Below are 72,089 nucleotides of genomic sequence, written 5' to 3'. Positions count from 1 at the left end.
TTGCTTCAGGTACAGCGGATGACCGCGGGAAGACGAAGGCGTGACCGTACACATCCTCACATTTTATGATTTGGATTTTTGGGATACTCTGATATGGAACTATTTTGGGAACCTTTCTGTAATAACTAATGGATTTAATTGGTTGAAAAAGTTTTAAATTGGCTTGATTTTTTATGGGTGTTACAAATTAACTACAACTACGAGAATCGAGTGGAATAGAGTGGGGTTATCATGAGAAACTTACAATCAAATTGAGCTCCAAATTGGATCAACAAATAGAGAGAATACAGGATAGCGAGAGATTGTGAATCAATTAGGAGAATCTTCAACAGAAGCTTCGACACAATAACTTTATTACTTTTGAAATCAATCTTCACCATTCTATTAAGAATCTAAATCGTTTCAACATCAACCATGGCTACCCTTCTTCTCTCCTCTGCAGCCTCTATGCATCCGCCACCGTCTACCCCTCTGATCAAACCTCAAACTCATTTAAATTCGTTTCTATTCCCTTGATCAACAACATTAGGATATGCGGCTCCTGATTCACATTAAGCGGGTTTAATCATTGTGACAGAGAAGATGATATGATCGCCACAATTGATTGGATTCGATGCTTGGGATGATGTTTACTCGATGTTGCCGAATAACATACGATCTTCATTAAGGAGATGAGTGAAAGGGATTGTGTTTACATCAAAACTTCATTACGCAGACGAGAGAGAGAGGTAGAGAGGGGGGGAGGAGGGAGAGAGAGAGAGAGAGAGAGAGAGAGAGAGAGAGAGAAAGATATATATATATATATATATATATATATATATATATATATATATATATATATATATATATATATATAGAGAGAGAGAGAGAGAGAGTGTGTGTGTGGCATTTTTTCTTTGTATTTAAAACAATAGAAAACCTTCATAAATGGTCCTTGGGTATTGAAATGACAAAAATGCCCCTCACTTAACGGTAGAAAGCTGACGGAGTTAGGCGGAAGGACTAAAAATTAAAAGTTATGAAACCACAAGGACCATTCGTGAGGTTTTTTAAAATTAAGGACAAACTTCATATTTCATGAAACCACAGGGACCATTTTTGAAGTTTTGTCAATTATAAATTATGTAAGGGAAGAGTAAGTGTAACTCACTTACAGATTATGGATGAGAATGTTAGGACGGAAAACGAGATGACGAGTGCGGAATCTGAAGAACAATCATGAATCAATCACCATAAAGTTGCAAGTAATCTGTCACAGTTTTTGTATATCATTGATTTGGAAATTGGACGTACAAAGAACTTTATGTGGAAGAAGCTTACATAACAAGATAAGCAAATGACTATATATAGGGAAAATAAAACATTTACCAAAAATACAAAACCCTAAATAGTCTTCAATATTTAACAAAAATGTCAAATCAGTTTCAATATCTCAAATACTCAACAAACTCCCCCTAGATGTTGAAACTGATGAAGATCACAATTTCCAATCTTCTTGGCATTGCTCCCCCTAAATTGTGACATTCATCAGAACATAGGGTCTTCAAAGAGAGAGAAACAAATATCATCTTCCAAATGTGAACTCCCAATTGAATAATCAACACTCCCCCTGAATCTTCAGCAAATGTCATGGGGAGAATCCGGAAAGTTAAAAAGAATCACCAACAACCTACTTTATCACAAAGAGCAGGTCCGCTTATAACCTACTCTGTCACAAAGAGAAAGTTCACTAAAATGGATCATCAAAACCCATCATATTTAAACAACTAATGAAATAAATTCTTTTTGGATTTTCGAGGTTTAGACAAAAAGAGAAGAATAAGAAACAAATATTTGAAGGGTTTGGAAAGAATTAGACAAAAAAAAATGAAAGTATTTTGGGTAGAAAGGGTAAAAATGGTTAAAAACCCAAGAAATTGAAAGAAATTAAGATCTGGGGTTAAATATGCCAAGTTGTATAAACTCTAGGGACTGAAATTGGAAACTTAGCCATATTCTTCATTTGATCGGAACAAAAGACGTTTCTTTGACTTTGAAGAAGTCAAAATCAGATGTGATGTTGAAATAAATTCCGATCCAGAAAAGCTTGTAAAACGAAACCAATTTTCAATGCATTTGGTTCCGATCTCCATTGATCATAGCGAAGAGATATGAAGACCAGAAAACTCGTGATTCAATTCTGAAATCATCAAATCAAAATTAATTCCGATTGAAACTTCCGATTTCGGTTTCTGAATATGACGATTTACAAATTCTAGAAATCAAACTCTTCCGATTGCAATGACATTACTTTTCTGATTGCGAGATCACTTCTGATTCCGATGAATTCCGATTCTTGGAGATGAACAGTAGAAACTTGAATTCCGATTGCAGATTTCTGTTCCGTTCGAGAGCTCAACATCGTTTTTGAAATTAACATTCCAATGCGCTGAATTGATCTTCCAAATTGAGATATCTGTGTCGAGTTCGGTTTTGATTTGTTATGTTGAATATCAGACTTTGAAATTGCATATCACAGCGAAAATAATTTCGATTTCAAAACTTTGTAATTCCCGATTTCAATGACTTTTGATTTGATCACATGTCATCCAATTCTGATTTCGGTATTTGGATTACGGAAACGAACAATTGCAGATTTCTGTTCCGAAGGCCTGTATCGATCCTACACAAAATTCCGATTTTAATTTTCAATTCCGAAATCAAAGACTGGTTCCGATTCCAAGATCCAAAAACTCCGATTTTGACCGCCTTTTTGAAAAGTTTGACAAATGACAGCTTGCATCCCTCTATTTGCATTAATGTGTCAGCGTTATCCCCCATTTACCACTTTATGGCAGCCTTTATACAATTCAAACATGACAACAACTTTTTGTACTAGTCAATTCCAATCACTTAAAAATCAATAAAAATTGATTTCTTCAAAAAGAACACCACATTCTCTGTTTTTTTTAATTAAAGCTTTTGGAATCCATTTGAGATTTTGAATTGAAGAAGCTTTCTTGCAAATCCATAATCTTAATTAAACAATGATGCGAAACAATCAATTAGATGTATCAAGAACACGCTTCAATAAATTGAATGCACACAATTCTATTGAATAATTGTCAAGTACACTCCATCACACTTCAGTCGTGAATCATAAGTATTCACCAAAAACGCATTAACCTAGAATGACTATACATAGACCATATATATACTAAACCAATAACCTAAAGCCCAAACATAATAAGCCCACCGAGAAAACACTAAGCCCACCGAAATCATTAGATGATTTCGGTCCAAAACCGAGAACAACATTTTACATTCAAAAAAAGCATAAACCACTAATTATAGCCCAACAATCTCCCCCTTGGTTTATTGCTTTCTGTTATCTTCAAGGTTTCTCTACAAGATGAACATCTGCTTGGTCAAATGCCCCTGCCCATGTGGCATCCCCATTTTCACGGCCAAAAAAGACCGATTTTTGTTTATGCTTTATAAAAATCAGAGTACCCTTTTTAATAAAAATGTTGTGGAATTTGTTCCCAGAAAAAAAACATGATAAATACGTTATCAAAGAATTTCCGAAGAAATGTATTTTATTTATTTTAAAACATTGGGATGTCATCGTCAATACAGAAACATAAGCATAAACAGAACTTACATTCATTATCACTAGTGATTTATATCTCCTTAATCTCTCAGTGTAATGTAACTTCATATCGACACCTGTGATTCAAATAAACTGAGTGGGTTAGGTTGGGAAACCTGGTGAGTACATAGGGTTTTCAACCCACAATAATATAATTATTATGTTTAAACATCAAACAATCAACCCAGTTACCCATCCCCATTATCTTCTTTACTCTTAAGTATCTACCCTAAGAATCAGCTATTCCTCATTCATTCATTCCTAAGGATCATCCTAAGGAATCGGCACGAAGTCCATCGTTGCCACGGTTTACACAACGGGCACTAAGTCTGCATAGTCGTCAGGGTTAAGTAGGGATGAGAGTGGATCCAAACCCGGACCGGTAGACCCGTACCCAGAAAACCCGGGAACCGGTTAACGAGATTTTTTAGGACCGGAAACCGGACCGGTATATAGGAACCGGTTCCGGTTCGGTTCCGGGTAAGGTACCGGGTAAAGTGGGTCTAGAACCGGAAAACCCGGAAATATCAAAGTGGGTCGAATGGAACCGGGTAAAGTGGGTCTAAAACCGAAAAACCCGGGGAACCGGGTAAAGTGGGTCGAATGCATGTTTTAAAATTTCACAAAATACAAAAATAAAGCTGAGAAAAAAAAATCGCAGCTTTGATATCCTAACTTTGGGAGACTATAAATCAATGAATATGAAACCAAAAATAACAAAATTATAGTCTAAAAACATGTACAAACTCTATACTACACTTTGGAAAAAACCACATGCTATTCCGACTTCAAACGAATTAAATATGCATGTTTTAAATCTATCACGAAATACAAAGAAAGTTGAAAAACATAAAATTTTCAGCTTTGATATCCGGACTTTGAGAGACTATAAGTCAATGAATAAACACCCAAAAATAACAAAATTATAGTCTAAAATCATGTACAAACTATAAACTACACTCTGGAAAAAACCTCATGCCAATCCGACTTCAAACGAATGAGATATGCATGTTTTAAAACTATCACAGAATATAAAAAAAGCTGAAAAACATAAAATTTCTAGCTTTGATATCCCAAGTTTGAGAGACTATAAGTCAATGAATATAAATCCAAAAATGACAAAATTATAGTCTAAAATCATGTACAAACTATAAACTATACTATGGAAAAAACCTCATACCAATCCGACTTTAAACGAATGAGATATGCATGTTTTAAAACTATCACATAGTACAAAAAAAAGCTGAAAAACATAAAATTTCCAGCTTTGATATCCCGACTTTGAGAGACTATAAGTCAATGAATATAAACCCAAAAATGACACAATTATAGTCTAAAATCATCTAAAAACTATAAACTATACTATGGAAAAAACCTCATGCCAATCCGACTTCAAACGAATGAGATATGAATGTTTTAAACTTTCCATAAAAACCGGTTCCGGCCCCTAAAATCGGTTCCGGTTCCTAACACAGTTCCGGTTCTTAAACTCGGTTTACCCGGACCCGAAGGACTCGAAACCCGGATTACCTGGAACCCGGATAGAGCCATTCTTTAAACCCGGGACCCAGACCGGTTTTACATATTCCGGTTCTAACGCTTCCGGTTCCGGTCCGGTTTTCCGGTTCTAAATATCATCCCTAGGGTTAAGGCACCCAGTCTGCATGGCCGTCAGGGTTTAGGCACCAAGTCTGCATGGTCGCCAAGGTTTAGGCACCAACTCTTCATGGTCGCCAGGGTTTAGGCACCAACTCTGCATGGTCGCCAGGGTTTAGGCACCAAGTCCGCATGGTCGCCAAGGTTTAGGCACCAAGTCTGCATGGTCGCCAGGGTTTAAGCACCAAGTCCGCATGATCGCCAAGGTTTAGGCACCAAGTCTGCATGATCGTCGGGGTTTAGAGTACACCGGGTGAACACATCGTTCACAACACCTATAGGTTGCGAGCCTGCTAGTGTTCAACTGGACTGTCTAGAATAGTACATGGTTGTCATCCATACTCTGCTAGATGACAGGGCCACGCTTGGGTAAAAGGCTTCTCTCATTGTTCACCTCTCACCCTTATCTCATGGTCTATATCACCTCTTATCTCAACATTCAATTCATATTTCATCTACCCATGTTTTACCCAACATATTTTGTAAATATAAAATACATATACAGTTTAAATCATTTAAAACATGTATAAAATCTTTCATTCAGCATAGACAACAAGTATTCAGACAATATGCACACATAGCATGTAATTTATATAAAATACTTCATATCTATGTGTAAGATGAAAGTAACTATGCACTCACCTGATAAGGTGGTGACTCGGTACTCGGACACCACTTCGTTTACTTCAAACACATCCTTTGACAGAACCTAGTATCATTACCACTAGAGTTTAGTCTAATATTCGCCGAGACTAATTAATAGTCTAGCTATTATTACTATTATATAAGCGTTAAACAATACTCTCCACCTACTATGTACAGACAGGGGCCAGACATAAAACACCGGAGGGCAGGACCATTTTGGCATATAGCACTTCTGAAATCCAACAACCCTATGCGGCCCTTTAAACTAGATTCCCCGTACCGCGAGTAGTTAAAAAGATATTATAACGATACTTATATAACCCATAATAATATCCCAAATACTCATTATAAGGTCCTAATAACATTACTATATTTAAACATAATCTATACTTAAGGTAGGGTAAGCATATCTCACTTACCAGGGATTTGGCTAGGAGCCGGGCTATACAGGGGCAAAACTTCCGAGCCGAAAGCTCTTCTTCTCGGAGCCTTCCGGCGTTCCGGGACTCGCCTCTAACACCTAGGAGGTGCTAGGGAAGGGGGAAGAGGGTTTGGGGGTAATGGGAGAGAAAGAGTATGTAAGGTGTGTGTTTTGGGGGTGATTTACGCCTCTATTTATAGGATGTATGGGCCAATTCATGTTGTGAGAAAGGGTGCTCACGTCGTGAGCCTTGCGTAGGCTCCAAGGCGAAGTCTGGTGCTGACACGTGGCGCCGGACGTAGGTAAAACAGAAAATCTTAAAAAATTCATAACTTTCGCATACGAACTCCGTTTTTGACGTTCTTTATATCCACGTGCAGGTAAAGCCATGATCTACAACTTTCCTTTTGACTCCATCGGCTAGTTCTCGACCGATTTTAAATTTAATAGTATGAGAAGATTACACTGTTAAATGTCCGCGTAAAATTCATAACTTCTACATACGGACTTCGTTTTGGTCTGTCTTTTTAACGTTGAGTTCCTATTAATGAGATCTTCAACTCTCATTTAGGTCGCGTAGGCCAAAAGCCGCTCGATCTAAAATTCGAGTTTCAGGTCGTGCACTGCTATGCCAAATCTTAGAAAAATCATAACTTCCTCATACGAAGTCAGATTTGGGCGTTCTTTTTTTGTATGTTCTCGGTTTAACGTATGCTACAACTTTTGTTTAGATTTCTAAGGCTAAAAATTCCTCCATCGTAAATTTACTATTTACGTCTCCCGGTGCCATGCCGGTTTTGCCGAAAAACTTCGACGGGCCATAACTTCTTCGTTATAACTCGGATTTCGGCGTTCTTTATATGTACAGAACCCTTGTAACATATACTACCACTTGGAAAAGATTAATCCTTCTAAATAATCTTCCATCAAAAACTCATTTTTGATGCTTATTGTCTCTAAATTTACTAGCCCGGATCTGCGGGCGTTACAATTATCTCCCCCTTAGGATGATTACGTCCCAGAATCATCAACGAAACAGGGCAGTATAATGACTCCATATGTTATCTCTTCATCCTAGGTAATAATCGTAACTTCTTTGTTCCTTCGAATGAGTATCTAACTCTTGGACTCCTTGACTGCAGACAATGCTCGATCTTGCACTTGCTCCCTAACTCACGTTAGACTCCAAATTATGACCTTCAAGTCACAATCTTGATCCTCACTGGATACGAACTTAAGATAAGTTCTTTTATTACTACAATGGAACGATGTATCATATTCTAATGACCTATCATCGTATGTTGCAACGCTTAGACTCAGGTCTCTTAGAGTCTTCCAGAACAGACTATACTTTCCTTCATGTTCTAATCTCATCTTAAAAGGTAGCATTTCTAGCTACAAGCATCCGTCGCGATACCTCTATTGATCGCTTTGATTAATTCTTCCGGCTTAAGTCAGGTGCTACATCGAACTTGGTTCTCGGAACCACGTAACATACTCGTCGTAGTCGGACTCAATTTGGTATGACCACTAGGGTTGGAATAACAATCATCTTCTTAATCTTTACCGAAACAATGGTAATGACATACTTGAATAAAACGAAATCAATTACTAGCTCCTTGGTAACCTTGTGACTTTCCCTGGTCCAAGTGTGAGTCCTGTGCTTCCGGTAGTATAGGCCTCGACTACCATTCACACCTACTCATACTCGTCCCAAGTATTGTCTCACAGTTCTCCAAGTTATTATCACAAAAACAATTTTAACACATACAAATGTGTCCAAACAATCATATAATTTTTCCTAGACTCTACTAGGACTTCTTCCATGCGTATCTTCAATCATCAATTCTGCTTCAACTCGGTTGGTGATGGAAATGTCAGAAGATGGGATAACTTCATGGATTATACCAAAAATCTTTCTTTCTGCTAATCGAAAGTGTACTTTTCCCGTACTAGACGTATTATATATTAGACGCATTCTAAAGGCAAGATATCACTCTTATGATATCTTCCGATAGGTACCATTCAGTATCGTAAGCCTTCTCATTTCCTGCATTTACTCAATTCACTATGAGTCTTCACCGTGATGTTCTTCACACCAAAGCAGTCGTTTGGTTTATCAAGACGAGAATATAGATAGAGGAAGGTTTAGACGCGTATTCCTCCTTATTACTTCGAAAAATTATATGCCAGTTCTAATATCGTAATTAAATGTTTAGAAATCTGAACATATAAAATTTCCAGATCCGGTCGGCAACAGACCATAGATCTGATAAAACGATAGCATAAAGCATCACAAATCATTTAGCACATAAAAGCATTTTAGACATCTTCCTTAATTAAGCTAGTGCTTGTGTCTATTCAGGTGTACTACCTAAAATATATTAGATACACTCCTCACGATCATCGCTTAGCATTCTAAGTTTAAGTCTAGAAATAAATCCATATTCCTAGTTCGCTTAAACTAATGCTCTGATACCAACTGTGACATCCCCATTTTCACGGCCAGAAAAGACCGATTTTTGTTTATGCTTTATAAAAATCAGAGTACCCTTTTTAATAAAAATGTTGCGGAATTTGTTCCCAGAAAAAAAATGATAAATACGTTATCAAAGAATTTCCGAAGAAATGTATTTTATTTATTTTAAAACATTGGGATGTCATCGTCAATACAGAAACATAAGCATAAACAGAACTTACATTCATTATCACTAGTGATTTATATCTCCTTAATCTCTCAGTGTAATGTAACTTCATATCGACACCTGTGATTCAAATAAACTGAGTGGGTTAGGTTGGGAAACCTGGTGAGTACATAGGGTTTTCAACCCATAATAATATAATTATTATGTTTAAACATCAAACAATCAACCCAATTACCCATCCCCATTATCTTCTTTACTCTTAAGGATCTACCCTAAGAATCAGCTATTCATCGTTCATTCATTCCTAAGGATCATCCTAAGGAATCGGCACGAAGTCCATCGTTGCCACGGTTTACACAACGGGCACTAAGTCTGCATAGTCGTCAGGGTTAAGGCACCAAGTTTGCATGGTCGCCAGGTTTTAGGCATCAAGTCTGCATGATCGCCAAGGTTTAGGCACCAAGTCTGCATGGTCGCCAGGGTTTAGGCACCAAGTCTGCATGGTCGCCAGGGTTTAGGCACCAAGTCCGCATGATCGCCAAGATTTAGGCTCCAAGTCTGCATGGTCGCCAAGGTACAGTTTACTGTACCTGTATAAAATGATATGACCCATATATGTTTCCCCTATGATTACTTAGTGTAAACAAGTTATATATGATCAAGATCGAATAGGCCTTCGAATAAGTGATACTACTCTATATCCACATCCAAACAAGGAAAAGGAAATAAAGCGAAACCACCAATTCTAAGTCTATAGAATCTTCATTATATATGACCTTAATGTATACCCGAAGTAATCATAGAGTTAACAATAATGGCCCTTTTATGTCTTACTAGTTTGTGAAGTCCTCTAATGTAGTTTTATTATTTAAACAAAACTATGTGAAGTTGTTTGTGTATTCGTACACTAATCGTATTGTAAATACCAAATTGTGAGTTATTACAACCATGCTAAAATTACGAACGGCCTGATACGACGTTCTTCAGACGTCGGAATCGTTTATGACATTTGTCACCCCAGAACTTCCGTTCCAACTGTAGCTAACAATCAGGGCGCGGGATTGTCATTCCCGTATAGATTTAAATACAAATTCGTGCTCTCCCTCCAGGAGACTCTGGTTTTAAATTCAGGACTTTCGTTGGCACCTAGATAAGTACTTAAAGCGTGTCTCACAAAGCTATATTGATGGTTACGTGTAGAATAATGAAAAATCCTTTTTATAATGATAAATCGTGTGTATTATCCTTTTCATAGTTAAAACCTAGTGTGTTTGATTCATAACTATACCTATTATAGTTTTCTATGTTTGTTCCTGTATTTTTATCTGACTTAGTAAAATAGTATGTGAAGTTTGTAGTATGAAAGACCCATGAACTATACCTATTATAGTTTATCACCAATGTTTTGTAGCGATGAGAAACCCTTATATGTGTGATTATTACCTTTTCATGGAAGTAAAATAACATGAAATATAATCAATATGCATTTCTATAATATTACACACTTTGCTCAACATGTTACAAAGTGTTAATGAACCATAAAACATTTTGACAGTTTTACCCTTTTCTGTCCTCGTTTTTAGAAAAATTATAGAAAAATCATCGTAAGTCGAAATCTAAATCTGTAAACTCTAAGAGTTTAGAAAATGAGTCTACTTTGTCCATAATTTTTATTATGGACTTTGGTATAATCTAACCAGTGTGAAAATGTCCATTTTCACTGACTGGTCCGAAATACATTTTGAAATGATAGACAGTTTTGTAAAAATCGCCATAAATTGTAGAAAAATCGTATGAACGCGTGAGAGTAGTCTTTAGAAAGTTATAAGCCTGAACTATTTACATATTTAACAGTTTTGAAAAATATTAAGTTTAAGATAGTCAAAACAGTCCATGAACAGGACTCAACGTTTATGTGATAGGCTGTCTTTTAAGTTTAAGTTATGTTTAGTGTTGTAACTTCTATTCCCCCCCCCCCCAACCCCTTAAAACTTGAAGAAAACATGAAAATGAAGGGGTATGAACTCACCTTAAGTGATTTCTTATAGAGTAGAAAGTTGATGATGAAGAGTTTCAAGCCAAGAACTCTTGAAGAACAATTGAAGAACACTTGAAGATTTTTGATGATCCTAAGGACGATAACGTGTGAATATGTGTGTAGATGATTCGAGATTGTGATGGAAATATGTAAGGGTATAAGAGTTTAGGGGGAGTACTTACCAAAAAGTGAAGAAAAAGCTCAAGAACACTTCAAAAATGTGGCAGGAAATTGAGAGGAAATGGGAGCTCCTTTGGTGGGAATGAAAGTGAATTGTGAAGAAGTATGGAATGGTGCAAATGACCTTGAATCCCCAGGGGATTTCTTTTGTATGTAAAGAGGGAAGGGCTGGTGCAAGTGGGCTGGTTGAGAAGTGTGATGAAGTGACTATGGCAAGTGAGAAGTGACACAAAGGTGCAAGTGGATCCACTTGACTCTTTGTGTAATAAAATATCTTCTTGACTTTTCTTAATATCAAATATTGTTTTATAATCAGTAAATCCTCTAAATGTGGATACAATATGAGTTTAGGGAGTCTAAAATGTGAAAAATATGAGTTTGGTGAAAATCCCACGTCAAAAACTCATGAAAATGATGTAAAGTTCGAAACTGTGAAATATCCGGACTGAAAAGCGAAGGTCCGGGGCTGAGGCTCGCGAAGGTCGAAGGTGCGAGGTCGCGAAGGTCGAAGGTGCGAAGTTTCGAAGATCTGCTGGCGAAGGTCTACTATGTGAAGGTCCTCGGATTTCGAAGGTTTGGCCTGCGAAGGTCGAAGGCCGAAGGTTGTCCTGGATTTCGAAGGTTTACTAGCGAAGATCGAAGGTCCTAAGAGGCTTCACATCCCATTTTCCGGTTCCCATTTTCGTTTCCCGTATCGAGTGGTTTTCAATAATTTGGAGGGTTGGGATGGCCCGGGTGTTTATAGAAATGTTGGAAATGAGATTTTTATACCAAGAGAGATTTGGGAGAGGGAGAGAGAGATAGAGTGATAGAGTTTTAGAGAGATTTTATTTATAGCCTTTGCTAGGGTTTTGCCCCGTAGTGTTAAGATTGAAAACTCCACTACGCCATGTTATGAGTGTTATAAATCCCCTAAGGGTACGTAATAGAGTTTTATCGAGTTGTTACATCACTCACCCTACTTAGGGTTTAGATTTTTCTGAATACATGAAACTTCTGAGTGATACTTTGTATTAAAATGGCGAGTTGTACATTAGTAAACATAGAGTAAGCCCTATCATACAAGCACTAGTTGAGTTGACCGGTTTGACTCGTTTACTTTGTTTGATTTTGACTTGACCAGGAATTGAAGATTGTCACACTATTGGTGGCCAGACATGAAGGCAGAAATCGCTACCCATGTGAGCAAGTGCCTGACTTGCGCCAAGCTCAAGGTAGAATACCAGAAGCTCTCGGGTTTGCTACAACAACCGGATATACCCGAGTGGAAGTGGGAGCGGATAACCATGGATTTCATAACCAAGTTGCCCAAGACGACGGGTGGACTTGACACCATCTGGGTGATCGTCGACAGGTTAACCAAGTCCACGCATTTCCTACCCATAAAGGAGACCGACAATATGGAGAAGCTAACAAGGACGTACATCAAGGAGATTGTACGATTACATGGTGTGCCAGTATCCATTATCTCTGACAGAGATAGCAGATTTACCTCACGGTTTTGGCAACCCCTACAAAAGTCCTTGGGAACTAGACTCGACATGAGTACAGCTTATCACCCACAAACTGATGGGCAAAGCGAGAGATCCATTCAGACGTTGGAAGACATGCTGAGAGCTTGTGTGATAGAATTCGGTAAAGCCTGGGATACCTATTTACCACCCATCGAATTTTCATACAATAATAGCTATCACACTAGCATTAAGGTTGCGCCATTTGAAGCCCTCTATGGGCGCAAGTGCAAATCACCCTTGAGATGGGCCGAGGTGGGTGACACGCAGCTAGCAAAAGGGCAAGTAGCTAACAACACTATCACCGGACCTGAGATAATAAGAGAGACAACGGAGAAGATTGGCCAAATTCGGGAACGACTAAAAGCATCTCAGGACTGACAAAAGAGTTATGCATATAAACGACGAAAACCCTTGGAATTTCAGGTTGGTGACCGTGTACTATTGAAGGTCTCACACTGGAAGGGAATGATATGTTTTGGAAAATGAGGGAAACTGAATCCAAGGTATAACGGGTCATTCGAGATCCTTGCCACGATCGGCCCGGTAGCTTACAAACTTCAACTACCGCAGGAACTCAGTAACATACACCCCACCTTCCACGTGTCCAGCCTGAAGAAGTGCCTGTCCGGCGAGACTCTCGTCATTCCACTTGATGAAATCGAAGTAAACGAGAGTCTCCACTTCGTCGAAGAACCTGTAGAAATCATGGACAGAGAGGTCAAAAAGAATAAGCAAAGCCGCATACCCATAGTAAAGGTCCGTTGGAACGCCAAGCGAGGGACTGAATTTACTTGGGAACGGAAGGACCAAAGGAAACAAAAATACCCACATCTTTTCCCCAACCCTTGAGGACCCACTCGGAATGCTAATTCCGGGATGAAATTCCTTCTAACCGGAGGATGATGTGACAACTGGCAATTCTGGATCAAACAAAGTCAACCAAGTCAACACAACGAGTATTAGGAGTTTAGGATAAGCGCTATGTTTCCCTAATATTTCTAATGTACAACTTACAAGTATTAATACAAAGTACCTCGCTTTTCATCAATTATTGAATAAAAATCCTATTTAGGATTAACAAACGTGAAATTCGATAATTCAAGTATATATTATTTTGGTATAAATAATATTCATAACACAATGTGCTAATACCTTTGACGATATTGAGACTTTTATAATAATTCGAATTTTCAGGATTTAAATTTATTAATAATACATTATTTTTACCACACTTTTTATAAAAAGATATCATTCTTTTTATAAAACCTACCACGCTTTTATAAACTACCTAGATTTTTATAAAAAAAAAAATAAGAAGAGTTGACTTAGGGGACAAGATGGTTGCATCTTTTCCCAACAAGACTCTTACCCAACAAATAACTAAGGTGCTGTTTGTTTTTTGGAAAAAACCTCTTCAGACCTCTTATTGCTGCGCGGTGCAACACACGCACATCACTTTTCATCTCGTAGTTGTTTGTTTTTCAGAAGTCTTCGGATTAAAAAACATTTGCGCGTGTTCTTCTTGGCGCAGCACTTGTTTTGCCTCTTCCTACCTCTTCCAACCTCTTTTTTTTTCTTGCTAAAATATTGATTATATATTGCTGAAATCTTATTTCACATTTTTTTTGTTTTTTTTTGTTTATTCTTGTTGATTTTTTTTATATTGAATAATAATAATTTGTTGATGAAATATCATTATTTTATGCTAAAATATCTTTATTTTTTGTTAAAATATAATTATTTTTTGTTGAAATATCATAAATTCTTGCCGAAATGTCATACGTTATTAAATTTTCGATATTAAAAAACTATTTTCGGATTATAAAATCAGTTTATTTTAACTTTTTAATATCTGCAGTAGCATGTTGATGTTAAAAAAACAAACACGCTTCTTATTACAGTCTGCAGCCGTTTGGTCCACCTCTTCTACTGCAGAGGGTTGCAGAGGTGGTCCGCAAACTTTATGGATTTTTGCTTCAAAAAAACAAACAGCACCTAAGCTATTACACAACATACATCCATGCATGCCACCCCGCCACCCCCTTAAGAGTCCCCCCCCCCCCCCACCCTTCACCACTTCATCTTCTTCAACACTTTTTCCTCCATAATCCTCTCAAGAAACTCTTCAATCCTCTCAAGATTTCTCATCCATAAGTTGGTTCTTAAGTATTTGGTAAGCTTTTTCTCATAAATCTAGTGATTCTACACACAAATATTCTAGTTTTATTACAATTACACATATTAATATGTGTTAATATCCATAGGATAATACCATCTTCAAGTGTTATTCAAGCATCTTCAAGTGTTCTAAGCTTGAAAACCTTCATCTTCATCTCTTTATCCAACCACAAACACACTCAAGGTGAGTTCATACCCCTCATTTTCGATTTTTTTCAAGTTTTAGGGGGAGGGGGGGGGGGGGAAATACAAGTAAACATGTATAATAACACAAGTTGTTATGCATGCATCTTCTTCATGTTGTGTAAAAGTATTATTTGCATGAATTAATGGTATTACCTAGTTACTTGAACATTTATACGTGGTTTGTTGTTTAAAAATGTAAACTATGAAAAATAAGTATATATATGCCATATAAAGAGGGTCATAAAAATAAAACTACAAAAACTATGGTTTTTAAGAACACTATGTGGGTTTTCTAGCAAAAATGGTCATGCCTAGGTTATGACACCATTTTTGTGAGATTTGACCTAAAATATGTTATTTTAAACATATAAGGTTAGTTTGACTTAATATCCACAAAAAGGTAAGAATAAATTTACAAGGTTTAAAACCAAATTTTTTACCGGTTATTATCGTTAAAAATACCAAAAACTAGAAAAATGACCTATTCATACTAAATGTTCTTATACTTGTGTTAGATGTAAATTATATGATATAATCTTTTTAAAACATCTAACATGTTAATATATATATATATATATATATATATATATATATATATATATATATATATATATATATATATATATATATATATATATGGACACAACAAAACATTTAAAATAAACTATAATAGGTATAGTTTATGGGTCATTTACACTATTTTATCATTTTGGACAAAACAAATAATTATTTAAAGGTATAATTATTTTTACACTATGTAACTACTATGGAAAAGTAATATTTCCACTTACAAAAGGGTTTTCATTACACTATACGTAAACCTGTTAATACAATTTTGTGAGACACAGTCTTCACCGTACCTACCAGAGTACACACTAAAGTTCTGAATTATATCCAGAATCTCGGTAAGAGAGTGTGGCACTTGTGAATAGATCTATATGGGACTGACAATCCCGGACCTAAGCTGTTAGCTACAGCTAGACCGGCAGGTTTGGGGTGAGAATTGTCTAACATTCCGACGCCTGAAGAACGTCGCAGTAGGCCAACTAGTTTTAGCATAGTTGTAATGACTCACATAGGGTATTAATGTAACACCGTAAATTTTCAAACATAATTTTTCATTTTTAAATCACGAAATTCTCATAAACACAATTCACAAAAACCCAAAGTGTTAAATTATCCAAAACAAAAATTCATAAATTGTTTTTAATCGAATCCAGGATCCTCAAAACATGACTCCATTTTGTGTGTACAATCAAGCAGGCGCCTTCCCGCGATCCTGAGAAGTACCTGAAACAAATATCACATAACTCGGTAAGCACGAAGCTTAGTGAGTTCCTCAAAATACCGCACGCATCTCATTAGCCTCTCATGGCTATACTCAATAAAGACCCTCCGGTCAATGTGTCTCAGTGGAGACCCTCCGATCCCACAACTCGGGTTGGACCCTCCGGTCCTAACTCAATAAAGCTAAGCATAATACACAATATAAATCACAAAGACATTATGCAGAATATCATAATACTCAATAATAGCATACAAGACCCTCCGATCACACAAAATTACCACCCATGGTAAGTATAGTGAGAAGACTCACCTCGTAAGTAATCAAAGAAATCGTATACCCCTCGAATGGTCTAATCTCTGCCTACATGTCATAAACATCTCTAATTAACACTTAAATCACAAAACCAAGCTATTCTCTCTCTCTCTCTCTCTCTCCATCTCTCTCTCTCTAACTCTTGGGGATGGGTAAAAGACCATTTTACCCCTCCATGGTTTCCATAATCCTTGTCTTGACCCAACCCTAAAGTCAACAGAAGTCAACACTCGAGTCAACAGTCCATGTTGACCCGACTCATCGAGTGCATCTATGTGACTCGTTGAGTTCCCTTATTTCTTCAACAATGACGCAAAAATCCAACTTAACTCGTCGAGTTGTCTCATAAACACGCTGAGTTACTCATGCCCAGACTCGTCGGGGAAAACCCTAACAGACTCGTCGAGTTGGCTCATCAACTCGTCGAGTCCCTTAAGTCTATTTTCTCATTCAGATGTTTTAAGGAAAATTTACAACCCCAAACTCTAGATCTAGCCTCCCAAGGCTAAGATACCACGTAAAGCCACAAGCTTTACGTCCATGCATGGCACTTAGGGCTTGAAATGCCAAAACAAGTTCCATTTAGGGTCTTAAACATAAAAGCTCTTCTCTAGCTGGATAAAGTTGGGACCTTTGGGTTCTAGGGACCTCATAACGTCCAGATCTGAAGTCTCCATCTATAACATCCCCAAATTCACGGCCAGAAAAGACCGGTTTAATTTATGCTTTTAAAATAATTTCAGAGTAATCATTTGATTAAAAGAGTTGCGGAATTTGTTCCCAAAACGAAATATTATAAAATAAGATTTACCAAAGCATTTCTTAAAGAAATGTATATTCATTATATAACAAAACTCGGGATGTCATGTTCCGATACAGACCAAAAGCATAAACGACACATTATAAGCCTTACAACAGTTATTTACAGCTACAGGCCTATAATCCAAATATTTTGATAAGTCATTCAACTTATGCTTTCGCGCCACTACCTGTAATACAATGAAAACTGAGTGGGTCAGGCTTGGGAGCCTGGTGAGCATATAGGGATTTCAACCCATAATAAACAATTATATTAATTTCATCAATCAACAATAACCCAGCTACCTATTACCGTTATCCTCACTTTACGTCCCTAAAACAACTATCACAAGGGACCTAGCCTAAGGATTTTCATCGGGGCGACAACACATGCTTCGGGGGTTCCTCAGCAATATATGTCAAACAAGGCAACCATGTGGGGGATGGAGTACAACAATTGAACACCCAAGTTCAATAACACCTACAGGTGGCGAGCCTGCCAGCGTTCCACTAGACTGTCTAGAAGAGTCCGTGGTCGTCATCTAAACTCCGCTAGATTACTGAATCAACAACAACATCGAGGCCTCTCATCATTTTATCACACGTCAACTATCTACCCATGTTTTACCCAATATTTTTGTAGATAACAATATACTTATACATTCATACACAGCTTAAAACCTGTATAAAATATTCATTCAATACTTACTCCAAATACACAGATAATATATATATATATATATATATATATATATATATATATATATATATATACACACACATAACACGTATTCTAGAGAAGATACTTCATACCTATGTGTTAGAAGAAAATGAATATACACTCACACAAAACATATATTTAATACACTCAAAAAATACTTGTATTAAAATCGTGTTTATGAAAGGGACTATGCACTCACTTGTTAAGACGATTGTCGGACAACACTACGGCTCTTCAAGTAGTAATTCTTCGATGAATCTGGGATATCTTCACACACCGGGATTCTCGCGGGCAGAGCTTCGGCTCGAAAACTCTTTTCTTCTCGGGATCTTCGGAGCGTCGGGACTTGCTTCGGGTGTCGGGATGATACCGGGGCTTCGGGGGTGCTTCAAGAGGGCTAGAGAGTGAGAGAGTAAGTGAATTAGCTACCATGGCCGGCTGCCCTTCAGTTTCTATTTATAGGGCCAATCAACTGGATTCACGTCGTGAACCACAAGTTCACGTCGTGACTTCAGTCGTCATCAGTGCGTCATCGCAACTTGGGTCTGTCAGGCTCTGGAAGACGTCCATCATCTGTTCACGTCGTGAACTCTGACAGTGGTGGAAGTTCGTGCCCCGAACTCCAAAAATTCATATGTCTCGCATACGAGCTCCATTTTCGACGTTCTTTATATACACGTGTAGGTGAGATTATGCTCTACAACTCTCGTTTAGACTCCGTAGGCTAATTTTGACTTAATTTTTATTATATTATTTTTAGTAGGCGGGACAGGAAAACTCCGTTAGAAATTCATAACTCCTTCATCTGACGTCCATTTTCGTCTGTCTTTTTACCGTTGGAATACTATCGATGAGATCTTCAATTCTCGTTTAGATTGTTTCGGCTAGAAATCACTCGATCTCATATTCGAACTTTGGGCTGCATACCGCTAAGTCGAAACTTCGAAAAATCATAACTTCCTCATACGAAGTCAGATTTTGACGTTCTTTTTATGCATGCTCTCGGTTTAACGTATTCTACGACTTTTGTTTAGATCACTAAGGCTAAATATCGCTCTATCGTAAATTCACTATTTACGTCACACAGTGTCGTACCGGTTCTGTCGCGAAACTTCGACAGGTCATAACTTCTTCGTTGTAACTCGGATTTCGACATTCTTTATATATCCGGAATCCTTATCACGACCACTACCTCGTTGAGTATAGATATTGGGCTTATCTAATATTTTATTCTAACACTCATATTTATTCTTTGATTCATTTAAATCACAACAATTAAGCATGAAACACATAATACTCAAATAATACATTTTATTATTTCAAAACGGGCTACAAAGGTTAACCTAGACTGTTACATCAATATTAATGCGTATCCTAGAAACACAGGCGTTACAATTCTCTCTCCCCTTAGGATGATTCCGTCCCCGGAATCACACATCAACAAACAAATGCGGGTAGTGACTCATCATGTCACTCTCCGTTTCTCAGGTGAGATTTGGCCCATTCGTATGTTTCCAACGGACAAGCACTAATTTGGCCATCTTGCGTCGCAACTTCTTAGTCTTACGGTCAACGATTGCCTATGGTTCTTCAATTAACCTCTTGTTTTTATCCATCCTTAACTCAGAAATTGGAATTATGTCGGGAACTTATCCCGTGAACTTCCTCAAATAACACACATGGAAAGTGTTATGAATACCATTCAGTTCTTCGGGTAATTCGAGCTTGTAAGCTTGGTTCCTAATCCTCTGAAGAACTTTAAACGGTCCAATAAATCTTGGACTTAAGTTTTCCCTTTTACCAAATCTTATAAGTCCCTTCCACGGTGAGACTTTAAGCAAAACCGAATCCCCAACTTCAAATGTCATCTTTCTTCGCTTTTTTTCAGCTTAACTCTTTTGACGATCCTGAGCCGCTAACATTCTCTCCCTAATTATTTTCAGCTTTTCAGCAGTCTGATGGACTATTTCGGGTCCCATAAACTGCTTTTCCCCAGGCTCAAGCCAACAAGATGGCGTATGACACTTCTGTCCGTACAAAGCTTGATAAGGTGCCATCTTAATGCTCGAGTGGAAACTATTATTGTAGGAAAATTCTACCAAAGGAAAATGTTCATCCCAGTTGCCTTGGAATTCCAGGGTACATGCTCTCAGCACATCTTCAAGTGTTTGTATCGTCCGTTCGCTCTGACCATCAGTCTGTGGATGGTAAGTTGTACTCAAACACAACTTGGTACCCAATTCCTCTTGTAGACTTTTCCAAAACCTTGAGGTGAAACGGCTGTCACGATCCGATACAATCGTTAAGGGAACACCGTGAAGCCTCACAATTTCCTTCACGTAAGAATTCGCAAGCTTATCCATAGACCATTTCTCATTGGCTGCTATGAAGTGCGCACTCTTAGTGAAGCGATCCACGACCACCCAAATCATGTCGTGACCGTTATTTGTTCTGGGCAGTTTAGTGATAAAATCCATAGCGATATCTTCCCACTTACCCATAGGTAGAGGCAAAGGTTCTAAACTTCCATATGGTTTCTGATGTTGTGCCTTAACACGAGCACATGTCACACACTCGGCCACATACTTTGCGATATCAAGCTTCATCGTCGGCCACCAGTAGTAGGGTTTTAGGTCCCTATACATTTTAGTGATGCCAGGATGAATCGAGTACATGGTTTTGTGAGCTTCTTCCATCAGAAGATCTCTTATTCCTCCTGAATTAGGCACCCAAATTCGATCTTGGAATACCTTCAGTCCGTGACTGTTTATACCGAACACTAACGTTTTGCCCAAACGTTTTTCCTTTCGGTCATTCTTCTCAAAAGCTTCTTCTTGAACTTTCTTTATACTCTCCACAATTGTCGAGACAACTTCTATTCTCAATGCTCTTGGCCTTTTTCTTTCAAGATTGACTTTCTGACTGAGAGCATTAGCAACAACATTGGATTTACCGGGGTGGTAAAGTATCTCACAGTCGTAGTCCTTAAGTAACTCTAGCAAGCGTCTTTGCCTCATATTCAATTCTTTCTGATTAAAGAGATATTAAAGACTCTTATGATCAGCGAAAAGTTTGCACTTCGTGCCATAGAGGTAATTCCTCCATATTTTTAGAGCGAAAACTACCGCTGCCAACTACAGATCATAAGTGGGGTAGTTCTCTTCATGCCCTTTCAGCTGTCGAGAAGATTATTGTCGCACCCCCAAACCAGAACGGCGAAAACGTTCGGGGGCGGAGGACTTTAAGTAAGTATCACAACACATACAATATAGTAATCAAAGTACAAACAACCATTGCATTAATAAGTATAAGTTTTACATAAGCGTTTAAACATTACATATTCAAACACTGAAGTAGGTACAGGAGAAGACAAGAGTCGCGGTATGGTACTAGGTAGTCTTCTCAAAAGCTTCGGGAGTGTACCTGTCTACTGGATTCCTGAGAATACAAGTTATTTGGAAAGAGTAGATCAACATTTAAGCTGGTGAGTTCATAAGTATTTTAGTCTTTATGTTTAGTATACCCTAAGTTCTTTGAATAAGTTCACTCGTTTCTCCAGGAAATCCTATATCTCCTGAGGTGATTAACTGGTAACCTCAATGGTTTCCTTCTGTAATTACTTAATTTATACCGATTATACATAACATAATATCGAATTGACAGTCAACTGGGTGTATCTGCCCTAAGCCCACAACCAAACAAGGAACAGGAAGTAAGGCGGAAGTCACACACTTTACTGTCAATCAGACATCATTTATGTATAACTATGATGTATCAACTAAGGAATTATAGAATTAACCACTAAAGGTCTTTTATGTTATACTAGTTTACCGAGATTGAGTGACTAAGTTCCATTGGATAAGTGGTTTAATCCCATAAACCGTTCTCTTTGTATTACTATTTTGTATTTGTATTACTTTATGAAAACTTGAAACTGAGAGTGTGCCTGGCTCCACCAGGTGTTAATGAAAACTGTATTAAACCATTGTATTTTTGTATTCTATAAACTGGTACTTTGAAGGTGTACTTTCGTTTATTTGTTTATACACTAACGTATTGTTAATACCTTTTTAATGAGTAGTTTTTATTATAACCATACTATGACGGATGGCCTGAAACAAACGCTTTGTGGGCGTTTAAACTGGTGATAACAATTGTCACTCATCAAACTGTAGCTAGCAACCTGAGTGCGGGGTTGTCAATTCCCGATATAGATCTACACACACTTGTTTCGATCCCCGATTGGAGATTCTGGTTATAATGTCAGGACTTCCTATGTTGTCTAAAATGAATTAAACAACTTGAATACAGAGTCTCATAAAAAGCATATTAAACGTTCATGTATATTCGTTTTGAAAACCCAATCATTCGGAAATAATGATTGACAGTATATTCTTGAATTAAAACCCAATCATTCTGAAATAATGATTGACAGTATATTCTTGAATTAAAACTCAATCATTCTGAAATAATGATTAACAGTATATTTTTAGTTTTCCAAACATGTATTTGATAATTTCCTTGGAAAGTATACAGTCATGAATCATACTTGTATATTTAGTTTTGAATCCTAAATTATACATATTATAATTTATATGTTCTATCTGATTAGCATGAATTCTCATGGAATATCACCTTTGCTCAGCCTGATACAAAGGTAATGATACTAAAAGGAGTAACCTTTTACACTCATATATGTATAATATATATATAATTAAGAAGGAAACGACCTTCGGACAAATAATACAACTCTAATTCCACATCCAAATAAGGAAAAGGATATAGGATAATTCATTAGTCCTAAGCCCTTCAAGTCTTATTTATATATTTATACATATATAAACATGACTTTGGCATTTATATTTTGAAATAGTTTATAAAACATTTTTCAAAGAATTTAACATGGCTTTACGTTATTTTGGAAGTATTTGGTAATTCTTAAAAGTATACGGAAACTTTCTGTGTGATTATTATCACACACAGTTATTAACACAATTTAATATTGTGTTAAACTTGTATTCCCCCCCCCCCTAAAAGCATTTAAAAACCATTGAAAAGGTAAATTATAGGGGTATGAACTCACTTTGATAAGCGGTGATTCGGACAGCGTTTCGTTTCCCGGAAAAGAGTTTGTTTGACGAAAAACCGGCTCCAATCGGGCAGAGTTTCGACAGGAGAGAGGATGAATTCTCGAGAATTCCGGGGCTCCGGGGCTTGCTTCGGGCTTTAGACGTGTTACCGGGGCCTTGGGGGTTGTTTGTGAAGTTATGGAAGAAAGAGGAGTGAAAGAGGGCCAAAAATGGGGTGAAAAACCCTTCCATCCGAGAAGGCTCGCACCCTTTATATAGGGGTGCGAGGGTTCGGCCGAGGAGGACAGGTGGCGAGGCGAGGGGTGAGTCAGCAGCCACGCGTCGGTCAGCAGCGAAGCCACGTGCGAGGGTTCGGGTCTGGCAGCTTCTGATTGGTCAGGCTTCGGTCCAATAGGGAGAAGACACGTGCGAAGGGGGGTGTCTCCGGGGTGTCCGATGCGAGGGTGTCCAAAGATTATTGGACCTCGGCTGCGGTCCACTCAGAAGGCTACACGTGTACTGCGGTCCAACCAGAGGAGGACACGTGGAGTCTCGCACGTGATGATGACGTGTCCGAAGCCTTGCATGCGAAATTTCCCGGTTTTCAAGATTTTCTTGATTTTCGTGCCAAAAACTTGCGAAAATCATAACTTTCGTATACGAGCTCCGTTTTTGACGTTCTTTATATGCACGCGTAGGTAAAATCATACTCTACGACTTTCGTTTAGACTTCGTTGGCTGATTTTGACTTTATTTTTAATATTATTATTTTAAACAGACCGGGACGGGAATCCGTTAAAAATTCATAACTTCTTCATCCGACGTCCGTTTTCGTCTGTCTTTTTACCGTTGTGCTACTTTTGACGAGACCTTCGATTCTCGTTTAAGTTGCGTCGGCTAAATATCGATCGATTTATATTTCAAATTTTTAGCTGTCTACTGCAAAACCGAAACTTCGAAAAATTATAACTTCCTCATACGAAGTCGGATTTTCACGTTCTTTTTATGAACGTTCTCGGTTTAACATATTCTACAAGTTTCATTTACATTGTTAAGGCTAAAAATCCTTTTATCGAAAATTCACTTTTTACACTGAACAGTGTTTTGCCGGTTTTACTGCGGATTTTCGATTGGTCATAACTTCTTCGTTATAACTCGGATTTCAGTGTTCTTTATGTTTTTGGAAACCTTGTTACAAACTCTACCACTTGGTTCATCCCAATTACGATTATTGATCAATTAATTTTTGACCAAAATTTGACTGGTGTCACACATATGCTATCACCTTTTCTCTTTGGGTCAAAACACAACCCAACCCAACACCAGACGCATCGCTATAGACAGCGAAATCTTCAAGTCCATCGGGTAGAGAAAGAATCGGTGCTTCACATAGCTTCTTCTTTAGCAACTCGAATGCTTCTTTGTGCTTATCACTCCAAGCATAAGTAGCTCCTTTGTGGGTCAAAGCTGTTAGTGGTGTAGCGATCGAAGAAAAGCCTTGGATAAACCTTCAGTAATATCCAACTAATCCTAGAAAGCTTCGGATCTCCGTGGGACTCTTTGGTTGTTCCCACTTTATCACAACTTCAATCATTGTTGGATCAACCATTATCCCTTCTTGGTTGACCACGTGACCCAAGAATTGGACTTCTCGAATCAAAAAATCACATTTGGAGAACTTTGCATACAACTTCTCCTTCTTCAAGACTTCCAACACTTCTCGCAAGTGTCTGCCATGTTCCTCTTGGATTTTCGAGTAAATCAGAATGTCATCTATTAACACTATCACAGATTTATCAAGGAACGGTTTACAAACCATGTTCATTAAATCCATGAATGCTGCTGGAGCATTGGTTAGTCCAAACGACATAACCAAAAACTCGTAGTGTCCATATCGTGTTCTGAATGCAGTCTTCTCGATATCCTGCTCTCTCACCTTCAGCTGATGATATCCTGACCTTAGGTCGATCTTTGAACAATAGCTTGAACCTTGTAGTTGATCGAACAGGTCATCAATCCTCGGCAATGGATATCTATTCTTTACTGTTGCCTTATTCAGCTCTCTGTAATCCATGCACATCCTCATACTCCCGTCCTTTTTATTTATGAATAACACCGGAGCTCCCCAGGGTGATGAACTAGGTCTAATGAAACCTTTGTCCAATAACTCTTGAAGTTGCATCATCAGCTCCTTCATCTCTGTTGGTGCTAATCGGTACAGTGCTTTTGCTATTGGCGTGGTTCCTGGAAACAAGTCGATACGGAATTCTACTTGTCGATCAGGCGGTAATCCAGGAAGATCTTCGGGAAATACTTCCGGATAATCACACACCACAGGAATGCTCTACATCTCCTTTTTCTCCTTCTTTGCATCAATCACGAATGCCAAATATGATGTACATCCTTTGACCAAACATTTTCTGGATTTCATTAGAGAAATGATTCCAGAATTTACTTTGCGTTTGTCCCCATACACCATAAATGACTCTTTCCCTGGCGGGTTTACTTTTACTATCTTCTTCCTGTACAATATTTCGGTATCATTGGTACTAAGCCAATCCATTCCCAGCACGATGTCGAAACCGTTTAGCTCAATAGGCAATAATTCCTCGTGGAACTTATTCCCATCCAAATCGATGAAGATGTTTTTCATAAGATGGCTAACAGGTACAAACTTGCCACTAGCAACTTCAACTAATAAAGCATTATCTAGTCTATCGACAAGCAAAGCTAGTTTTCTACCAAATTCATGGGAAATAAAGGAGTAGTTGGCTCCAAAATCAAATAAAATTTAGGCAGACAAATTGTTTACGAGAAAGGTACCTGAAGCGACATCAGCTTCATCTTTTGCAGCTTCAAGTGTCATCTGAAAGGCTCTCGCCTTCGGTTTTGGTGGAATGTTGGGTTTTGCTGCCTCCTTCTTTTTCGGACAGTCTTTCAAAATGTGCCCTTCTTCGTTACATCCAAAGCACATCCACTTGTTGGACGGACACTCGTTGGCTTAATGCCCAGTTTTTCCACATTTGTAGCAGGTCACCTCCTCACTACACTTCCCAGAGTGCTTTTTCTTGCACTTTTCACACCATTTCCCTTCGCCTCTTCCTCCTCCTCTAAACTTCTTCGAATTCGACTTCGAAAATTTACTTTTCTTGTTGGAACCTGAAGTTGCTTCAAATTTTCTCTTTTCGCCAACTTCAACGTTGCTGGCGGTCGTCCTCTTGATCATCTCCTCAACAGACTTGGCAGCCCAAATAGCTGCCTCCAGAGTAGGTGCCTGTCGCACTGGCACTGCGTACTCCCATGGGAGTCCCTTTGCGTACCGGTCAACTTTTGTCAGCTCGTCTGGGACGATGCGCAAAGCAAACTCCATTTTATATGTAAAGGCATTGGTGTATTCATCAACTGACATGCTGTCTTTCTTCAATGTCAGAAATTTGTTCTCCAACTCCAGCAGATTTTGGGCCGAGCAGAACTTGTGCTTGAATTGCACCAAGAACTCTACCCAAGTTAGTTGCAGTGGCTCATTAGGGCTTAGGGTCTTCCCCAGAGTGTTCCACCAACGAACAGCGCCACCTCTGAACGGTCTGCAACTTTCCTCTACAACCACACGTCATGAAGGCTAGCTCCATCTCCGAGATCCAATCCATAACTCCGATCGGGTCTTCCATTCCAGTGAAGGTCGATGGTTTGCAAGTCAAAAAATCTTTGTACTTGCATCCAAGTACACCATTTCCTCCCTCTTGGTTGTTTTGTCTAATTATTGGTGGGTTGGCTTGACCAAAAACCCCACTGAAGTTTCCTTCATCCGACTGCCCTTCATTCAATTCGGGCTGTTCAATTGATATTGTAATTTCTTCACGATTCTGCTGAAGCGGACGTCTAGTTTCTTCCATTTGGCGATCCAACATTGTTTGAATCATCGCTTGTACACCAGCCATTGTTATTGGCTCAGGTGCTGCTGCTACAACAGGTATTTGCTCAATTACAGGTGGTTGATTCCTCTTTTCGTTCACGTTTCCAACTCCACTTCCAGTTTTTACCATTCTTGATCTATACACCAAATAAGATGAATTTAGATCCTCATTCATGATAGATATTTAAATTATCCAAATCACTCCGAAACGTTTACATGCTAGTTCTAATACCGTAATCCTACGCTTAGAATCCTAAACACATAAGGTTTCCAGATCCGGTTGGCAATAAACCGTAGATCCGAACAAATAACATCATATATGGCAAACATATAACATTTAGCACATAAAAGCATTTTAGGCATCCTTCCTAAAATATACTAGTGCTCGTGTCTAAAATACAACAGACACTGGTCTCACAATCTTCACTTAGCATCCTAAGTTTAAGTCTAGAAATCCTAAAAATTCCTAGTTCGCTTAAACTGATGCTCTGATACCAACTATGACATCCCTAAATTCACGACCAGAAAAGATCGGTTTAATTTATGCTTTTAAAATAATTTCAGAGTAATCCTTTGATTAAAAGAGTTGCGGAATTTGTTCCCAAAACGAAATATGATAAGATTTACCAAAGCATTTCTTAAAGAAATGTATTTTCATTATATAACAAAACTCGGGATGTCATGTTCCGATATAGACCAAAAGCATAAACGGCACATTATAAGCCTTACAACAGTTATTTACAGCTACAGGCCTATAATCAAAATATTCTGATAAGTCATCCAACTTATGCTCTCGCGCCACTACCTGTAATACAAAGAAAACTGAGTGGGTCAGGCTTGGGAGCCTGGTGAGCATATAGGGATTTCAACCCACAATAAATAGTTATATTAATTTCATCAATCAACAATAACCCAGTTACCCATTCTCGTTATCCTCACTTTACGTCCCTAAAACAATTATCACAAGGGACCTAGCCTAAGGATTTTCATCGGGGCGACAACACATGCTTCGGGGGTTCCTCAGCAATATATGTCAAACAAGGCAACCATGTGGGGGATGGAGTACAACAATTGAACACCCAAGTTCAATAACACCTACATGTGGCGAGCCTGCCAGCGTTCCACTAGACTGTCTAGAAGAGTTTGTGGTCGTCATCTAAACTCTGCTAGATGACTGAATCAGCAACAGCATCGAGGCCTCTCATCATTTTATCACACGTCAACTATCTACCCATGTTTTACCCAACATTTTTATAGATAACAATATACTTATACATTCATACACAGCTTAAAACCTGTATAAAATATTCATTCAATACTTACTCCAAATACACAGATAATATATATATATATATATATATATATATATATATATATATAGCACGTATTCTATAGAAGATACTTCATACCTATGTGTTAGAAGAAAATGAATATACACTCACACAAAACATATATTTAATACACTCAAAAAATACTTGTATTAAAATCGTGTTTATGAAAGGGACTATGCACTCACTTGTTAAGACGACTGTCGGATAGTACTACGGCTCTTCAAGTAGTAATTCTTCGATGAATCTGGGATATCTTCACACACCGGGCTTCTCACGGGCAGAGCTTCGGCTCGAAAACTCTTTTCTTCTCGGGATCTTCGGAGCGTCGGGACTTGCTTCGATTGTCGGGATGATACCGAGGCTTCGGGGGTGCTTCAAGAGGGCTAGAGAGGGTGTAGAGAGTGAGAGAGTAAGTGAATTAGCAACCATGGCTGGCTGCCCTTCAGTTTCTATTTATAGGGCCAATTTTCTGGATTCACGTCGTGAACCACAAGTTCACGTCGTGACTTCATTCGTCATCAGTGCGTCATCGCTACTTGGGTCTGTCAGGCTCTGGAAGACGTCCATCATCATTTTCACGTCGTGAACATCCTGTTCACGTCTTGAACTCTGACAGTGGTGGAAGTTCTTGCCCCGAACTCCAGAAATTCATATGTCTCACATACGAGCTCCGTTTTCGACGTTCTTTATATACACGTGTAGGTGAGATTATGCTCTACAACTCTCGTTTAGACTCCGTCGGCTAATTGTGACTTAATTTTTATTATATTATTTTTAGTAGGTCGGGACAGGAAAACTCTGTTAGAAATTCATAACTCCTTCATCTGACGTTCGTTTTCGTCTGTCTTTTTACCGTTGGAATACTATCGATGAGATCTTCGATTCTCGTTTAGATTGTTTCGGCTAGAAATCACTCGATCTCATATTCGAACTTTGGGCTGCATGCGGCTAAGTCGAAACTTCGAAATTCATAACTTCCTCATACGAAGTCAGATTTTGACGTTCTTTTTATGCACGCTCTCGTTTTAACGTATTCTACGACTTTCGTTTAGATCACTAAGGCTAAATATCGCTCTATCGTAAATTCACTATTTACGTCACACAATGTCGTACCGTTTCTGTCGCGAAACTTCGACATGTCATAACTTCTTCGTTATAACTCGGATTTCGGCATTCTTTATATATCCGGAATCCTTATCACGACCAATACTTCTTTGAGTATAGATATTGGGCTTATCTAATATTTTATTCTAACACTCATATTTATTCTTTGATTCATTTAAATCACAACAATTAAGCATGAAACACATAATACTCAAATAATACATTTTATTATTTCAAAACGGGCTACAAAGGTTAACCTAGACTATTACATCAATATTAATTCCTAGCCTATAAACACGGGCGTTACATAATCTCTTGGCCAGCTCAAAATACTCAAAGTCTCAAGGAAAGGTGGAAAAACCCTAAAACTCTCTAAAAACGAGATCTAACTGAAATAAGTAGCAAGATGATGACTTTTTACCTTCCACAGAAGCTAATGGATGAACAGACACTGGATCCAGCAGCCCCTTCTTGTTCCAAACCTTGATACTCTCCTCTTCTCTTCCAAAAGTACACTAGAATGCCCAAAGTTAGCTCTTATTCCCCTTTTGAATCACTCTAGACGATTAGGGTTTCACACAGGGAAATAAGGTGGCATGGGAGGCGGACATGAGGGCTTAAGGTCCTTTAAATAGGACACAAACCCAAAAAATTAGGGTTTTCTTATTCAGCTCCTACTCGTCAAGTCAGGGTCCTTCGACTCGTCGAGTAGACCCTAAAAATCATGCGGCCATAATATTATCTACTCGGCGAGTTGGGGCCTCCAACTCGTCGAGTTTCCCTGAAAAAATGAATAAAATAAATTAATATTATACTTGTGAGTCGGGATATTACAATTCTCCCCCACTAGAATCAGAATTCTCCCTCGAAGTCATCCTCCGGAAACAACTCGGGGTACTGCTCTCGCATCTCGGACTCCAGCTCCCAAGTCCATTCGGATCCTTTCTAATGTTGTCACTGGACTTGAACTAAGGGAACCTTTTTATTCCTCAAGACTTTCACATTCCGGTCCAAGATCGCTATCGGCCTCTCAATATAGGTCAGGCGATCATCAACCTGAATGTCCTCTAAAGGGACCACTGTCGTCTCATCAGCCACACACTTCCTCAATTGGGACACATGGAAGGTGTTATGAATTTGGCTCAATCCTGCAGGCAGCTCTAACCGATAAGTTACTCTGCCCACAGGCACAACCACCCTGAATGGACCGGTGTATCTAGGGCCCAACTTGCCCCGCTTCCTGGATCGGATCACCCCTTTCCATGGGGATACCTTCAAGAGGACGAAGTCTCCGACCTGAAACTCTAGCTCGGATTGTCTCCGATCTGCATAACTCTTCTGACGACTCTGGTCCGTCAGTAACCTCTGTCTGACCTGATGGATCTACTTTGTCGTCTTGAGCACTATCTCAATGCTCTCCATCACTCTCTGCCCTACCTCTCCCCAACATACGGGAGTCCGACACCTCCTCCCGTATAAGAGCTCGAAGGGAGGCATACCAATGCTGGAATGATGGTTGTTGTTCTATGAAAACTCAACCAAGGGCAAGTAAGTGTCCCAACTTCCACCGAAGTCCATAACACATGCACGTAGCATGTCCTCGAGCATCTGGATCGTTCGCTCGCTCTGCCCGTCCGTCTGTGGGTGGTAGGCTGTACTGAAATGCAGTCGGGTACCCACATCCTCATGAAATTTCTTCCAGAACCTGGAAGTAAAATGCACATTTCGATCTGACACTATCGAGGTGGGCACCCCATGTCATGCCACCACCTCTCGCACGTAGATCTCAGCCAATTTCTCAGCAGAAGAGCTCTCACTAGTCGCCAGGAACGGAGCACTCTTCGTCAACCGATCTACAATCACCCATATCGCGTCAACCCCACGCGCAGTCCTTGGTAACTTGGTGATAAAATCCATGGAAATATGTTCCTATTTCCACTGGGGTCTCTATAGGCTGCAACTGTCCATGCGGACGCTGGTGCTCTGCCTTGACCTGACGACAGGTCAAACATCTCTCTACAACCCATGCCACATCTCTCTTCATACAGGGACACCAATAGTCCCTCTTCAGGTCCAAATACATCTTGGTGGCCCCCGGGTGGATCGAAAATCTCGATATATGTGCCTCCTCCAAAAATACATGTCGAGATCCACTTGTATATGGCACTCATATCCACCCTCGGAATGTCATAAGCCCCCAACTATCTGTCTTAAACTCGGAAATTTGTCCGATCACCCGCTCCCTCTTACGGTTCTCCGGCCTCACAGCCTCCGCCCGAGCCTCTCGGATGGTATCTAAGACTGGAGTCATCACCGTCTGTTGGATAAGGTGTCTAACTCCATAACTTTATTTGGTATATACTTGACCCGACTCGGCATGGTCCATTTCGGTTGCACTTCACCCGAACTATTTGTATGGTTAAACCTTTGAGAATTGTATGTTTATGATTTATTAATATATTATAAGTTATAATATATTAATATGAAATCATATTATTTAGTTAGTATTTGATCATAAATTAATTTATAATTAATTTGGTGATAAAAAAGGTGACTAATTAAATATGGGCTCTTGTATTTATATAAGTGTGGGCTAATACTCATTTGGAATGGGCTTGGCATGCATGGGAGTCCATGGATAGTCCATGGAGCTTTTAACCCATGGATCCTTGGAAAGGAAGAGTCATGGGTATTAGGGTTTACATGGATGTAACCCTAATTCCCCACACTATATAAAGGAGCTTATGATGCTTGAAAAGGCACTACTAAGTGTGTGTGTAAGAAGGTGGCCGATTTCGACAAGCAAACATACACTCTCATAGTTTTTCCAAAGTTTGTGGTGATTTGTGATTTCCATTTGAGGCATCCACACTATTGGTCCTAGGCTCTCAAACTCCAAGAAATCAACCACCACTAAAAGGTATGTCATTCTACTAGTAATTTTATGATTCAAGTTCCCCATGTCATGCTAGTTAGGATGTAAACCTTGGAAATTCTTATTTGCATGTATTTTTAGAGAAAACATAGATCCAAGGTTTATAGGGTCGCATGTACACCATAGGAGTGTTAGGATGCTCAAAACCCTTCAGTGGTATCAGAGCCTAGGATTGTTTTCTTCAATACTTGATGCAAACTATTGAAAAATCAAAAAATTGAGTTGTCTGGGTAGTGGACTCGCCGAGTCCATGGGTGTACTCGACGAGTCCAAGTGAAAATTCATCCTACTCGTCGAGTAGGTTCCTACACTCGACGAGTAGGAGGCTCTGACTGCAGTTTTTCGACTTTTGCTGCTGGAAATGGACTAGAAACATTACCCTAAACTGTTTTGGTGTTTTAAAACTTGTTTTAGATGGTATAATAGTTATGCTAATCCATTTAGAATGGCTAATATCAAAATTCCATGTTTTATATGTGTTCATATGATTCTTGAAGTTTTGATATGATATTCATATTCTTATGAGTTATTGTTAGATCATAGGAATTACTTGCTAAATTGTTTAATGATTAATTCTTGATCAATTATGTGTTTTAATGGAATCCATAATTTATCCTCAAGTTATGGATTTCCAAAGGTCAATTTCTTTAATGTACATTTAAAACACATAAGTTACATAAAAATGAAGAGTCTTCACTTTTATGAACCATTAACTCATAAGTTATGAAATGAAAAGTTTTGAATAGTTTCAAAACTTGCCCTCAAGTTTTGGAATTTATAAAGACACACACACTTTAATTCCAACCCTTAGAGTTTTAAAAGTTAAAATTCAACCCTTATACTTTATAGTATTATAAGTTATATATATATATATATATATATATATATATATATATATATATATATATATATATATATAAGAGCAAGTCAGTCTTACCGTTAGTAGGCCTCATTCACAAAGTCGGTCTATAAAGGGGGTATAAGGTTGTTGCCTATAAAATGGCAGCTTAATGGGTGTCCACTCTCACCCACCGCTTCCTTGACTGGTGGAGGGTCGTTAGCCGAACGGGTAGGACAAGGACTATAATTCTCATTAAAAGTATAACGATGAATATAAAGTAACTAAACCTTTTATAAATTCCCAATCTTAGTTACTTTAGGAAAATGTGAATTTGGTGCTAACCCATGAAATTTACACTTTGTACCTTACCAAGTCGTTGGTGGAGCGTGTGTGGTTAACCGGCACACTTACTTGGACTAGTAAGGATGGAAAAGGGTGACTTAATGTTTATCATAGATCGGTAGTGCGTGTGTTGTTAACCGGCACATTGATTAGGTGATAATATTAAGGGTACCAAGTGAATTTGCATGGTTATTCACACCTTGTTTTGTGATCCTCGGCATCCCAGTCACAAAATCTGAAGGGCACAATCGAGACTGAAACATGCCATTGAAAAGTCCAGTGAATCTCAAAAGATCTAGGAGTTTCAAACCAATTAAAACCTAATTTTATTTCGTTTTTCATGGTGGAAATTGGTGAATCGTCATTCACCTACCTTCAAATATTCTATAGATTGGATTACGGCATCCCTCTTCCAAGTTATAAAATATTGTGTTGGGTCCTAGCCTTAATATTTCATATTGGGTGTTATATTAAGGATTTTAAATCAACTAACTTGAATCTCTCCCATTGTAGATGTCTAGTTCAGACAAGTATGATCTTCCCAAATCTCTTGGAACAAGCTTTCCTCTTGAAGATGATGTCCCACAACATCATGCTTCATTTCCTCCACCTCCTCCAATTATTCTCCCCGACTCACAAGCTCGAAGACTTGAAAAGTTCAAACTCACTCAAGTCCTATTGGATAGTAAACACAAGGATGGAAAGCCAGTGTGTGCACATGTCTTGGAGATGAAGGCACACATTGATAGGCTAAGGATGATGGGTGTCGGGTTCCCAAGAAAGTTGGCTATTGACTAGGTTCTTCAGTCACTTCCTGAGTCATATAGTGAGTTTGTTAAAGACTACTATGTGACAGAACTCGATATGACCCTAATAGATCTTACCTATTTGCTAATTGCTGCTAAATCAACAATGATTTGGCGCAATGGTCAAGCAACTTTGATTGGAATGTCTGCATCCCAAGCTAACATGGACATCCCAGAAATGATTCCTTCTCCTAAAGGGAAGGAATTGGCCATGGTCAAAAGTGATGATCATAAGAGAAAGGCCATTTCTGAGACTGCTCTATGTGCTGGCTCAGATGAGCCTGTGTGTTTCTATTGCCAAGGAAAGGGACATTGGAATCGAAGCTGCCCTGACTACCTGAGATCTTTAGTCAGAATGTATGGTTCTGCTTCAGGTAAGTCCACTATCTAACTCTGTTAAGTTCCTAATTGTTGATTATTATTACATGATGTGACTGGGTTGCATTTTAATGATTTGCAGGATCAAGTAAAGGGAAGGAAGCTTAAAAGGAGAGTTTGTTGAATCTGATCGCGAAGATGGATTTCAATCGCATGGTTTGAAGATCGGATTCTTGAGCTACTACTTAGGAGTTATGATAGATTGCTAGGAAATACGTAATAGCATAGTTTCCATTTAAAGTTGCATTGTAAGGAAAAAAGTTTTTCCGCATTTTATAAATAAATAAAATTTTTGCTTTACTTTATTTTATATCTCCTTGCAATGACATTTATGGAAAGTTAATGTTTGTATGTTTCAAGCAATAATGAATTTGATTCTTTCATCTGTGGTAGTGTCTAAATTTACCAAATAAGGAAAGATTCTCATCACCCAAGTTTCAATTGGACCGAAACTTGGAATCATGCAGGTTGTATTGCGTGATGAATGAGAAATTTCATTTTTGGAAAGTTAAGACTAATTCCCTGACCACATGTTTATGTGAGTCATGTGAAAGACTAAAGGATCGGGTACACTGGGTGTGTGTAGGTCAAAGTCCACCACAAAGATCGATAAGACTATTCGTCATGATTTACTAAAGTTTAGTAAATATGGTTGTACCTACAAGTTTAAGTACAATTCTGAAACATTGGAAAATTTTCAATGTATGGCAGGGCGAATGGGAATAATCAAATTAGGCAGAAAGATAAAAGTTTCTCAAATCTGAACAGATGGGAGAGTACTTTAGTATCATGTTTTATGATCATCTTAATGATTATGGAACCATATCACAATTTGATTCTCTAAGGACATCTTAGTGCATTTGTATGGCTAAGAAGAGGATTCATGAATTGTTGAAATGGTTAAAATCAAGAAGATGAATCATACTCCATTCCAAAACAATTCTTGGAGTTATACTCCAAGATGGTAACCTTGAGTGACATAAAGAAAGGTTTAAAACACTTATCAAATGTAGAGTAAAATGTTTTCTACTCTTGAACATTTGAAATTGGTAAGTTGTGCTGTCTTGGATAAAAAAAAGACCAACTAAGACCAATTGTGCGAAGTGTTTATCTTGATAAGAATCCGCACTGACTCTTGAATATTTGTTTGGTTGGAAAGGAATGGTTCTTGACAAAGAGAAACTTATATGTCAAGAGGACAGTGGGAGTCTTAAAGGTCTTGAAAGTTTCAAGAACTAATGAAGGATAAAACCTATTGTTTATCGCTAGCACACGACTTGAGGTTTGTAACCTATCGTGTTGACATAATTCTTGTTTCTGTGCCTATTCCGGTAAAGTTGACTATGTATGTGAGTTCTGTGAGTTCTCAATTGTGTGCATAACAACTTGGAAGCAATGGTGGGCCCTTGTGCTACCAAAAGGCAAGAAATCAAGATTGAACAAGTTCAATTCATATGAGTTTGAGTTTGTCACTAACCTTGTCTTGTGATTATGATGGTGAGGAAACACTTTCACTAAGTAGATTTTAAGTAGATAGCAATTGTGATATTTGCATTCTCAAAGTCGTTAGTGGAGCGTGTGTGGTTAACTGGCACACTAACATGGACTTGTGAGAAATGGCAAAAAAGGTCTAAACATTATGATTACGGCATCCCTCTTCATAATTGTTTAGACATACATGTGAGCTATCTAAGGAAAGATGTATGAGTCTGAGAAGCTTAGATAAAGTTTTGTCGAAGCATCTCGTATCAGAAGTCTGAACTTTGGTGATGAAAGTCAATAAAGTATTGACTTCTAGAAGTCGATTTCTGAGTATATGTCAAAGCCAGTGGGAACATAATTGTTATGCCAAATAATTATTATGCTACTGGGAGCATAATCAATTATGATAAGTATTGTTAATTATAGAAAACAAAAGTTTCGCTTGGGAAAGGTTATTTTTCTATAATTAAGGGAGAAGAGATTATACTTCATTTCAAATCCTAAAAGTTTGGATTGAGATTTTAATCATCTTTAGTCAAGAATATATATATATGAATTCTATGTTGGAATGGTTCAACATAAGGGAATTCTATATATATTGTGTTCTCAAATTTCGATTATGATTACGACATTCCTCTTCATAGTCGATTTTTGAAAACATGGCAAATAAAAAATATTGTAGCAAAAGACTGATCTAGCATCATGTCTTTATGTGAGACATCATGAATCATGTCCCATATGCTTCGGGTATAGGATCGATCACATGTGCTATAATATTTATCTGTTCTAAATTTTTCAAAAATGCCTAGAGCATTAAGAGGGAAAAAGGAATAGAACCGGATATGACTGAAATGATTAAGCAATTGTCGAGAACAATCTGAGGTTTACCTAAGATTGGTTTCTCATGGACAGTTGGAAGTATGATGTTAAATTTGGAAAGGGCCACATTGACATATTCTGAAAAGAGGTAGCTCTTGTTTAGAAGTGATAGTCAAAATGGGAATATGGAAATGTTTTCCATATTGGGAGTTAGATTTTAAGAATCTATGAGAAAGTTAGAAACTTTTTTGCAAGAAGGATATTCAAAGGAATGTACTTTGAATGTGAGACTTCGTTTCCATGGAATTGATCTCCACTGGAATACTTTGTAATGTCTGTTATCGGGTCTTTGTGACTTTTGTGCATAGTCATTGCAAGAGGATCAATGCATATGAGTTTAAAATCTAACAGCTTACAGTAAATGACAAGAATTTGATATTCTTACATTTACGGTAAGGATTTGGGATTGTGAAATGAGCATCATTGGAATCATGTTCAATTGATCTACTTCACAAAGTAAGGATCATAGACAAACATAGTTTGCATACTTGGAGTATGGCATGACTATTGTTTAGAAAACATAGTGTACATGCTTGGAGCATGGGACGACTATTGTTTTAGTTCAAGTGTTAAGTTGATAAATCAAAACAGAATAATGTTTAATCAATATGGTGATGAATAAAAGGTGTTTTATTTATACTCATAAGTGTTGAGACCATATTGGATTCAATTATTCTTGTGTTTCACTTTGCATGTTTTGACTTCCATAATAACTAGGTTATTCTTTCCGAATGACTAAGTTATTCAAACTTCCACAGTCGGTCATACGTCGGAAGTAGGTATGAATTACGACTGTCATGAATTGGGCTTGTAGATGACTAAAGGTGTTTAGCCATAGCAATGGTTGCTACAACATTCATGAGTGCTCATAAGGTCTGAGTATTGGAATAAACCCACGCTCACTTGCATCACTTCATGGAATTTATCTCGAGTGATCGTGAGACGGTAATATCATATAAGTCTTCAAACCTAGAGATATGAGTTGTTACCTATGAGTTGGTTGTAAATTGATTGCACGAAAACGCATCAGTAACTTGATGTTATAAAACGTGCCTTTGTGTATAATTCAACAAATAGAAGAACAAGCATATGAGTCAAAGTTTATTTGTTCCTTTTAGTCCTTGGAGGATTAGAAGCGATATCTGGGCCCCTCGATGATTTTGTTTGGACCTATGTACCGGGCCCGATCAGAACCTAATTGATGTGTTCAATTTAGTTCTATGTCAAACAAATAGGAAATCGGGAAACAAACTTCTGGACAATAAGTATGACGTTGTTCCATGTATTTGTCCAGCTGATATCTTGAGAACAAAGGATTATATGATCACTTATCTAAAATGGCGCTTCATAGTTCAATAGAGTTTTAAGAGCTACGATTGTCGGTTGGTTCCTGAAATAATATAGGCAAATATAGTTATTAGACTTATCCAAGTGGGAGAATGTTGGATAAGGTGTCTAAGTCCATAACTTTATTTGGTATACACTTGACCCGACTCGACATGGTCCATTTCTGTTGCACTTCACCCGAACTATTTGTATGGTTAAACCTTTGAGAATTGTATGTTTATGACTTATTAATATATTATAAGTTATAATATATTAATATGAAATCATATTATTTAGTTAGTATTTGATCATAAATTAATTTAGAATTAATTTGGTGATCAAAAAGGTGACTAATTAAATATGGGCTCTTGTATTTATATAAGTGTGGGCTAATACTCATTTGGAATGGGCTTGGCATGCATGGGAGTCCATGGATAGTCCATGGAGCTTTTAACCCATGGATCCTTGGAAAGGAAGAGTCATGGGTATTAGGGTTTACATGGATGTAACCCTAATTCCCCACACTATATAAAGGAGCTTATGATGCTTGAAATGGCACTACTAAGTGTGTGTGTAAGAAGGTGGCCGATTTCTACAACCAAACATACACTCTCATAGTTTTTCCAAAGTTTGTGGTGATTTGTGATTTCCATTTGAGGCATCCACACTATTGGTGCTAGGCTCTCAAACTCCAAGCAATCAACCACCACTAAAAGGTATGTCATTCTACTAGTAATTTTATGATTCAAGTTCCCCATGCCATGCTAGTTAGGATGTAAACCATTGAAATTCTTATTTGCATGTATTTTTAGAGAAAACATAGATCCAAGGTTTATAGGGTTGCATATACACCATAGGAGTGTTAGGATGCTCAAAACCCTTCACCATCATCCTCATACACACGTCTCGGATTGTAGCACTCTCTGCTCTACGGCTCAAGACATCGACTACCATGTTAGCCTTGCCTGGGTGATATAAGATCTCGCAGTCGTAGTCTTTAACTATATCCAACCACTGCCTCTGCCTCATATTCAGGTTGGGTTGATCCATGAGGTACTTCAGACTCTTATGGTCCGTGTATATGGTACACCGGACACCATACAAATAGTGACGCCAAATTTTGAGGGCGAATACTACCGCCCCCAAATCCAAATCGTGGGTGGTATACCTCGTCTCATGAGGCTTCAACTTCCTCGATGCATACGATATCACGTGCCCCCTCTGCATCAACACCGCACCCATACCAGATATAGATGCATCACAGTAAACTATGAAGTCCTCCACTCCCTCAGGAAGGGCTAACACCGGGGATTCGCACTATCTCTGGCGAAGTGTCTCGAATAAGGCCTGCTGCTCGAGCCCCCAAGCAAAAATAACACCCTTCTGGGTCAATCTGGTAAGAGGAACGGCGATCTTGGAGAAATCTCAGACAAATCTCCGATAGTAGCCTGCCAGGCCAAGAAAACTCCTGATCTCGGATGGGGATCTCGGCACCTCCCATCGCATAACTGCCTCAATCTTGGCCGGGTCGACCAAAATCCCATTCTGGTTAATGAGGTGTCCTATGAACTGAACCTCCCGTAACCAGAAATCACACTTGGAGAATTTGGCATAAAGCCTCTCCGCCCTCAACACCCCAAGAATCTCTCGCAAATGCTCCTCATGCTGCTCCCTAGACCTCAAGTATACCAAAATATCGTCGATGAACACGATCACCAACCTATCCAACATGGGCCTGCACACCCGGTTCATGAGATCCATGAACGCTGCCAGTGCATTGGTGAGCCCGAAAGGCATCACCACAAACTCATAGTTCCCATAACGAGTCCAAAAGGCCGTCTTCTGGATATCCTCCTCGCAAACTCTCATCTGATGATACCCATATCTCAAATCAATCTTTGAAAACCAATATGCCCCAGCAACTGATCGAATAAATCGTTGATCCTTGGAAGTGGATAACGGTTCTTGACCGTCAGCTTGTTCAACTCCCAGTAATCGATACACATCCGGTGTGAACCATCCTTTTTCTTATTAAAAAGGATCGGTGCTCCCCACGGTGAGCTACTCAGTCTGATAAAACCCTTCCCCAGCAGCTCTTGAAGCTGTGAAGATAACTCTTGCATCTCAGGCGGCGCAAGGCGATAAGGTGCCTTGGCAATAGGCGCCGCTCCCGGAACTAAATCAATCCGGAACTCCGCCTGCCTCTCGGGAGGCACACCCGGTAACTCCTCGGGGAACACGTCCGGGAACTCGCTCACTATCGGAACCTTGGAGATAGAACTCGGCCTCTCTGTAGTAACCCGTGTATCTATCACGTATGCCAAAAAGCCCATACATCCCTGCTGCAAACTCTGTCTCGCCCTGGCAGCAGAGCAAAAAGCTGATCCAGATTTGGTACCCTCGTCGTACACAGTAATTACTCCCCCACTAGGGTCTCGTATGGTCACCATCTGATGCTCATAGTCGATCATGGCCCCGAACCGACTCAACCAATCCATGCCCACTATAACACAGACATCACTCATGGCTATCGGCACCAGATCTATCAGAAACTCAACACCAAAAATCTCTAGTACACATCCCCGGTATACATCCGTGGCAAAAACCGCATGCTCTTCGGCTATAGAAACCCTCAGAGGCCGATTCAACGCCTCTCGTATGATACTGATGTGGCGACTAAAAGCTAAAGACACAAAGGATCGACTCGCACCCGAGTCAAATAACACCAAAGCAGGTATAGAACTCACAAGAAAAGTACCTATATACAACACAGTATAAGCATAAACAAATCTCAAAATAACAAGAATAAGGAAATACGTACCAGCCACGACATCAGGTGTTGCGCGGACCTCCTCCGCTGTCAGCTGGAATGCTCTCCCACTAGCTCTAGGGGTCTCGGCCTTCACCGGCCGGCTATCAGTAGTACGCAAGGCAGCAGGAGCAGAAGCCCAAACTGCTCTCTGAGTAAGCTGAGGACACTCGGCCTTTCGGTGGCCCGTCTGATTGCAAAGAAAACAGACCGAGAATCCCTTGGGGCAATCCTTCGTCATGTGCCCCTCCGTGCCATATTTGTAGCAAATCCACGCTCGGCAAGACCCTTCGTGGCTCTTGCCGCACTTGCCACAAGTGCAGACCTTCTGGCCTCCCGCTCTCGCATCAGCGGGCTTAGCCCGCTTCGTCGCAGGCTGTGACTACACTGGTCTCCGGTCCCTCCCATGAGACTCTCCCTCCTCCCTAGCCTTTAACTCTAGCTCTATCTCCCTCCGCCTGGTATTGGTCTGAATCTCAGCCAATTTCTGGTATGACGAGTTCGCCACGAACTCCCGTATATCCCTCCTCAATATGCTCAAATACCGACTCACACGTGCCTGTTCAGTGGACACGTGCTCAGGGCAAAACAGCTCCCTCTCGTGGAACATCCTCGTGATCTCGGTCACAATTTCTGTCTTCTGCTTGAGAGACAGAAACTCCTGGGCCAACCGTTCCCTCTCCACCTAGGGAACATACTCATCTCGAAACAGTCGTGTAAACCTCTCCCAAGTCACTGCAGCATGATCTGCAGGAGTAAAGCTGGTAGTCACGAACTTCCACCAGTCCTTCGCTCCCAAGAGAAGCTGGTTCACTGCAAACCGAACTCTAAGGTGCTCTGGGTGTAGAAGCACCCCTCGATGTCATAGATCCATCTCATAACAGCAATCGGATCATGAGTCCCATCAAAATCTGGTGGCTTCGTGTTGCTGAACTCCCGTAGCAACAACGACTCACCATCCTGTGGCCTAGCAGCATCTACGGCTGCGGTGGCTGCAGCAGCAGCAGCCTCAGTATCAGCAGCATAGCGTTCATCGAATGTCTCAATCAATGTGGTCTTGATAGGCCCAAACATCTCTAGTATAGCCTTTCTGATGGTTGTGGCTACCTCCTCATGAATGATCATGCGGATCTCCTCGTCACTGGTCACACTGCTCCCAGGGTTGTGGCGTGTACCCACCATAATGTCTCTGAAACACAACACGAAAATCATCAAAGACCCGCTTGAGCATACTCACACTCAATTACTCGCCCCTACATGCTCCTTAGTACCCTAAGGATTCTTACTTGGGTTGCATACAGATCCGGTGCTTTCAGTAGTACGGGCCCAATACTACCTTCCACACCAATCTGTAGTCACCCCAAGTCCTCCTCCTAGGATCCTAATTCACAAGTACTCTATTTCTCACAATATCATACTACTCTCTCAGTAGGCTCCTCATATGCTCATCCAGGTGTCTCTCCGAGATTATCCCTCGAATCATAACTCTTTCTAAGAGATTCCTACTAGATACTCTTACTTAACATATACTCAGGGCAATTAATAGATAACAGCATCTCCTAGGCTAAGGCATCACAAATCAGGCAACTCTAGCCCTAATGTATGAAATACCTAGCCTATCCTTTAGCATGCATCCCTAATATCTCATAAATATCTCAATATGTAAACAAAATAAGGGTATTTTGGGAAATCACCGTTCAGGCTCTGGCTGATTGTACACACTGCTCCATCTCATTTTTCTTTTCTCTTAAAAACTCTTATTTGTTTTAGAAAAATCATTTCTTTTGAATTTTTTTTTCTCAAATCCTCAGTTTAAGTCCAGACATACCCGAATGTGCATCCGAATCCTTCAAACCAAGGCTCTGTTACCAACTTGTAACACCGTAAATTTTTAAACAAAAGTTTTCATTTTTAAATCACGAAATTCTCATAAACACAATTCACAAAAACCCAAAGTGTTAAATTATCCAAAACACAAATTCATAAATTGTTTTTAATCGAATCCAGGATTCTCAAAACATGACTCCATTTTGTGTGTACAATCAAGCCGACGCCTTCCCGCGATCCTGAGAAGTACCTGAAGCACATATCACATAACACGGTAAGCACGAAGCTTAGTGGGTTCCCCAAAATACCACACACATCTCATTAGCCTTTCATGGCTATACTCAATAAAGACCCTCCGGTCAATGTGTCTCAGTGGAGACCCTCTGGTCCCACAACTCGGGTTGGACCCTCTGATCCTAACTCAATAAATCTAAGCATAATACACAATATAAATCACAAAGACATCATGCAGAATATCATAATACTCAATAATAGCATACAAGACCCTCTGATCACACAAAATTACCACCCATGGTAAGTATAGTGAGAAGACTCACCTCGTAAGTAAGCAAATAAATCGTGTACCCCGCGAATGGTCTAATCCCTGGCTACATGTCATAAACATCTCTAATTAACACTTAAATCACAAAACCAAGCTATTCCCTCTCTCTCTCTAACTCTTGGGGATGGGTAAAAGACTGTAACACCCGTGTTTCTAGGCTAAGCATTAGTATAATGGTGTAATAGTTAGGGTCAACAATTATAACCTACTTTGAAGTAATAAAGAGGAATTATTTGAATATTATGTGATTTTATGTGCCTTATAGTTAATTATAAGATATAATAAGTTAAGAATAAAAATAAGCGTCAAAAATAAAATAATAGATAGGTCCAATATATATGAAGAAAGTTTTAGTGGTCGGGACAAGGATTCCGGAGATATAAAGAACACCGAAATCCGAGTTATAACGAAGAAGTTATGACCTGTCGAAGTTTCACGTCAAAACCGGCACGACACCGGAAATCGTAAAAAGTGAGTTTATGATAAACTACTTTTTAGCCTTAGGGGTCTAAACGAAAGTTGTAGATTACGTCTCCACCTACGTGTGGATATAAAGAACGTCAAAAACGGAGTTCGTATGCAAACGTTATCACCTTCCGAAGATACAGCTGTCTGAGAGCATGACACATGTCAGAAACCCTAATTTGACTCGACTCACAACGTGAGCCTCTTTTCTCACGAAGTGAGGAGTCAAAACGCCACTTTTCTAGGCTAGAATGCAGATGGCAAGTCTACGGAACGAGCTCACGACGTGAGCAATGAATTCTCACGACGTGAGCGACCCAAAAACTACCTATAAATAGCAAGTTCGACGATTTCACTTCTTACACCAAATCTTCTTCCCTCTCTCTCGTTTTTTGAAGTCGTTCCGCGTCCCGAGCCCGACGATCACGAACCACTGATCGTTTTTAGTTAGATTCTATCAACTCACGCTACTAAGGTGAGTGCATAGTTATTTTCATCTTACGCATAGATATGAAGTATTTTATATAAATTGCATGCTATGTGTGCATATTATCTGTATACTTCTTATCTATGTTAGATGAACACTATTATACATGTTTTAAATGATTTAAACTGTATATGTATTTTATATCTACAAATATGTTGGGGTAAAACATGGGTAGATGAAATAGTTGGTGTGTGATGAAATAAAATGATGAGAGGCCTCGATGTTGTTGTTGATCCAGTCATCTAGCAGAGTATAGATGACGACCACAGACTTTTCTAGACAGTCTAGTGGGGCGCTAACCTATAGGTGTTTGTGAACGATGTGTTCACTGGTGTACTCTATCCCCCTCATGATTGCCTTATGGACATTTATTGTTGAGGAACCCCCTTAGTAGTGGTGTCTATCCCGATGATAATCCTTAGGCTAGGTCCCTTATGATAGGTGTTTTAGGGACGTAAAGTGAGGATAACGGGAACGGGTAATCGGGTTATTGTTGGTTGATGAAATTAATAAACTTATTTATTGCGGGTTGAAAACCTTATGTGCTCACCAGGCTCCCAAGCCTGACCCACTCAGTTTTCTCGTATACAGGTAGTGGAAAGAGGGCACAAGAGTGATGATCTCATGAGAGATCAATGGATTATAGGCCACTAGAATAAATAGATATTATAATGCCTATGTTGTTTATGTTTATGCTTTTGATATGTATTAACAATGATATCCCAAAGTTTTGAATATTATACATTTCTATGGAAATGCTTTGATAAATTCTTTACCATATTTTTGGGAACAAATTCCGCAATATATTTCTTTAAAAATATACTCTGATTTTCAAATAAAGCATAAACAAATCGGTCTTTTTTGGCCGTGAATTTGGGGATGTCACAAAGACCATTTTACCCCTCCATGGTTTCCATAATCCTTGTCTTGACCCAACCCTAAAGTCAACAGAAGTCAACACTCGAGTCAACAGTCCATGTTGACCCGACTCGTCGAGTGCATCTATGTGACTCGTCGAGTTCCCTTGTTTCTTCAACAATGACGCAAAAATCCAACTTAACTCGTCGAGTTGTCTCCTAAACTCGCCGAGTTACTCATGTCCAGACTCGTCGGGGAAAACCCTAATAGACTCGTCGAGTTGGCTCATCAACTCGTCGAGTCCCTTAAGTTTATTTTCTCATTCATACGTTTTAAGGCAGATTTACAACCCCAAACTCTAGATCTAGCTTCCCAAGGCTGAGATACGACCTAAAGCTACAAGCTTTACGTCCATGCATGGCACTTAGGGCTTGAAATGCCAAAACAAGTTCCATTTAGGGTCTTAAACATAAAAGCTATTCTCTAGCTGGATAAAGTTGGGACCTTTGGGCTCTAGGGACCTCATAAGGTCCATATCTGAAGTCTCAATCTCTTGGCCAGCTCAAAATACTCAAAGTGGTGGAAAAACCCTAAAACTCTCTAAAAACGAGATCTAACTGAAATAAGGAGAAAGGTGATGACTTTTTACCTTCCAAAGAAGCTAATGGATGAACAAACACTGGATCTAACAACCCCTTTTTGTTCCAAGCCTTGATACTCTCCTCTTCTCTTCCAAAAGTACACTAGAATGTCCAAAGTTAGCTCTTCTTTCTCTCTTGAATCACTCTAGACGATTAGGGTTTCACACAGGGAAGTAAGGTGTCATGGGAGGCGGACATGAGGGTTTAAGGTCCTTTATATAGGACACAAACCCGGAAAATTAGGGTTTTCTCATTCAGCTCCTACTCGTCGAGTCCGGGTCCTCCGACTCGTCGATTAGACTCTAAAAATCACGCGAACATAATATTCTCTAATCGGCGAGTTGGGGCCTCCAACTCGTCGAGTTGCCCTGACAAAATGAATAAAATAAATTAATATTATACCTGGGAGTCGGGATGTTACAATTAACAATACATTTAGTTTACAGGGCTAACATACATTCAAATGGTTTTATATCATAATAAAACTACACGACACTATTTTCCAATACAGTAATACTTACATTTTTGGTCTTAGGGTTTTAAGACTACAACTCATTTTAAGGAAATATTGGATTTTCTAGAATCATACACTATCATTTTACAAGGAAAAGATATATATTTTCTCATACAAAACTCTTATGAACTCACCAACTTAAATGTTGACACTTTTTCAAAACTACTTATATTCTCAGGAAACCAGTAAACAGGTAAGCCAAAAGGTTTTGAGGATGGGACGTCACAACGTCACGTTAATTATTTTTATCATATGTATTTGGTATTGTAAACAAACTATGTTTGGATACAATGTAATTTCCTTATTTATGTCTATGATGGTTGTATGTTGATTTGATCGCTATTATTCATTTTGTTATGATATTGTACATGAAGTTATCCACTATTAGACGTTTCCGCCATTCCGGTTTGGGGGTGTGAAAAAGTTTGTGCTTATAGCACCTTAAACCCTTCTAGGATTTCATATAAATATCATTCTCAAGTGAAGTAACTACATCCATCAGACGCATCTCCCGTTTTTCATGTGTTGCCAGACTTATTAGATAACGGAATGTAATTGCATCAACCAGAGGAGAGTATGTTTCTTCATAAAAAATTATGGGTCTTTGGGTAAAACCTTGTGCAACAAGTGTTGATTAATATCTCACAACTTCATTATTCTCGTTTCTGAAATATCCCAAAAATACAGTCCAAAAATTCTGTTTGTAATACTTATAATAAAATCCATAAGTCATCCATCATCATAAGAAAATCAGAATCATGTGTTTCAAAACATCATGTCAAACACTGTACCAAAACCATATGAGAAAAATATTAGAGTCTAAACATCCCAGGCCAAAACTATGATGTGTGCCATGCGATCATCCCGAGCCCTTCCCCTTGCTAGTGGAAGTACCTGAAACCAAAACTGAAAACTTTAAGCACGAAGCTTAGTGAGTTCCTCAAACTACCACATACCATACATATATCAAGCAACTAATAGATACGGTCCCTGCCCACTCTCTTGGACAATCGGGCCCCGTCCACACTCCACTGTCTAGGAGATTCGGGCCCCGCCCACACTCCGTTGTCTTGAAGATTCGGGCCCCGCCCACACTCCGATGTCTAGGAGATTCGGGCCTAGCCCACACTCTGTTAGTTATGAGATTCGGGCCCCGCCCACACTCGGCTACTATGAGGTCCGGTCCCCGCCCACACTCGGCTACTATGAGGTCCGGGCCCAGCCCACACTCAGCTACTAACATGCATACAAGTATCACACAGACAACAAGTATCTCTATCTCTAGAAAACAGGCGTATACTATAACAATACTGTGAGATTCAGGCCCCGCCCATACTCGAATACTATGCGGTTCGGACCCCGCCCATACTCAGCTAATAACATACTGCATCTACGGGCTGGCCTTGGTGTCGTAGACCCGTTCCTACTGAAGGAAACTCACATCTCAAACTGGATGTTGAACTCGTGCGTGAGGATTCTCTGCTGGTTGCTCCCACGACTCCCTGGCTATCACTATAAAATAATGCTTACTCAAAAATCTGATCATCTTGCTTAGGGTAAAATGACATTTTACCCCTGGTCAAAGTCAACGCTCTGGTCAAAGTCAAAATTCTGGTTGACTCAACTCGCCGAGTCAGCCTATCGACTCGCCGAGTCCTACGTCTTAATAACCTTGATTCCGTGATCCAACTCGCTGATTTCCCGGGCTACTAATCATCGCGATTTAGCGAATTAACTCGTCGAGTTCCACCATAATCAGAAACAAGACAACACGTCTCAACTCGTCGAGTTCCTCTATGGACTCGACGAGTCGTTTTGTCTGTTTGGGCCATCTTGACAGATTACGCCCCCAAACTCTTGTCTCAAGTTTCATACTACTTCTACATGTTGGAAATACCTTCTAAAGGGTAAAGTTTCCAACTTTACCCATTTATAACCCATCTTAATGGGTTTAGCCCCAAACCCTAGTTCCTTAAGTTGCAATTCTTTGTCCAAAGACCTTATTACTCCAAACCAAAACGTGGAAACTGAGATCTAGGTCCTAAACACCCAATGAACACGTAAATTATCAGACTTTACATCCGTGCATGGCCATTTTGGGCTAAAAAGGCCCTAATAAAGTCCTTAAGCTTGCATGGGGCTTCCATGGTCATAAAGTTTGCACCTTTATGCCATGGAGCGCCTTCTAGACTCTAGATCTGGAAGGTAAACCAATTGGGACGTCCATGTCCCAAGGTTTATGCTTCTTGGGCCAAAAACTCCATAAAGATGAAAGGAAGAGATCTAGGGAACTATTGAGCAAGGTTGGAGCTTGCTTACCCGAAAATGTAGCAAATGAGATGTAACTTCTGGATCCACTCTCTTCCTCTTGAGCTCCTCAAGCTTCTCTTTCTCCTTACAAGCTTAAATCACACAATAACACTCAAAAATGGCACTCATACACTCACACAAAGCTCAAAATGGTGATTTAGGGTTTTCTGAACAATGGGAGGTGATAGGGGAGGCCACAATGGGTGTTATGTTCCTTTAAATAGGGTGTCAGACCCTTAAAATCTAGGGTTTCTTTCTAGCAGACCTACTCATTGAGTCGAGGCCACCCAACTCGTCGAGTAGACTTCAAAACCCGCGTCCCCTTTCTGTCTCTGCTCGACGAGTTTAGGGCTACCAACTCGTCAAGTCGCCTTGTACAAATGAATATGTTAGGCTTTAAATGCGTACCAGGGATCTGTGTGTTACAATTCTCCCCCACTTGTCTTAGACTTTGTCCTTGAAGTCTGTTGTCGCGAATAACTCTGGGTAGTGCTCCTTCATCTCCTCCCTTGGCTCCCAAGTCCACTCCAATCCCTTGCGGTGCTGCCACTGCACCTTCACTAGCTCAACCCTCTTGTTCCTTAACTCCTTGGTCTTCTTGTCTAGGATAGATACCGGTCTCTCAATGTAATTCAGGCTGTCATCAACTTGAATATCCTCTAAAGGTACCACTGCTAAATCATCCACTAGGCACTTCCGTAATTATGACACATGGAAGATGCTGTGGATATGGCTGAGCTCTGCTGGAAGATCTAACCGGTAAGCAACCCGACCCACCCGGGCCACAACCCTAAACGGACCGATGTACCTGGGGCCCAGCTTGCCCGCTTTCCTGAACCGGATGACACCTTTCCAAGGTGACGCCTTCAGGAGAACCATATCCCCCACCTGGAACTCCAGGTCTGAACGGCGCTTGTTGGCGTAGCTTTTCTGCCGAATTTGAGCAGTCTGAAGCCTTCTCCGGACCTGTTGGATCATCTCGTTGGTCTTAAGTACCACCTCCGTACTCCCCATGACCCTCTGACCGACCTCGCCCCAACAGATTGGGGTCCTACACTTCCTCCCGTAGAGCATCTCAAAGGGAGGTCGGTCTATGCTAGCGTGGTAGCAGTTGTTATACGCAAATTCCGCTAACGGAAGATACATATCCCAACTGCCACCGAAATCCAATACACATGCGCGGAGCATGTCCTCGAGAGTCTGAATCGTCCTCTCACTCTGTCTATCCGTCTGAGGGTGGAAGGCGGTGCTGAAGTGGAGACGAGTGCCCATCTCGTCATGAAACCGGTTCAAAAACCTGGAAGTAAAACGAAAATCTCGGTCCGACACAACCGAGACCGGCACCCCATGATGTGCCACCACCTCTCGAACATAGATCTCAGCTAGCTTCTCAGCCGAGATACTCTCCTGGATCGGGATAAAATGGGCACTCTTGGTCAATCAATCCACAATGACCCATATCGAATCTACTCCGTGTGCGGTCCTGGGAAGCTTGGTGGTGAAATCCATAGTGATATCTTCCCATTTCCACATGGGAATGTCTAACGGCTGCATCTTTCCATGGGGCCTCTGGTGCTCCGCCTTGACCTTTTTGCAGGTCAAGCACCACTCTACATACGAGGCTATATCCCACTTCATGCAGGGCCACCAGTAATCAGGGCGAATATCCCGATATATCTTCGTCACCCCGGGATGGATGGAGAATCTGGAATTATGGGCCTCCTCCATCAGTACCTGACATACTCCTCCCCAGTAGGGAACCCAGACCCTCCCATGCAGGGTCAACATCCCATGGTTGTCATAGTCAAATGAGGCCACCTTGCTTATGATATGCTCACACTTCCGGTGCTCCTCCTTCATACCCTCCACATGCGCCTCTCGGATTTGCTCTAGTAATGGAGTCATCAATATCATCCTCATACATATGTATCGTATCGGAGCCGCCACCGCTTTGCGGCTCAGGGCATCAGCCACTACGTTGGCCTTGCCCGGGTGGTAAAGGATCTCACAGTCATAATCCTTCACCACATCTAACCACCGACGCTGCCTCATGCTCAGATTCGACTGATCCATGAGGTCCCTCAAACTCTTGTGGTCCGTGTAAATGGTACAACAAACCCCATATAGGTAATGTCGCCAAATCTTGAGGGCGAAAACCATAACCACCAGCTCTAAGTCATGTCTCGGATAGTTCGCCTCGTGAGGCTTCAGCTGCCTCGAAGCGTAAGCTATCACGTGACCTCGTTGCATCAATACCGCACCCATGCCCGTGATCGAAGTGTCATAGTAAACCACAAAATCATCTACTCCCTCTGGCAGGGTGAGAACTGGTGTCTCGCACAACCGCTGTCTAAGTGTCTCGAAGGCCGCCTGTTGCTCAGGCCCTCAGCGGAATACCACCGAATTCTTGGTCAGTCGGGTCAGTGGGACAGCGATCTTGGAGAAATCCTGAATGAATCTCCGGTAGTAACCCGCTAAACCAAGAAAACTCTGAATCTCAGTTGGAGACCTCGAAACCTCCCACTGCATCACTGCCTCTATCTTGGTCAGATCGACCCGTATACCCTTCTGGTTGACAAGGTGCCCCAGAAACTGCACCTCGCGCAACCATAACTCGCACTTGGAGAACTTTGTGAAAAGTCTCTCCCTCCTCAGTGTCTCTAGCACCTCCCTCAGGTGCTCCTCGTGCTGCTCCTCGGTCTTGGAATAGACCAAGATATCATCTATGAAGGCTATTACAGACGATCCAGAATCGGTCTGCATACACGGTTCATGAGATCCAAGAACGCGTTTGGAGCATTGGTGAGCCCAAACGGCATCACCATGAACTCATAGTGACCATAGCGAGTCTGAAAAGTTTTCTTTTGCACATCATCATCTCTGACTCGCATCTGATGGTACCCTGACCGTAGATCAATCTTGTGTTGGGTTTTGAGCATTCTAACACTCCTATGGTGTACATGCAACCCTATAAACCTTGGATCTATGTTTTCTCTATTATACATGCAAATATTAACTATTCCAAGGTTTCATCCTAACTAGCATATTATAAAGCACCTATACTACAAAGTTCTAGTTAGATGACATACCTTTTGATGTAGCTTGATGTCTTCAAGCTTTAAGAGCTTAGCCCCAATAGTTTGGAAGCCTCAAATGGAATCACAAATCACCAAAACACCTTGGAAGAACTTGAGAGAATATGTATGCACACTAAAATCGGCTCACTCTTATTTTCACACACTTGTGCCAATTTTGTGAGCCAAGGACCCCTTTATATATTATGGAGGATTAGGGTTATCCATGTAAACCCTAATACCCATGACCTTTCATTTACATAGGATCCATGGGTTAAAAGCTCCATGGACCATCCATGAAAGCTTAGCCCAACCTAAATGAACTTGGCCCATTCCATATATATAAGAGTCCATATTTAATCAGTTCTTTTTGATCACTTAATTAATTCTAAATTAATTCTTGATCAATACTAATTAAATAATATGATTCCATATTAATATATTAGAACTTATAATATATTAATATAAATCATAAATATACTATTCTCAAAAGACTATCCATATAAATTGTGTCGGTGAAGTGCAACCCAAATGGACCATGCCGGGTCGGGTCAAGTACATACCAAATATAGTTATGGACTTAGACATTAATCCAACATCTTGGAGAACCAAGATTCTCCCTGAAGCTGGTCAAACAAATCATCAATCCTCGGGAATGGGTAACGGTTCTTCACCGTTACCTTGTTTAGCTCCCGATAATCTATACACATCCGGTGCGATCTGTCCTTCTTCTTCACAAACAGGATCAGTGCTCCCCATGGCGAACTACTAGGTCTGATAAATCCCTTGTCTAGCAGCTCTTGCAGCTGCGTAGACAACTCTTGCATCTCGGGAGGAGCCAACCGATACGGTGCCTTGGCTATCGGAGCCGCACTAGGGACTAGGTCAATCCTGAACTCAACCTGTCTCTCCGGAGGTACCCCAGTAAGATCCTTTGGGAATACGTCCGGGTACTCTCGTACGACCGGTACATCATCTACTGTCGCCTTACCCTTATTCCGGGTATCCATAACATAGGCGACATATTCGGCGCAACCCTGCTGGAGGTAGCGCCTCGCCCTCGCTGCTGAGCATAAAGTCAATCCTCTATGTGGCCTCTCGCCCTGAATCACCATTCCTCCCCCACTAAGAGTCCGAACCCTCACTAGTTGCTACTCGCAGTCGATCACTGCTCCTTTGGTACTTACCCAGTCCATACCCACAATGACCTTATTCCCTCGCAGGGGAATAGGAACCAAGTCTACTGAAAACTACTCATCAAACAACTGCAGTGTACAACCCCAATGAACCCTCGCAACCCTGAAGGTGCTGTCATCTGCTATCTCAATGTCTAAGGGACAATTCAGCTCCCCGAGAGCTCTACTAAATCGCTTGCTAAGTGCGAGCGACACAAATGATCGAGTAGCCCCCGAATCAAACACTACCATAGCAGACATATCGTTCACTAAGAACGATCCTATAAATAAACACATAAACATAAGCAATAATCAGTAATAATAAAGAGATAATGGAGAAGATACATACCCATAACAATGTCAGGGGCTGCACGTGCCTCCTCTGCTGTCAACTGTAAGGCTCTGCTCTTCGCAATTGACGCCTCAGCCCGGCCCTGACGGCCATCTGTAATCCTCAACGTGGTCGGAGCGGGTGCCACCACCTGTCCTGCTGATGCTAGACTCGGACACTGGGACTTCTTGTGTCCCTTCTGATTGCACCGGAAGCAAATCAGAACAGATGTTGTAGTGGTGGTGGTGGTAGCAGTACAATCCCTGCTGACATGCCCAGTTCGGCCGCACTTGAAGCAGCCCGAACTACCCACTCTACACGGTACCCCATTCCCTCTTCCACACTTTCCGCAGTGGCCTCGGCCCTGCTGGCCCTTCCCTAAGGAATCTACCTTGGGATTTTTTCCCGCACTACCTGACTGAACCCCCTCTGGTTTCCTCTTCCTCTCCATCTCTAAATCCAACTCTCTTTCTCTCTCTCTCTCTCTCTCTCTCTCTCTCTCGCCCTATCCACCATGTCCTCCAGCGTCTTGCAGCTGGAGCGGCTCACAAATTGGCGGATATCACTCCGCAACATCTTATGATATCGGGCCTTTTTCATCTCCTCGTCCGCCACATACTGTGGAACAAGAAGGGCCCTCTCCCTAAAATAGTGGTGATCTCGGTCACCATCTCCGTAGTCTGCTGGAGATCCTAGAACTCCCTCGTGAGCTGTTGCACCTCTATCACAAGTGCAAACTCGGCCCTGAACCTGGCCGAGAAATCACTCCAAGTCATCGCCTCCATAACTATATCATCACCAATGGCTCGTCTGAACTCCTCCCACCAATCACGTGCCCTGTCCTTTAGAAGACAGGCCGCAAGTCGAACCTTGTCCCCCTCGGGACATCTGCTGGTGCGAAATGCGTTGGCGACATCAGCCAACCATCTAGTACTCGCAATGGGGTCTCGATCCCCATAGTAATCAGGAGCTCCACATGCCCTGAACTCCCTGAAAGTTAAAGTGTACGACCCCATCATGGCCGCCACCTCAGTGCGGAAGGCACTCAACCTCTCATCCATCAGCTCTAATATACCCTCCTTGATCGTGTCAAAGATCACAGGATTCTGCTCAATGATGCTGCGTGTGATATCTGAGGAGATGAACTCCCTCGTCTAGTCATCTAACTGTCCGGCTCCAGAGCCCGAGCCTGATCCCTCACCGGCTCCTGAACTGCCGATTGGTCTAGTACGTAGTACCACCATTCTGAAAATACACCATAAAAATCATCAGAAACTCATCATACTCGAGGGATCTAACATACAACAAGTTTCATGGATTCATCTCAACTCTCCTTGATTCGAGTACGGATCCTCTGCTTTCAGTAGTACGGGCCCATACTACCTTCCACATCTATCCGTATTTTCCTCAAGAATTGCCTCAACTCCACTAAATCCCTTCTACTACTATTGTTTCACGCGCTACTCTCTTCCTAGGCTTGCCCTAGGGTAATCTCCGACCTACTCTCCGCCATCAGCTGCATAAGAAGTCCCTTTTACCCTTTTCCTAACAAGCTCGCGAATACAATTACATATTACTCAGAATAGATAATTCTTCGAATGAGAGGTCTCACGCTACAACGGTTAGGACTCAAACAAGAGCTGTACAATAACATTATAACCTAGCCTTCTCAAATTATTTAGTCCTTATAATATGTAACTTTACGTATTCGTTTACTAGTTAATCAAAGATAACTAGAACTCCTATAAGCACAAAGCAAGTAACATTCGTGCATTGAGTAACCATAATCAAACATACTCTACTCTGACTAACATATTACTGACTAATCAGTACTAGCATACTACTCAAAAAGCTCATACAACTGGCATACAAGGCATCCTTCCTAGATCCTTAGCCTGAATCTAGCATGCAGTTCTCATACACATAAAGCAGGCATACAAGGCATCCTTCCTAGATCTTTAGCCCTAATCTAGCATGTTGAACACATAATCATATCATATCAAACAACTTGCATGGATAGTTTGGGAGACTTACTTGAGCTCGGCTGATTGCATGCACCGCACCCTTTTCTCTTTTTCAAAACTCTATTCTTTTTTAAATTTATTTTCAAAATTCTTTTTATAAAAATGATTTTCTTTTGAAAATTTCATAACAACTCCTTAGTTTGAGTTCAGACACACCTGAGAGTGTTCCTGAATCCCTCAAACCAAGGCTCTGATACCAACTTGAAACATCCCAAAAATACAGTCCAAAATTTTCGTTTTAATACTTATAATAAAAGCCATAAATCATCCATCATCATAAGAAAATCATAATCATGTGTCTCAAAACATCATGTCAAATACTGTATCAAAACCATATGAGAAAAATATCAGAGTCTAAACATCCCAGGCCATAATTGTGGTATGTGCCATACGATCATCCTGAGCCATTCCCCTTGCTAGTGGAAGTACCTGAAACCAAAACTGAAAACTATAAGCACGAAGCTTAGTGAGTTCCCCAAACTACCACATACCATACATATATCAAGCAACTAAGAGATACGGGCCCCACCCACTCTCTTGGAGATTCGAGCCTCGCCCACACTCCACTGTGTAGGAGATTTGGGGCCCCGCCCACACTCCGCTGTCTAGGAGATTCGGGCCCCGCCCACACCCTGCTGGCTACGAGATTCGGGCCCCGCCCACACTCGGCTACTATGAGATCCGGGCCCTGCCCACACTCAACTACTAACATGCATACAAGTATCACACAGACAATTAGTATCTCTATCTCTAGCAAACAGGCATATACTATAACAATACTGTGAGATTCGGTCCCCGCCCATACTCGAATACTATGAGGTTCGGGCACCGCCCATACTCAGCTAATAACATACTGCATCTATGGGCCGGCCTTGGTGCTGTAGACTCGTTCCTACTGAAGGAAACTCACCTCTCAAACTGGATGCTGAACTCGTGCGTGAGGAATCTCTGCTGGCTGCTCCCACGACTCCCCGACTATCACTATACAATAATACTTAGTCAAAAATCTGATAATCTTGCTTAGGGTAAAATGACAATTTTACCCCTGGTCAAAGTCAACGCTCTGGTCAAAGTCAACATTCTGGTTGACTCAACTCGCCGAGTCAGCCTATCAACTCACCGAGTCCTAAGTCTTAATAACCCTAATTCCACGATCCAACTCGCCGAGTCAACCCCCTGACCCGCCAAGTTCCCGGGCTACTACTCATCGCGATTTAGCGAATCAACTCGTCGACTCACCCTCTGACTCATCGAGTTCCACCATAATCAGAAACGAGACAACACGTCTCAACTCGTCAAGTTCCTCTATGAACTCGACGAGTCCCTCTGTCTGTTTTGGGCCATCTTGACAGATTAAGCCCCCAAACTCTTATCTCAAGTTCCATACTACTTCTACATGCTGGAAATACCTTCTTAAGGGTAAAGTTTCCAACTTTACCCGTTATAACCCATCTTAATGGGTTTAGCCCCAAACCCTAGTTCCTTAAGTTGCAATTCTTTGTCCAAAGACCTTATTACTCCAAACCAAAACGTGAAAACTAAGATCTAGGTCCTAAACACCCAATGAACACGTAAAGTCTCAGACTTTACATCCATGCATGGCCATTTTGGGCTAAAAAGGCCCTAATAAAGTCCTTAAGCTTGCATGGGGCTTCCATGGTCATAACGTTTGCACCTTTATGCCATGGAGCGCCTTCTAGACTCTAGATCTAGAAGGTAAACCACTTGGGACGTCCATGTCCCAAGGTTTATGCTTCTTGGGCCAAAAACTCCGTAAAGATGAAAGGAAGAGATCTAGGGAACTATTGAGCAAGGTTGGAGCTTGCTTACCCGAAAATGTAGCAAATGAGATGTAACTTCTAGATCCACTCTCTTCCTCTTGAGCTCCTCAAGCTTCTCTTTCTCCTTACAAGCTTAAATCACACAATAACACTCAAAAATGGCACTCACACACTCACACAAAGCTCAAAATGGTGATTTAGGGTTTTCTGGACAATGGGAGGTGATAGGGGAGGCCACAATGGGTGTTATGTTCCTTTAAATAGGGTGTCAGACCCTTAAAATTAGGGTTTATTTATGGCAGACCTACTCGTCGAGTCGGGGCCACCCAACTCGTCGAGTAGAATTCAAAACCCGCGTCCCTTTTCTGTCTCTACTCGACGAGTTTGGGGCTACCAACTCGTCGAGTCACCTTGTACAAATGAATAAGTTAGTGTTTACATGCATACCAGGGATCTGGGCGTTACAGTTTCTTTTGCGCACAAACACCCATTTGTGTCCCACTAGTCTTAGTCTGTTTGGTGTACGGACTACAGGTCCAAAAACTTTTCGTCAAGTAAGAGAATTAAGTGCTTTGTTGATTGTATCTTTCCATTTTGGCCAATATTTTCTATTTCTACATTCCTCTATAGATTTAGGTTCAAGATCCTTATTTTCTTCCATAATCTCGTGCGCAACATGATATGAAAAATTGTCGTCGACGTCTATCTTATTTCGGTTCCATCTTATTCCCTTCATGACATAATTTATTGAGATCTCATCATTTTTTATTTTTTTTCCAGGTACCTTATTTTCTTTTGTTGTGTCCTTGGGCTCTTCTAGAGCTTCATTAATCTTTTCAAGAGATTCAGTTTTCTCTTTTGGACCATCAATTATATTTGCTCCATTTCGTTTTTGAGGATTTTTATCTTTGGAACCGGTTGGTCTTCCACGCTTCAGGCGTGCCTCAGATTCATTTGTAGTTGTATTTTTTCCTTCTGGGATATCAATTTTAACTGGAGCATTTACAGCTGGTACATAAGACTTTGTTACTCTCTTAGGGTCAGTAAATGCATCTGACAATTGATTTGCTATAATTTTGTAAATGAATTATCTTTTTTATTTCAAGCTCACATTGACTTGAACGGGGATCTAAAAATGAAAGTGATAATTCCTGTCAAGAGATTTTATTTTCCAGCTTCTTTATTTCTCCCCCTAATGTTGGAAAATATGATTCATTAAAATAATAATCATCAAATATAGCTGTAAATAAATCTCCATTTGATGGTTTTAAATATTTTACTGTAGATGGAGATTCATATCCAACATAAATTCTCATTCTTCTTTGAGGTGGAGAAATGGGTACATAAATTGCACATCTAAACATCCTTAGATGGAAATATTTGGGAACTGGCCGTAAACCAGTTAAATAGGGGAGAACTAATGGCAACTGGTTGGCCTGATGCGTATAAGTGATGTTGCATGTAAAATTGCATGCCCCATGTCAATGTAGGAAGTTTAAAATGCATTAGTAACTGTCTTGCAATTAATTGAAGGCGTTTGATTAATGAATCAGCTAGATCATTTTGCATATGAAAATGTGTAACAAGATGTTCAATCCAATCGACATGCAATAATCATTAATAGATTGCAATGAAAATTTTGCATCATTATCAAGTCGAATTTTCTTAATTGCGTAATCAGTGAAATGTGCCCTTAGGTTGATTATTTATGCAAGGAAATTTTGCAAAAACCAAATTACAACTAGACAACAAGCACACATGTGACCATCTAGTTGACTCATCAATTAAAACCACAAAATATCTAAATGGTCCACATGGTGGTTGAATTGGTCCACATATATCCCTTTGAATTCTTTCTAAAAAATACGACTTTCATACCCAACTTTGTTCAATGATGGATGAGAAATTAATTTTCCTTGAGAGCATGCAGCACAAGAGAATTCATTAGCTTGAGAAATCTTCTGGTTTTTCAAGGAATGACCACTTGAAGTTTCAATTATTTCGCGCATCATAATTAATCCGGGGTGACCCAACCGGTCATGCCAAACTTTGAAGGTGTTATCATACCTTTTATTTTCAATAGCATGATATTCAATCATTCTAATATTTGTATAATACACTCCGGAGGATAATACAAGTAATTTTTCCAAAAGACTTTTATTACCCGATATCATTTTTGTAATATTGAGATACTCTTTATCACCATCATTAGTTGTTTCAACATGATATTCTTTGGACCGAATATCCTTAAAATTTAATAAATTTCTTGGTGATTTTGATGAAAATAATGCATCACCAATTTTTATTATTGTCCCTTGTGGTAATATTATATTCGCTCTTCTGGAGCCTTCAATCATTTTCGCATTACCTATTATTGTATTAACATTTGCTTCTCCAATTTATAAGTAAGAAGAATATTTTTCATTATTAAAAATGCTATGTGTCCTTGCACTGTCTGCAGGACATATATCTTTCTCATTTCTTTTGCGAATATCCATATTTCTCTTCAATAAATAAATAAAATATAAAAGCATTCGATTTAGAGAAATAAAGTCATATTTTATTACTTTGAGAATATTATGATGACATCATTTCTCATGAAACGAATGACATAAAAACATAATACATGACATGAAACAAAAATATTATATATTATTCTTCCATCACCATCCATAGCACACTTGTCCCTTCTGGGTTGACAAGAAAATTCGCAACATCCAAATGTGTCATTTTTGGTTGATCTTCGTGAAAATCATTTCGAATAAATTTGTTTCGATATTTTATTTTTCTTTAGATTTTAGAGAATCTTGATAAAGATCAACAAAAATCTGCGGAGAGGGGCATGTACAAGATCAATGACTAGTCATTCCACATCGGTGACAAATATTTTCAACTTTCTTTTTGTCTTGACCAGTTTTATCATTAGGATGTGGGTTTTTGTTATTTTCCAACTTCTGGTGGTTACTTGTAATCTTGTTATTTTTGTGATAATTATGATAACCTCCTCGACCTCGGTTAGACCCATGACAATTATGATTATATGATGTTGCATTCACTTCAAGGAATGCACTAGAAGCGGTCGGGATTGATTGATGATTTTTCATCAATAATTCATTGTTTTGTTTAGCCACTAGAATACATGAGATTAATTCATATTTATTTTAAACATTTCTCATGATATTGCTACTGCAGGAGCATGTTAGTGGCATGAAAAGTAGAGAAAGTTTTCTCTATCATGGTTTTCCATAGTGAAAATACTAATCAAAATAAAGACTTGTACGTTAAAGAATTGTTAGTTAAGAAATTCCATTAAATAAGTTGTAATCATTGTACATGTGAACTTAAAATAAAATACATACCTAAAAATGACAAGAACAATAAAGAGTTAGAGCTCTATGGTAGAGTCGTGCTGATAACGTGTTATAAAATATGATCAAATAACAAGATAAATTATAAAGTAAAGAAAGACATGAGAGTGGAGAGAACTTTTATTCCAATACTTGTGAAGAAATCATCAAGTTTCTAATACATATGGCTCACTATTTATACTATCAAAATTAGATGAAAGATGAGTTATAATATGAATGCACATTATGATGGTGCATTATTACATTCATAAAACACATTGAAATGGTTGTTACTAATGCTAAATAATGATGGGGAGTTATGAGAGAAATTGAGAATCCAATGGTCATTCACAAACTAATATTTCATAACACTTCCCCTTGAATGAGGATTGTATCATGCATCGTTAAAACCTTAATATGTAAAACCTCATGGGAAAAAAACCTTTTTATTAAGGAAAAATAGTACATGATTAATAATAGATATTGGAAACAATTGTCTCGTTAAAAACCTTGCTAAGAAAACCCAATGAGAAAAACATAGCTAAGGAAAAAAGTACAATATGTTTCCAACTCCCGCTGATCCGCACATCACTTGATTTCCTTGAAGCGCCGCATAACAATGTTTCGTACCATCTTTTCAAATTTGGATGTAGGAAGTGTTTTAGTGAACAAATCAGGAAAATTGTTACTTAATTGAATTTTTTGGATGTTGATGCCACACTCCTTTTGAAGATCATTAGTGAAAAAGAAATTGGGTGATATATGTTTGGTTCTGTCTCCCTTGATAAATCTTTCTTTGAATGGAGCTATACAAGCTGTATTATCTTCATATAGTATGTTTGGAACATCACTCTTAGAAGTTAGACCATAATGCTAAATAATGATGGAGAGAAATAAAGAATTCAATGGTCATTCACAAACTAATATTTCATAACAGCACAAACTAATATTTCATAATAGAATGTGAACTTAACCCTTTATACGTTTGTTTATGTCTATATGGTCAAAAGTAGAAGCTAACCCTATTGACAGAAATGGTCTTTGGACCATAGTATTTTTTTCAAAGTTTTAACCAACAATCTCCACCTTGACTAAAAAAACTAAGTCCAACCAATATTTTTAATACTCGTTAGTTATAACATGAGCAGGATGAAATATATCTCTATTAGCTAACTAATATATTTATATTAATTAATTAAATAAAATAAAAAAACATGATATTTAGATATAGAGTTAATGTTCAGCAAACTTAAGCGTTTATTTTGTCAAACCCTTGATGACATGTGTGGTTGTATGAAAAATAAAAATGCATATATAAATATATACGTCCAAAGTAAATGGTAAAATGCAAATTTAATTTTCTTTAAGTAAATTAACACAAGATTTCTTTAGAGGAGACAATTGAGAGGTATGGTAAGAAAATATGATAGTTTAAGCCTTTAAGGAAAACGATATACTACAAACAACCCTATATGTATCAATAAGACTCTCAATTTATTAAGTATATTAATTAACTTACAAGCAAATAACACCTTACTTAACAAATCAAGTATAAAGCATCAAATATGATTCGATGGTTTGATCAAATTCAACCATATAATATACTGTATAATGTAAATTAGTAAAAGAAGCGTCATTCACGTCTTCAGTAATTGCACATCAGTACATCACAATATCCAATATAGCCTAGAAGAACTCTAGAACACCACGATTGCAGGATGAATATATTCGTAATATTACTCCAAAAATATGTAAAAATGAAATTAAATTATAACAAATAATATTAATAATTAAATAAATAAATAGATAGGTTTAAACTTATATATAGACACAAGCTGTATACCAATTTATAAACTATTAAAAAAAATTGCAAATTTAATATGTAAAATCAACATAATATGATTTGATTTATAAAAGATTCGTTTCAATGAGTGGCTTTCACGTAGAATTTTCATATAAAAAAGGGTTCAGAAATTTGCGTAGTAGCTACCACGTCTATCCAAATCCAAAATCAACTTTACCTTTTAATTTTTTTAACAATCATGTAACATTCACAACAAAACTATAAATAACACACACAATCTCCCATCATCTTCATCCCATAAACAGATTTCAATCTTTTTTTCAAGTCCGCGACCCACAAAAACAAAAATGGCAAACAATCAATTCATCATCACCATCTCCATCCTAGCCCTCCTAGCAGCAACCACCGCCGCCCATGAGGTAACACCCCTCAAACAAGACAAAACCGCCACCGTTGTGGTGGAAGGAAAGGTCTACTGCCAGAGCTGTAAATACTTCGGGTCATGGTCTCTCACCGGAGCTGAGCCAATTCCGGCAGCCAAAGTCAGTGTGATTTGCAAAAACCATAAAAAAAGAGTGAGTTATTACAACACGTTTGTGACAAATGAAGAAGGGTATTTCTACGCAGAGCTTAAAGATTTCAAAATGACACATTATTTGTTGGATCATCCTCTTCATGCTTGCCATGTGAAGCTTGTGTCATCTCCTCTTGCAACATGCAATCTTTTGTCGAATGTTAATAATGGCATCAATGGGTCGCCTTTGAAATTTGAGAACAAGGTGTTACATGGGAAGGATTATGAAGCTGTTGTTTATGGCTCTGGACCCTTGGCTTTTCGTCCTTCTAATTGCGACCCTGAAACTGAAACCTAAACCTAAACCACTCCTTAAATTTCATTTCATTAACTGATTTCATGATTATTATGTTTTTTTACTTTTTGTTGTATTCGAGTTGATTTTGTTACGTTCTATCTTTAATGATATTAATGCGCTTATTTGTAATGTTTAACTACACGACTTTTTTCAAGAAATGAAAAGAAAGGGAAACAGTTTAATGGCTATTACAATTATAAAGTTGTTCAAAAGTCTAATGGCATTGCAAACATCTTGTTTATATCATCCATGGCCTCTTTTGTGCAAACAGTTTGCTCAAACAAATCATTTTCTTTTCTTGAAGATGAACCACTCGGTTTGCAAATCTTTTCTTGAAATTTGTCATTTTCATCATCATCTGGAAGTATCAAAAACGAGCTGCAAGTTTTCTTCTCCTCAAAGGGTTTCTCTTTCTCCTGCTTTCTTGGTCTTCTCTTCCTTACAAATTCTATAGGTTTCCCAAACATGCCATTAATGTCATCCATGGCCTCCTTCAAGTTCACTGTGGGCTCCACTAGACCATGGTGGCATACATTTTCCACCTTTGGCTCGTCTGCTATGGTGGACCCCACAAACCTCAACATCACTGTATCTTCTCTGAACTTTTCTGGTGGACATTCTACAGGAATATCTTTAGGAATTTGAAAAACGAATGAACCTTTTGTCATATTTGGATTCACCTTTTCCTCAATTTTGTCTTTTTGATCTTCTACTATTTTCTTTTCATCATCATCATCATCATCATCACAATATATTTGAAATGGTTCCTCCACGGGTCGACCCGTGTCATTATCATTAAACACCTTGAAGCTGTCAGCGTTTTCTTTATCTTTTTTTGGATTGGAGTTGGACTTTTGCAAAGGTTCTGGACCTAAAGGCTCACGAAACATGCTATTTATTGCATCCATGGCTTCTTTGGTGTTGATTGTGGGCTCCACAAGACCATGATGACGTGCATCTTCGGCTTTAGATTTTCCAACTATTGCAGTCTTTGTGAATCTTACCACAACCGTGTTATCACCAGCATGTTCATCTACTCCACTTCCAATATTTCCCACCTTACCCTTCTCATCTTCTGTACTTGGTGAAATTACTTTTTTGTCCTCTACTTGTCGGGACTTTGATTGTGTTGAAGGCGGTTTATCCTTCACTAAACCTACCCCCCGAGTCTTTTTGTTTTTGTGTCTTTCCATTCTGTGAAGAAATTGATCGAATGATTTTTGAAGCTCATCTTGTGGCTCTGCAAGACTGCCACATTTTTAGATGTTATATTATTAAGTCATCATATAGTCAGATAATTACTTGAAGTTGTAACAAATAACAATCACTTACTTTTGCACCCCTAAATGATACATCTTTTCAGCATCAGTAAATTTCTTCAATTTCTCATAATAAAGAGCATAGGCCTGGTAAAATAGTGACCTCTTGTTCCCAATGTGATTTGCCTTCATGTTCTCCAGAACAGCACCAGGGTCATCAACAAAATCCAACTTCACATACATGACAATAATATAAAGATGAATTTTTGAGTGATAAATGATGATTTTTGTTGTTGGGTAAGTTGTTCTTGGATTGATAAGTGTTAACTCATATGTGTTCATTCACATCTATAAAACATCAAATTTGTGGTTTTTGGTACTTTATATATCACATATAATGATGATTTTTCAGTCTAAGCACAGTTGCTACAAGAAAACAGATTTTTGAGTATATATAACTGTGATTTTTTAGGGTAAACCGTAAATGCACCTATCTGTGCCTAACTTGAATCATATTACTTCTGATCTTCATTCTGATTACTGAAGTCACTTTAATCGCTATGACTAACTTCAATCCTACAGTTATTAAAGCTAAATGCAAACGCCCCCTCAGTTTTGAACACATACAGCAGTAGGTTTGATCTAAAAATCAATCTCGTATTTCTCTTTCGGAATAATATAAGCATAGTTAGAAGAAGCCTCTAAACAATGTTCAAATTAGCGTGTAAACTTCTACATTCTCTTAAATCTAACATTTTACTATACATATTAGAATCTCGAGAATTAGAATAAACAAGAGGATGCAATCAAAGTGAATGGCTAGGGTTACCAATTTCATCCAAACACGAAGGTAGCGTAAATCATTGCGGTAACGGAGGTCTGTTTCGAAAGTTTGAGCGCACTTTTGAAGAAACCGAGGAAGTTTCTGTTTGAGTAGCTGTTGAGGTAATAAATCCGTCATCTTCTTAATGCCTCTGTAAGAGATTATTCGATCATTCTATACAATCAATTCTGATATTTTATTTAACAGCCAGAAGAATAGGTTTAGGGTTTTGTGCTTACCGGAGCCATGGGAGAAGAGGATCTGAGCCATTGTAGGTTTTGATATCACAGATCAATAAAGAAAATAGATTTTCATTGTTGGTGTTGGAGTTATTCGCCATTGTTGGACCTTCAGGTGAGGTGTGTGCGTGTGGTAACGTCTGTCAGGAGGGAGACCTAAACATTTGAATTCGGTAAAGGCGTTTGTCTTTTGTTGTACATAATACATATCCCCCTCTTTTCCAGGTTTGATCCCTGTACTTAAAACATTATAACTGTGGTTCCTTAAAGTTTGAGAAATATCCCATCCAATCCTTTCATTTATTTTAGAGATTATTAACAACGACACGAACACAATGAAATGGGGTAAAGAAGATGCAGACGTCGATCATGCACCTACCAAAGTTAGAATTATTCTTTTATATAACGTAGATACCACAGATATAAAATAAAATAAAATAAAAAAAGAAAAAAAAACTTAATTAAATTATAAGGTAGTTATTGAGCAATAATAAAAAAAAATTAATAATTTATAAATATAGATGTTTTGTCGGAAGATCATAATGATATAATGATTGGTTGAATCTAAGAAAACATAGTGATTTGAATATCTAATCTATATTTTGTATTTGTAGATATGTTAGAAAAGACAAAATTACAAAAATGGTCTCTGTGGTTTGCCAAAAGTAACAAACTTAGTCTCTATCTATTTTTTTTGATTCGTTTGGCCCTTGTGGTTTGTAAAAGTTGCATTGGAGGTCCTTTTTCATAACTCCGTCTGTTTGTAACTGTTTGGGGTCATCAATGTGGGGGTATATTCGTCTTTTTATGTTTGGCGCTCATTTAAGATGGATTAGGCAGTGATACGTCATTAAGTTATCCTCTGATTAACCAGAGTTCAAGAAACCCCCCTTCATCTCCACTTTACTTTAGCTTACTGATCATCTTGACGATCTTCATCCTTCATCCCTCGCATCCGATTTTAGGGTTTATCAACTAAAAATGGTACTGTGTATGTGGAATTTACGTGGTCCTCATATGATTGCACCCGACCTTGATAAAGATTACAGTGAGTTATTTAATCTTTTGTTTGGTGTTTCTTGGTTTGTATATTCAAATCTCATAGATTTTTCTTTTTCAGATGGTCACGACAATTTCTTCACTTTAAAGATACATCATGGTGGATTTTTTACAAAGTTCCCTGGTAGAAAGTACGTCGAGGGAAGGTTGGCATTCTTTGACTTTGTTGACACTGATCTTTTTTCAGTTCATGATCTAAATGACATGATTCGTGAGATAGGGTATTCTAAGGATGACACAATGTACTATCATTATAGAATTCCTAATGTAGACTTAGATTTTGGATTGAAGGCTCTAGGAAATGATCAAGACGTTATATATATGGCTCAATATGTCCCTCAAAACAGAGTGATTAATGTGTACGTTGAACATGGTTCTACAAGACTTCACACTTACTTCATGTCCCCAAGTAAAGTTGTTATTGAGCAACTGGATGATGATCCTTCTCCTGAACTTAATAGGATTAGGCCCAAGAAGAAAGGAATTGGTTCTTGTAGCAAGAAATTAGACATGAATGTCCCACTTAAAGAATCAGCTAATCAAGAACAGAGAGAAGATGGTGTGTATGATTTTTCCATGTCCCTAGTTCTTTTTGAGCCAAACAAACAAGATGTGGTTAATGAGTTTAAGGATGATTCGTATTTCCCTGTACCAAAAGAAACCAATACAATGCAAGAAATTACAGTTGATATTAATTGCCAGGACCATAGGGAAATACTAGATGATTTTTAGCCTTTTAGTAGTGATGGATATCAGAATATGGGTGAGTTTGAAAGAGAGGTTAAAGTTGAAGAAGAACAGGATGAAGAAGATGAACAAGGGCATGCAGAGGATTCAAAAGATGATTCAGAAGAGCATACAGAAGAAGAGGATGATTCTGACTACATTGTTGACCCAGAAGCTATTTTAGATGACTGGGAGGTTGATATGAGAGAGTTTAACAGTTGTGTGGATGAGGTTGAATGGTTTGGACAAGGACCAAACATATAATTAGATTTAAATCAAGATGATGATTTAGGTGTGATCAACAATGATGAGTTTGAAAGTGCGGGATATGAGGAAGACCTAAGGAAGAGAATGTTAAAAAACCTGAACAAGAAGGTGCCTTGTTCTTCTGGGGTAGTTCATGTTACACCATTTTTTGTGGGTCACGGTTTTAAAACCAAAAAGGATATACAGGGTCACATGCAGATGCTTTCAATAAAAACAAGGAGGGCCCTACACATGGCCAAAAATGAAAAATTGAGAGTAAGAGTAAAATGTAAAGGGGTGGTTCCAGATTCCACTGCTGGTGGGCCCTCCACTGTAAGTAAAGTAACATCGAAGGGCAAAACTGTAATTTCACAAAAAGATTCTTGTCCTTTTGCTATTCAAATATCTAGATCTACGGAAGAGGAACAATGGTTGGTGAAGACAGTTATTGATGAGCATTTATGCTTACAAAGTAGAAATGTGAAGGCATGTACATCTAGATACCTGGCAAGCACTATTCTCCAAAAAGTGGATTCCGACCCTCGCATCCCAGTAACAGCCTTACAGGAGGAGCTTCAAATGGATTTGGAATTAAGCATATCAAGAATGAAGGTGTTCAGGGCTAAATCAATTGCAAAGGAACAACTGTATGGTGACTACGAAAGGCAATATAATTTGCTGAGAGATTACTGTTTGGAGTTACAGACCAATAACCCAGGTACAACAGTGAAGCTGGAAGTGTGTAATGAACCAAATCCTGATGTTGAATTTGGATTTGGATGCATCATGCAACTTCACTTTTGTATCCGACAGACAAAAGGTATGAATACATATAACATAAGTCTCTTTTAAAGCTTGTAACAATACTAACTATAAATTACATTATATGTAGGGAATAATACGTGCAATAGCAAAAGTGTTTCCAAATGCAGAGCATAGATGGTGTTTGAGACATATACATGAAAACATGAAGTTGCAATGGAGGGGAGAAGAGTTTAGAGATCACTTGTGGAGGTGTGCTACAAATACAACCATTAGACATTTTGAAAGGGCAATGAATGAGTTCAAAGATTTCAGTGCAGAGGCTCATGAATGGCTAAGTAAGATTCCTCCAGTTCATTGGGCTAGGTCTCATTTCACAGGTAGAGCCCATTCAGATTGTCTGTTAAACAATCTGTGTGAAGTATTTAACTCTAAGCTAGAGCATGGTAGGGACAAGCCTATCATTACCTGTTTAGAGTACATTAGAGTGAACTTGATGAAGAGACACTGCATTGTACAGAAAGAAATTGATAAATGCAAAAGTATATTAACCCCTACTGCAACTACTATACTTGACACAATCAAAACAGCTGCAAGCAAATATAAGGCACTCTTCTGTGGTTCTGGAAAATATCAAGTGACTGGTATGATGTTTGATCAGTATGTGGTCAACTTGAAAGAGGGGACATGTAGTTGTAGGTATTGGGAGATAACAAGGATAGTCTGCAGGCATGGAGTTTGTGCAATATGGGAACATATTCAAAATGGTGAAAAAGCCCAACAACCTGAATATTGGGTGCATCCTTGTTATAAACTAGAAACATGGAGGGCAATGTACTCCAACAAAATAGATCCAATCAATGGCAGGAGCATGTGGCCAAAATCTAGATGTCCAACCACTCTTATACCCCCTACACATCACACACAAGTAAGTTGAATGTTAGTTAACATAGTTTATTATTCATCCAGATTTATGATTTCCTTACTATTTTTGTAGGTTGGAAGGACCAAGAAAAAGAGGAGGAGGGCTATAGATGAGCCTACTAACCAGTCAACAAACCTATCTAGGAAATTCTTGACAGTTACTTGTTCCAAGTGTCATAATAAAGGACATAATTCTAGAACATGTAAGGGGCAAGGGGGGTCAAGTCAGAGAGCAGTAGGTGGATCAAGTCAAGGTGGTGTGGGTCTATCAAGTAAAGATGCAGTTGGGGGAACAAGTCAAGGTTCAGTGGGTGGATCAAGTGAAGTTGTAGTGGGTGGGTTAAGAGCAAAGAAGATGGACAAGGGAAAAAAGCCTCAAGTGCAGAAAGTGGGACCTAAGTGAAGTTGGATACACATGAAAGCATGACTAATCAAGTTATTTGGCTACCTTTTGTTTAAGCTTATAAACTTGTATTGATGCTTTTTTCAAACATGTTTAATCTAGATAATTACATATTTTTGCAACTACCTAAATTAGTGATGTAATTAAGTTGATACTAGCCATATTATGTCATGCTACATTTCTAGTTGTAATGATCAATGTGGTGAACATTTCCAGTTACTTATCATGTTTTGATCTTGTGTGTTTCTCATTCCATTCCATTGTTTGATAAATGACCAAAACTCATTCCATTCCATTGTTTTTTGATAAATGACCAAAACTTATTCCATTCCATTGTTTACTTGTAATGTTTTGATCTTGTATTTTTCTCATTCCATTCCAATGTTTGATTAATGGACAAAACTCTTTCCATTCCATTCCAACATTCTTGATCAATGACAAAAAACAATGATTTAGAATTACCACAATACAAAATACCATTAAACTGATTAACCAAAACCATACATTACATTAAGATTCTAATACATGACATCCCATCCCAAAATCAACTGGTAATATCCCATTCCAGTTCTATACACCCATCCGACATTACATATCCAAAATACATCCCAAAATACACTTACCAAATACATCCCCAAATCCAACTACTACTTAGTGCATACATATATAAACGAAAAAAAGAACCAAGACAGAAGAAGCATCCACTTCAGCTTCACAACATCTGCACGAGCTTGAATCAACATCATTTGAACATTGTTCAGTTTCCTTAGCAAGCCAGGAATCACCTCCACAACTCTATGGCACATCGGATCGTCAACCCACCCAAGAAATGAACAGCTTCGACCGTTTCGAGCACAAGACCAGAATCGCCTTCCTGGGTTGAGGTCTATCCAAGATGTGACTCTCACAGCAACACTTCCACACGTACAAATCACCATTCTTGGAAGAGATGAGAGCTTCGATTTTTCAGAGTTGTGAGATTGATTTTTTTGAACGTTGGCTAGGGCTTTTTAAAGGGGGTGGAGAAGGTAATGTGAAAATACCAAAATACCCCCATATTTTTTTAACTTAATCACCCAAACGGTTACAAACAGACGGAGTTATGAAAAAGAACCTCCAATGCAACTTTTACAAACCACAAGGGACAAACGAATCAAAAAAAATAGATAGGGACTAAGTTTGTTACTTTTGGCAAACCACAGGGACCATTTTTGTAATTTTGTCATTAGAAAATTATATTTTTTTATAATGCAATATAACTTTTAATATTATATATATATATATATATATATATATATATATATATATATATATATATATATATATATATATATATATATATATATATCCTCTTCCCTTAGGAACAATACCTGACCACAGTACTTTTCAACATGTTGCTTACTAACAATGGTCACTGCCTCTTTATCCCACCTTCGAGATATTCCACCTGACCGTCTCCACCGCTTACCTCCTACATTCATTTTTCGATCCTTTTCAAAGAGGCGCTCCACCGACCATCATCCTATTTTTTTTCATCTGATTTTCTTCTTTTCTCCGCTACTTCACCTCCGATTAGACCAAGCCCCGACTGTCGATGTCTATGTTTTGATGCATCTTCAGGATATGTGCCTTCAAATTTTCAATTGGATGTACGTTTCCGCCCGATCACATCGTCGAGAAGGAAAGAGACTTCAAACTTATGATTGAAGTGTAATAAGTGTGTGTGGGATGGACTTGAAGGTTGTAGGTTGATGTTACAGATTAGGATTTCAGTGTTCAAGATCATGGAATGTGTATGTGTTAGCTCATTTAGCTTTATTTCTCCATCAATCTGACTATTTTTATCTATAAAGAAAAAGATTTTATTTCTTTGCAAATTCGAACATTTGATTTTTACGAAATGTGATCTCAAACCCTATGTTTCAATTAGGAATTCTAGGGTTTTCTTCGTTTTTGGCTTCATCTCTCTAATGAACTTGATTGAATGTAAAAATTAGGTTATGGCTCTGAACCATCCTCTAGGAAATCAGGAACAGAGACCCAAGAATCCATTTTAGGTTTGTGAATTTTCATAACCTTAATTGTTAGTTCGTTACCTAAATTCTATAGATAAATATTTTTTTATCCTTTGTTTTTTCACAAATTTTG

The 72,089-nt window shown here is 39.1% G+C and overlaps 3 protein-coding genes across 3 annotated transcripts; 2 read left to right on the top strand and 1 right to left on the bottom strand.

Annotated features, from left to right (window-relative positions):
- The first annotated feature begins 62,897 nt into the window (after window positions 1–62,897).
- On the top strand, window positions 62,898–63,636 carry MOP10 (Pollen Ole e 1 allergen and extensin family protein). Its single transcript, XM_079080929.1, has one exon. It carries the CDS (start codon window positions 62,976–62,978, stop codon window positions 63,498–63,500), a length of 525 nt encoding a protein of 174 aa, XP_078937055.1. The 5' UTR covers window positions 62,898–62,975; the 3' UTR covers window positions 63,501–63,636.
- On the bottom strand, window positions 63,546–66,008 carry LOC145161421 (Mad3/BUB1 homology region 1). The gene is made up of 4 exons (XM_079080928.1): window positions 65,822–66,008; window positions 65,589–65,733; window positions 64,833–64,990; window positions 63,546–64,748 (listed from the first exon to the last, which is right to left on the bottom strand). Exons 1-4 carry the CDS (start codon window positions 65,920–65,922, stop codon window positions 63,707–63,709), a joined length of 1,446 nt encoding a protein of 481 aa, XP_078937054.1. The 5' UTR covers window positions 65,923–66,008; the 3' UTR covers window positions 63,546–63,706.
- Window positions 66,009–68,104: 2,096 nt separating this feature from the next.
- On the top strand, window positions 68,105–69,941 carry LOC145158649 (uncharacterized). Its single transcript, XM_079077509.1, has 3 exons — window positions 68,105–68,672; window positions 68,764–69,542; window positions 69,612–69,941. The coding sequence occupies exons 1-3, from the start codon at window positions 68,105–68,107 to the stop codon at window positions 69,939–69,941; spliced, it is 1,677 nt and encodes a 558-aa protein (XP_078933635.1).
- The last annotated feature ends 2,148 nt before the right edge of the window (window positions 69,942–72,089 follow it).

Source organism: Lactuca virosa, chromosome 2 (assembly GCF_052849685.1).
Source record: "Lactuca virosa cultivar CGN04683 chromosome 2, Lactuca_virosa_CGN04683_v6, whole genome shotgun sequence".
In the NCBI taxonomy this organism is placed as follows: Eukaryota; Viridiplantae; Streptophyta; class Magnoliopsida; order Asterales; family Asteraceae; genus Lactuca; species Lactuca virosa.
The sequence above is the reverse complement of the archived record's forward strand: the minus strand, read 5'-3'. Positions and strand labels throughout refer to the sequence as shown.

Excerpts from the sequence above, each read along its gene's own strand:
- MOP10 (XM_079080929.1), top strand. The coding sequence starts at position 62,976 with ATGGCAAACAATCAATTCATCATCACCATCTCCATCCTAGCCCTCCTA.
- LOC145161421 (XM_079080928.1), bottom strand. The coding sequence starts at position 65,922 with ATGGCGAATAACTCCAACACCAACAATGAAAATCTATTTTCTTTATTG. Across the intron at positions 64,991-65,588 it reads TTCGTGTTTGGATGAAATTG|TTGGATTTTGTTGATGACCC; the intron begins GTAACCCTAGCC and ends ATGTATGTGAAG. Across the intron at positions 64,749-64,832 it reads TATCATTTAGGGGTGCAAAA|TCTTGCAGAGCCACAAGATG; the intron begins GTAAGTGATTGT and ends AAAATGTGGCAG.
- LOC145158649 (XM_079077509.1), top strand. The coding sequence starts at position 68,105 with ATGGCCAAAAATGAAAAATTGAGAGTAAGAGTAAAATGTAAAGGGGTG. Across the intron at positions 68,673-68,763 it reads TTGTATCCGACAGACAAAAG|CAAAAGTGTTTCCAAATGCA; the intron begins GTATGAATACAT and ends TACGTGCAATAG. Across the intron at positions 69,543-69,611 it reads CCCCTACACATCACACACAA|GTTGGAAGGACCAAGAAAAA; the intron begins GTAAGTTGAATG and ends CTATTTTTGTAG.